This window comes from Diceros bicornis, chromosome 40, assembly GCF_020826845.1.
Source record: "Diceros bicornis minor isolate mBicDic1 chromosome 40, mDicBic1.mat.cur, whole genome shotgun sequence".
In the NCBI taxonomy this organism is placed as follows: domain Eukaryota; kingdom Metazoa; phylum Chordata; class Mammalia; order Perissodactyla; family Rhinocerotidae; genus Diceros; species Diceros bicornis.
Window position 1 is genome coordinate 12,036,455 of NC_080779.1, and position 68,892 is coordinate 12,105,346.

General features: G+C 44.9%; 1 protein-coding gene across 1 annotated transcript; it reads left to right on the top strand.

The window, feature by feature from the left end:
* Positions 1-1,640: 1,640 nt before the first annotated feature.
* RFX8 (regulatory factor X8) lies at positions 1,641-57,992 on the top strand. The gene is made up of 15 exons (XM_058534660.1): positions 1,641-1,714; positions 7,866-7,989; positions 14,902-14,963; positions 16,072-16,158; positions 34,735-34,798; positions 38,803-38,913; positions 39,519-39,572; positions 41,979-42,092; positions 42,907-43,057; positions 44,797-44,855; positions 46,356-46,512; positions 47,846-47,940; positions 50,829-50,943; positions 53,461-53,768; positions 57,816-57,992. Exons 1-15 carry the CDS (start codon positions 1,641-1,643, stop codon positions 57,990-57,992), a joined length of 1,752 nt encoding a protein of 583 aa, XP_058390643.1.
* The last annotated feature ends 10,900 nt before the right edge of the window (positions 57,993-68,892 follow it).

The following is a 68,892-nucleotide window of genomic DNA, read 5'->3' on the forward strand; positions in this document are numbered from 1 at the left end:
GAGCATACGGTAATTCTATTTTCAATTTTTTGAGAAACTGCCTGTTTTCTATAGCAGCTGCATCATTTTACATTCCCACCAATAATGAACAAGGTTCCAATTTCTCCACATCCTTGCCAACACTTGTTATTTTCTTGTTTTTCTCTCTTTTTCTTAATAATGACAACCCCAATGAGTGTGGAGTGGTATCTCATTGTGGTTTTGATTTGCATTTCCCTAATTGCTAATGATGTTGAGCATCTTTTCATGTGCTCATTGGCCGTTTGTATATCTTCTTTTGAAGAAGATATTCAAGTCCTTTGCCCATTTTTCACTTGGGCTGTTTTGTTGTTCAGTTGTCAAACATGTTTTTACCTAGATGAAGAAATCCTCTTGAGGGACTTGTAAGTCCTGACTCAGCTCTTACTCAGGCCACACGCCCTACATTTATCAGCTCACTTAATACTTACAACAACCACGCCGGTTCGCGTGAGAGAAGCGGGCTTGGAAGAGAGCGGCTCAAGTCACACAGCAAGGACGTTAACAGAAACAGCTCTTGAGGACGAGGCCTGCCAGGGTCTGGCTGCAGGCTGGGGGACCACTCTAGGGCAGCAGTGCTCACCCGGCCCTGCCGCTGGAGTCACCTGGGCTCCGCCTCTGAACGCTCCTGGTGCCAGCCCCCTCAAAACTCCCAGGACCAGTGGTTCTCAGCCCCGGGTGCACATTAGCATCACTAAACTCCTGGGAAGCTTGTAGAGGCCGGTTTGCCCAGGCCACCTCAGACCAATGACATCAGAGCCTCTGGGGGTGGCGCCTGGGCGTCAATATTTTTGAAAGCGGACCAAGTCATTCCAAAGTGCAGTCGGGGTTGAGGACCACTGCTAATCAAACACCGTGAAGTGATCTGAAATATACACATTGGTCTTGGATTCATTGCTTGATTGGTGGAAAGGTGGGAAGAGCGCCATGTGTATTTCTGTCTTGCGATCTTTGGAGCCAGGGGGAGGCGACCCTCCCCGCACTGCCACCCCACCGCAAACCTCCCGGCAGGGTGCAGGGCGCGGCCTGAGCATCCTCAGCCGGCGCCAGGGGCCCCCGCGCGCCCGCGCGCACTCGTGGGCTCGGGCCTGCGGGCTGGGCCCCGGCCCCCGCGCGCACTCGTGGGCTCGGGCATCGGGCTGGGCTCCGGCCCCCGCGCGCACTCGTGGGCTCGGGCCTGCGGGCTGGGCCCCGGCCCCCGCGCGCACTCGTGGGCTCGGGCCTCGGGCTGGGCCCCGGCCCCCGCGCGCACTCGTGGGCTCGGGCCTCGGGCTGGGCCCCGGCCCCCGCGCGCACTCGTGGGCCCGGGCCTGCGGGCTGGGCCCCGGCCCCCGCGCGCACTCGTGGGCCCGGGCCTGCGGGCTGGGCCCCGGCCCCCGCGCGCACTCGTGGGCCCGGGCCTGCGGGCTGGGCCCCGGCCCCCGCGCGCACTCGTGGGCTCGGGCCTCGGGCTGGGCCCCGGCCCCCGCGCGCACTCGTGGGCTCGGGCCTCGGGCTGGGCCCCGGCCCCCGCGCGCCCGCGCGCCCGGCTCTAAAGTAAACACCGAGGAGCGGCGGCGGCCGGACGGGTGCAGCGCCGCCGCCCGCTCGCCGCCTGCGCGCTGCGGGCCGGGGTCTGAGCCATGGCCGAGGGCGTGCCGGCCTCCCCGTCGGGCGGCGCCGGCAGCCGGGGCCTGCACAGCGGCGTCATCCAGTGGTGAGCCCCCGGGCGCCTTCCCCCCCGGGCTGGGTTTCGAGGTCGGGGCTGGGGGCGCTCCAGGCCTATAGGATGGAAGACGTGGGGCAAGGAAGGGGAGAAGTGTCGCTCCCTCCGCGGCTGTCCCCAGGACCTCAGGCCACCGCCAAGGGCCAGGAGCCACCGCCTGCGTTCCGGGGCCCTGAGGAAAGGTCTAAAAGAACAGCCGTTCACACCCGGGACCAGCGCCTTTTGATGCTGGCTCGCCCAAGCCGCAGACCGGACTGCGCGCACGCACGCGCGCACACACCCGGGCACACACCCACACACACACACACACACCCTGGAAAGGCCTCCCGGTCAGGAGTCGGCGATGGGCCACTGTAGGTTTTCCATCTGCGGGCTTCCCTGTGGGTGACACTTCCCGCGGGAAGTAATCCAGGCTGCCCCCCACCGGGGGACTTGTTAGTGGCCCGGCGCTTACATATACATCTGAAAGCACGTGGGCGTTGGCCCGGAGAGGAAATGTTTTCTCTTAGTGTGAGATCCAGAGTGGGATGTTTTCTAACTTAAAGCAAAGCAATTTTTAGCTTTAACAATGCATTCCACACTGTTTGTGACATTCACTTCTGGCTATTTAAACAGAGGCAGAAAAAACTGGGAAGAAAAATACCCTTAGCCCTTGGGACTGATGAACTCATGGGGTATGTTGCTTTTCATAAATAGGAAGATAATTGAAACCAGTCCTAAAACCTTAGTTTTATAGGGTGAATAACTAGTAGGTATCTGATTACTTTTTTTTTTTTTTAAGGTTTAAAGAATATTTCTCAGGAAAGACTTTCTGAAAAAGTTATGAGAGTGAAATAGAAAAATGCAGGGTGTGTTTGTGATTACAACCCAAAAAGGGCCTAAATGGTTACCCCTTTCCCCTACAAGAAAATGTTTGATACATTTCATCTTGCATAAGAGAAAAAAATCAAAAGAATAAATATTGAAGCACATACAGTGTTTTCAGAGTGTTACACGGCAGTGCTCTATTTCACCAACTCAGACCCCACAGCATGTCGCCTTGTTTTTAGAAGAAAGGACTCTGAGGATGCCTTTGTCAACTATTTCAGGTCACCATTTAGTAAATTAGAGTTTGTGGCGTTTGCATGATGTTCCAGAGACTTGAAAGAATGATTAGAGATTCAAAAAATACCTAGACATCCTCCTAAGGTTGTTTGTGAACTGACAGAATGTAGGCTGCACAAAACGCAGGTGCCCTAAATCACTTAGGGTGATGCAGACCATTTTAACAGGGAGCCCAACTAAATCAAGTCCCATGCGAGGAATTTCTACTCCTCCAGGTCTCTGACCCACAGGGGTCATGCTCTTCAAGTTTGGGGAGGGGGAATAATGGAGGGTGAGGAGGGGCGTCATTTCCTGTGGAGGGCATTCAGTCTATGGAGTGACATGTTTAACAGATCATTGGCACTGGTGGTTTTAACGCTGGTATTAAAAACACAGCCCCAACCAGTTCGCAGCCATTGGGATGGCCATTATTAAACAAACAAACAGAAATAGAAAAGAGCAGCTGTTGTAGAGGTTGTGGAGAAATTGGAACCCATGTGCACTGTTGGTGGGAATGTAAAATGGTGCAGCCACTGTGGAAAACAGTAGGGCGGTTCTTCAAAGACTTAAAAATAGGTTTACCATGTGATCCAGCACTTTCATTTCTTGGTATATACCTAAAAGAATTGAAAGCAGGAACTTGAACAGATATTTGTACACCAATGTTCATATCAACATTATGTACAATAGCCAAAAAGGTGGAAGCAACCCGGGTGTTCATCAACAGATAGATGGATAAACAAAATGTGGTCTATACACACAACAGAATATTATTCAGCCTTAAAAAGGAATGAAATTTTGATACTGCCCATGGATGAACCTTGAAAACATTATGCTAAATCAATAAGCCAGTCACAAAAGGACAAATATTATATGATTCCACTTATGTGAGGTTCCTAGAGTAGTCAAATTCATAGAGGTACAAAGTAGAATGGTGGTTGCCAGGGGCCGGGGAGAGGGGGAATGGGGAGTTAGTGTTTAATGGGTACAGAGCTTCAGTTTTGCAAGATGAGAAGAGTTCTCTGGATAGATGGTGGCGATGGTTGCACAACAATGTGTATGTACTTAATGCCATTAAAGTGTATATTTTAAAATATATTTTTTTACCACAATTTTAAAAATAAATAATTTTTAAAAAAACTACAGTAGCCCCTCAGTTTGTAATCCAGAGCCTTGGCATCCTGGAGAAATTTAGAAGATGCCCAAGGAGACCAGCTTCCTGGAAGAGTGGCAGAGGGTACTAGTGCTCGAGCTGCCCGGACACTCGCAGACCTTTCAGGCTTCCAAGTGAAAGACGAGGGAGGGGCCTGATTGTTGTCACATGGAAGAAACACTGCGCTTTCAGCATTACATCATTGTTTCACTTTCCAATCAGTCACTTGTTTGGTCTCCAACGTTTCTCAGAGACTTCAGTGCCATTGTCATCAGCATATGATAAATCCTCCAAGGAGAAAGAAAGTCCTGCAGGGTCTCGACAGTCTCAAGAAAAAGAAGTAATATAAGGTTTCTGCTTCACGGTTAGGAAGGGCTGCAGAAATGGGGAGAGAAGTGGTCAGACCTGTGGGTGCACAAAGCGATGAAGAGCAGTGGTCTGACTTCCCCTGCTGAGGGCTGCAAACTCAACAAGTCTGACTGGCTGGCACCCCTGGCTTCAGACCTCAGGCGACACCCCAAGCGTTGTGTAAGCTCTTTGCATGCCGAGCCTGGCTATAGACTACATAACTGTCCTGCCTATCAATATGACTTTTTCAAATTTCTACCAACTCTGCTGAAATTAATAAGATGCAAATTTATTATGAAAGGTGTAGAATTCATAGTAGCTTTTGATCAGGTTGAATCAAAGGTACTATAATTCCCAGTGTGTGGGGGTTCATTACATTTTTCTTTATGACGAAAAGGAATACTCAGAAAATGTGGGAACTGCAGCACTAGGTATGTGTGCTCTGACGCTGGCGGTTTTCAGATTGTCCATCACTCGAAATGAGAACATCATGAATGTTCTCAAGTTCTTAGCAATCCCCCTGGTCTGATAGTGAGATCTGGAAAATATGGTTATTATTCAGCTGAGCAAGGAATTTAGTGATCTGATCTACTCCAAATCTGGACAGGCTTTATTATTCTTATTTTTTAACAATTTTATTTATTTATTTTTCCCCCAAAGCCCCAGTAGATAGTTGTACGTCATAGTTGCACATCCTTCTAGTTGCTGCGTGTGGGACGTGGCCTCAGCATGGCCGGAAAAGCGGTGCGTCGGTGCGCGCCCGGAATCCGAACCTGGGCCGCCAGCAGCAGAGCGCGCGCACTTAACCGCCAAGCCACGGGGCCAGCCCTGGACAGGCTTTATAATCGTGTATCACCAAAGGACATTTTGTTGGCACAGTGTAAAACCTTTGACCGACGTGACCTGCCAGGAGTCCTGGCCAGCCCTGCTCCCTGTGCAGTCCCCATTCAGCCTCTCCTTGGAGCCACATGTAGTTGAAAGTCAAGCTCACCTATTGTGGATGCCTCTCTGCTGCCAGTCGGCCAACATGGATGTCTTTCTGGCTTCCATTCAAGATTTTGGTGGCAGATGTGAAAATGATAACAATAAGAGCTTCCATGTGTCAGTCGGTGTACCTGGCACATCACGTACTCGCTCTCTAGTCACAAAAACTCTATGAGGCATCCAGAGTCAGAATTTAAACCTGGGCCTGTGAGGCGCAAAGCCCTGGGTGATGGTCACAATCGTGATTTCCGATGCATGTGAAGAAGAAATGGTGAGGCAGCTACTGTTTGCGGTGAACTAAAGGCATGTCCTGGAACAGAGGCGCTCCTACAGGACAATCACAGCCCACTCTCCAGCTCTCCGTTTGTCCAGTGAGTGTTTGCTGACCGCCTACCACAGGCCAGTCTCTGAGACCCAGCTGGGAACTTTGGGGAGACAGCCAGGGGCACCTGGTCAGAAATGGGGTGAAGCCCCTGGAGCAGCCAGGATCAAAGCAGCAAAGTCACTGAGAAGCAGCGCGGGGCTCAACCCAGGAGGCGGCCTTTCTTTATGTCTGTGGCAGAGAAAAGACTCTTGTCACAGACCTTTATTGTTATTGATAATATTGTTTGGCCTTACTGGTCCACCCAGATAACAGTCAGACTCAGTCATGTCGTTTTGAAATAGGAGGACAGTTCACAGAGGCCTCGAGCAAGTGAATTTCTGTGATAAGGAAGAACAATTCGCAAAAATTTAATCTCGAGTTCCTTTTAAGGCGTGAGTGTTTTGTACATTTCTTTTTTAAGGAGACCGTTTCCTGACTAAATTGGTAGTAGACGAGAATACACAAAAGTGCATTTGAACTGAATGTCTATCACAGTTTGCTGCACCTCCCCAAACTTAGCCAACGTCTTTCTGTGACACTTCAGGTATAGGTTTTGCATCTATCAGCAGGTGGTGTCTCAAGAAGAGAAATATAAATATCACCCAGAAATGTGAATTTGCCCCTTCCCCGCCCCACCAGTAGCCATCACCCGTAGTCAACCGTGAGCCAAATAATGGGTGCCGCAGTAGCTGTGATTAAGTCACTGTGAAGTATCTGAAATGTCAAGTCCCACAAGGTGTTTTAGGAGACTCAGCAAATCCCCTCCCTGTGCCTGTACCGGGATCCATGGTGTCCCTTCAAAATCATGTCCATCTGGAACCTCAGAATGTGACCTTACTTGGAAATAGGATCTTTGCAGACGGAATTAGTTAAGAAGAGATCACACTGGATTAGGCTGGGCCCTAAATCCAGTCACTGGTGTCCTCATAAGAAGAGGAGAGAGGACGCTCAGAGAGAAGGCCAAGGAAGATGGAGGCAGATATCAGAGTGATGCATCTACAAGCCAAGGAATGTCAGGATTTCCGGCAATTGCCAGAAGCTAGGACAAAAGCTTAGAGTAGGCTCTAAGAGGCTCCAGAAGGAACCAGAAGGAACCAACCCTGCGAACGCCTTAATTTTGGACTTTCAGCTTCCAGAACTGTGAGAGAATAAATTTCTGTTGTTTTAAGCCACCGGCCTTTGGTAGTTTGTTACCTTAGGAAACCAATACAGGACCAAGATTCCACCCCCACCCTCCACCCCTGTGTGTTGATTTTTCCTTCTTCCAAGAAGCCAATGGGGTTAACGATTGTGGACTGTGGTCTTTAGCTCTCAAGGAAAGTAAATTTAGGCCTCAGCATGCCTCATCCCAGAAAATAAGCTGTATGTTATCAATAAGAAAGGAGAAGATGTATTGTTGGTAAATTCCCTGCTGAAAAATTCTTCTGTGCTTAAAAATTATGCTGGCTTGCTGTGTATATTTCTTTAAAAGAATGAGGCGAAATCTGACAGTCCATCCCCAACTGGGAAAGGGAAGGTTGTGATTGGATGTCGCTATGGACCACACATTCTGACCCTGGTCACCCTTACTACTTGCCTCCAGACACCCACATACCTGTTGCTGGGACAGGTACCTGGCTGTCCCTGTGGGGCCAGCTGTGGGCTGTGAGCCACAGGCAGAGCCCCTCGTTCATTGCTAGGAGATCCCCACCTGCCCGAGGGCCCAGGAGCATTTGGGCAGTTGAGCCTCTGAGCTCTGTACCCAACAGGAAGCAAAGGAGTCAGGAAGAGCTGTGCACATGTGCCCTGGGTCACAGGCACAGGGGAACTGGGAAGCCATGCTGGGTCCAGCAGTCACCTGCAGGAGTGATAAACTCGGCGAGGGGGTGTTGGTTTGTGTCTTAGCGAGTAAATACTTATCCACTTTTTAGTTATAGAGATCTTGGCTGCAACCTTTATAAAACAGTGTCTGCTGAGCCCAATAATTTGGACTTCTTTTTAACATGCCTACACACCAAAACAAAAACAAAAAATCCCACATGGCAATCATCTAAAGGTGTACAACCGATATACTCAACTCTGGGCTGTGAACAAAAGGTACTTTATTGATGCTGATTGGTGAGCCTTTGCATTCAATAAGTTAAACATATGTCATTTAGTTGGATCCCACACTTGTGTCTGACCACTGACCCGGATGCCGGTTGCCTCTTCCTTGTCTTCCTCTCCCCCAGGTTGGTTGACAATTTCTGTATCTGCGAAGGGTACAGTGTGCCTCGCTGCCTCCTGTATGAGATTTATATGAAGACCTGTGGGCAAAATGCTCAGAACCGAGTCAACCCAGCCACGTTTGGGAAGGTAGGTTGTGAAGACAAAAATACAGTAGTCACTGAGTTCAAAAAGGTACAGAGTTCATTAATGAGGAAATGTTAGAATTTACTTAGGCCTAATAGGTTCTCAATGGGTATAATCAGCTTCACGCTGGGAAGCCAACCAGATGGTTAACATACGTCTTCATTTCCATCAAAGAGCTATTCTGTCCTTTGTCCACAGCTCATAGTGAAGGGCCAGGAAAGGTGAGGAATGGGGTGACACCCAAGAGAATGCAACTGTGGCTGCTCCAGATACTCCAAATACTCAGCCGGGTGTGCGGGGCCACCATTCCTGCATCGAAATGCCGCAGCCCAGCAGCACACAAGCTCAAAGAGCCACTTTGTGGTGTCAGACAAGTGATGTTTCCCACAATACGGTTGCATGTCGAGCACTCATTGGCTCGTAAAGGTTTCCTCCGGAAGTTAAGAGCTCTGTCAGAATCTTTGTTTAGACCATACAATATACAGCAAACGCCAGCACAAGGATAGTCTATTTGAGACCCTCTACAGTCAACAAATGTTTATTGAGCAGCTGCTATATGCCAGGCACCGTGTGAGCTGCTGGGGACACAATAAACAATACAGAGACAAATTCCTGCCCTTATTGGACTTATTATATTATAGTTGGGGGATACCGATAAATAAGAAAATATATAATATATTAGATTGTATAAATGCTAAGGGGAAATATAGAGCAGAAGGAGATAAGGACTGTGTGTGTGTGTGTGTGTGCGCGCGCGCGCGCGTATGTGTGTTAGGGGAAGAGTTGTAATTTTAGAGAAGGCCTCCCTCAGAAGTAACAGTTGAGTCCAGACTTCCAAGAGATGAGGCAGTGAGTATGTGATATATGAGCAAAGAGCAGTGCAGAAAGAGCCAGTGCAAAGGTCCTGAGGCAGGAGGGAGCCCAAGCACCAAGGAGGCTGCAGTGGCTAGAGGAAGCAGATCAGAGATTTGACCTGGAGGTCAAAGCAGGGAGGTGAGAGGAGCCTGGGTGTGCAGGGAGCAGACAGGGATGTAGCCGTGGATGTGGTGAGAAGGGGTCAAGTTCTGGGTATATTTGGAAGACAGAGTCAATAGGATTTGTTGATGGAAAGAATTAATAGATTCAAAGGACTTAATTGTTATTAAAGTAACAATAATAACTTTCAATCACATAGTGCATTGCATTTATTTTCAAGGCACTTTTCCATCTGGTTTTCAAGAATAGACAGACACCCACTCAAAACAGGTTAAAAGGAGACTTTTTAAAGGAGTAGGGATATCTCATCTAATCCAGTTGAAAGAAGTTTGACTTGGCCTCTTAGAATCTAGTCCAGTGCTGCCCAATAGAAATGCAATGGGAGCCATAGATATAATTTTAAATATGCTACTATACTCATTTTTAAAGTTTTCAAAAGGTGAAACTAATATTTTATAATTTTTAAATTCCAGAATATTCAAAATATTATCATTTCAATATTAAATCATTGAGAATCAATATTAAAAAATCGTTGAGTTATTTTTTTCGTTCTTTTCTTCATGCTAAATCTCCAAAATCCGGTGTGCATTTTGCACGTGCAGCCCGTCTCAATTCCAACGAGCCACATTTCAAGTGCTCAGTAGCCACGTGTGGCTGGTGGTTCCCATCTCGGACAGCCCACGAGTAGACTCTAAGTCACCAGGCATCTCCTCTCTCTCTGTCTCTCTCTGTCTCATGTGTCCTTGAAGCTCTGGGACTCTGCTTCTCTCCACTGGCCTGTTCCATGCCCCTTCCCAGAAGACTGCTTCCTCCCCCGGCTTTCTGATTTCCCAATACGGCTGCTTGTGTGGTGCCTCCCGTGATGCTGTCCCGACCTTCTGCCCCAGTGCCCGACACTGGAACAGTCTGCGGGCAAGAGAGGATGTGTAGGTGGGGAGGAAACAGTGTCTCTAATGCTTTGTCTTGTGTCGCAGCCATTAGCGGAAGCAGGTAGCATTAGAAATCAAGGAAGCAAACCAGGAGTGATTGAGGTCGAGGGTCCCCCAGCTAGATGCCATGTGTGGGTGGCAAATCCAGTCTCCTGAATTGTGGGTCGGTCAGACCTCTTTCCACTTGTTATTCCCTCAAAAATATTCTTCAAATTGGACACCTGGTCCGACTCCGCACCCAGTGCAAGATTCCTTTGAAAGCACCTCTTGCTGGGAGCTTTTCATGAGCACAAAATGCCCTCTCCGGGCAGACAGCCACGGAGCTTAGATCTGGGTGGGGGCGGCACGTGTCTGTAGAGAGGAAGCTGCCCTTCCTCTGGGCAAACACGGTCCCACCCCAGGATCTGAGGCTTGGCAAGCAGAGCACAGGCTGATGAACACCCACTCGACTCCTCATCAGGGGCCTTCGTACAGCTCACAACCTGCACGACCACGTCCCTTACAGCTTTGGGCGGCCACTTGGCTTGGGCTGAAGTGACGTGGGTGACAAGGAGCTTGCTCACTGGGCCCCAAAGCTGGCAATTCAATCTCTTCCGCCCGTCCCTCTTTCCCCCTTCTCCTCCTCTCCCTTTCCTCCTCTTCCTGCTTTTCAGTGGTCTGCAGGTAGACAGAACTGAATTGGTTTGTGAGAAATATCTGTGAACCCACCACCCCAAATGAACCACATTGTCGGTTCCCCACCTCCCATCTCCCTGCCTTCCCCACTGGTGGGAACCATCAACCTGTTCATCATTTTCTTGCCTTTTTAAAAAGAGTTTTAGTGCATTTGTATGTATTTTTTTTTTTTTTAATCTTTTGATTACCTTCACCCATTTTGCCCACCCCCCACCATTGGCAACCACCAAGCTATTCTCTGTATCTGTGAGTTTGGGTTTTTTTTGTTCTTTTGTTTTGTTTTTTTAGATTCCACATATAAGTGAGACCATAGGGTATTTGGTTTTCTCTGTTTGACTTATTTCATATATGTATTTCTAAAAAGCATATTTTTTATTTTTGTGGCTTACTTTATAAAAAGGAGCATCATGTTGTCATCTTTTGGGATTTTTTCCACTTAATATTATATCACAATTCATCTAAATTCATTTCATTGTTGTGTAATATTTCACAGTTTACTCATCAACTCTCCCACTGATAAGCATTTGGGTCATTTCCAGATTTTGTTGTTGTGAACATTAGTGTGCGTGTCTCCTACTGTGCACGTGAAGATGTTCTCTTGGGTGTGTATGTCCAGGTGTGAGCTTGCAGGCTGAGAAGGTGTGTGACTGATGTCTGGAGATGGGCCCAAACTGCTCCAAGTTGCCCTGCCTCCAGCAATTCTGTGGATTCCAGTGTTGTTTCCGTAACATTGACATTTTTAGATCCATTTCTGTAGCCAAAATCTTCATCCCTGAAACTTACGGTCATTGGTGGAAGTTGTGCACTTTTGATGATTATAAAATATGTAGTAGAAACTTCTAATATGTCAGCTGCTCAAATATTTAAAACAATTGTTTGCATTTCCCTGTCTTCCCTTTTCTATTCTGAATACTCCTGGCTCCCAAATTTTTACCTTCCTGCCCGTCTGTTTCATTATGACTTCAATTTATTGATGTTCCTCTGAAAAGGCAGGAGGTCCCAAAGGTACAACCCACTGCCTCATGAGTACTCAGAGGACCAGGGCTCTTGCTTTTCGTTATTTTTGGCTATTATTGGCTTTTATCCTTCCATGTCACTCTGTTGGTTTCATTTTAAACTTGTGGTCAACAAAAATAACACTGAAGTATTTTTTCGCATGAATTGAAATTAAGTTAAGCCTCCCAAAACTGCTTTGTAAACTGTGAAATACTCCATGTAAATACGAAATATTGTTGTCATTGTTATCAGATTCTTTTCATTATGCAGATAAACAATTTGAACCCAAGAGTGGCTATTCCCTCATTCCTATTCTATTTCAGCCTCAGTTTAGACCTGCAGTTCTATTTATCCGTATCTTCTTGAATCTTAGGTAGGTCATCCAGTCTTCTCAACCTGGTGAAGCTCACGTGTTTGAAAAGCATATATCTTATCTTATCATTCAAGGAATGAAAAGTAATATGAGCACATACAGGGCATCAGGTAGGCTCTGGAGCTCACTAGGTGTCTCTGAGTAAGGTTTTCCCACCAGCCAGGAATTCCCCGGCTATCTTATCATTTAGCCCACACTTTGCCATTTCATGGCTCAGCGTATGAGGACACTTCCTCCCTGGCTTGGCTGAGTTCTGGCGATCCTGGCACTCCGGCGTCATCCTTATCTACCTGCCTGGCAGCCTTATCAGATGGAAGTGGGGTGACTGTAGCTTGACGTGTTCTGGCTCTGTGTGATCTCTGCTTCCTTTTCTAAGAAATCAGACTCTTTTTCAAAATCGTTTTTTAGATTTTCTTATAAGTTGTTCTACCTCTAGGGCCGTTCCACTGCAGAGTACTCCAAAGAAAAAGTTAAAAAGAGACTCCAGTGTGTGAAATGGACATTTATGTAGCATTTTTGCCTTAATACTTCCCTTGGAATCCGTTCCCCCAGATGCTAAGATGCTTGTTTCAGTTCTTGTTGGGAATTTGCCTGAAGAATGGGCCAGTTCAGTGAAGGGACCCTGTGCTGCCGAATTGGTGACTAAATGGAGAAGAGAGAGGAAGGGGAAAAGGATATGATCCCAAAGCATGTTTACAAGAGAAACAACAAAATACCCAATTCTCATTTCCTCCCTTGTCCCCTGGGAACGGAGTCGACTCCAGATTCCACACCAAGTTCCTGTGCAGATGTTGATATTTCTTGCTCTTTGTGGCAGTCCTGGGCACGCGGTGGGCAATGCTCATTCCTCATGCAAGCGACATCTTACGTGGGTTAGGGAATTTCCGTACCACTGATTTCCTTTTTCAAAATAACATTTACTGATGTTTTTCTGATCATAAAAGTAATACATTCCCTTTATAGAAAATGTTGGAATTAGAGAAAAGTATATAAAAAGAAGAAAATAAATACCAGCTGTAGCCTCACTGTCCAGAGATGTAACCACTTCTCTGTGGTTCATTTGCATGCTCGCACACACGTGCAGACAAGTGTGACCAGCAGGAGCTGGGGGAGGTAATCACACAGTGACTTTGTGTTTGTTTCCTGTGTCCCTTTGGACCTGCTCGTGGGTGTTTGTTCCTCTGCTCCTGAATGAACTTTGAGCAGGGCAGCATGATCTGTCTAGAAACCCTTGGGTGATACAGACCCCTGTTGTCACTCTAATTTACCGACTACTGTCTGATGCTTGGAATGTCCAGTCCCATATAATATCAAAACTCTGAACCAGGTTTAAAGTGGAATCTTTTCCCCACCTCCTCCAGCATAGTTTCTTGCCAACAGAGAACGGGTGTAGGGGCTCCCTCCTCCTTCCCTCCCTCTCTCTCCTTCCCACACCTTGCTGGGTGTTGGTTTGACCCCTCTGGGAGAGGGGGAGGTAAAAGGGGCTGGAAAGTTCCCACTGCACGGCTTCACACTTCGGAAGCCAGGCTCACTCTTGTCTCCCGTTCCCTTTGGTGGAAATCACAGGATAGACTGGGGTTGGAATTACTCAATAAAATAAAATGTGCAGATTATTATGCTGCCAGACAACTGGCAATTTATTTCCAGATTATTTCCCAGGGCCTTGGATCTGAGCCTGCTGCATACTTTGTAATAATTCCTTTAGGTACCTACTATTTGACAACCAGACATATAAGGACGGTTTTAAGTGATTTTCTTAAGTGAGAGGAGATGAAAGTGTCCAGAATCTGTTGTTGAAAGTAGGAATTTCTGACTTCTAATTCTCCATTTAGACTTCGCTGATTTTTTTCTTTTATGTCTTGTCATTTATTTCTCATCTGTACATTTTGGTTCTCCTTCCCTGAAGAAACCTCTCAGTTTGGCCCCATGACTGCGACGTTTAATTTTGCAAGACTTGTCTCCCCTGTTCCTTCATTTTGCCTCCCCCACACCCAGGCTTGGGGGGCTTCCTGTAGGAAGAGGTAGGGCCTGGAGCCAGACAAGAGACAGGTTTCACAACACTGTCAAATCTTGTGGCTTGGAAGCTAAGAAAAAAAGAAAGAGGGATGCAACAGGAAACCAGGCAGAAGCGGGGGCTGAATGATTATGGAGGGGATTGTAGAAAAATAGCAGAAATCATTACTTCATGGCTCGGAACACCTGGCCACCCATGTTCTGTACTTTTGTATTTCACCTGGCTCCAGGACTTTTCACTTTCAACAGACATGAACTTGGATACCATGCATGTATGGACCTCTTCTAATTGAGAAACTGGAACAGACTTCTATTTATTTTAATGTAATTGGTCATAAACGTAACATCAATGGTATCTAGTAAAACGTACATCAGACAGAAAACTGGGAAATGAGAAGGTGAATCAGACGTAGCTATGTTATTCAATATTTTAATAGCGTTTGCTAACAAAACCTTTAAAATGAAAAATTAGGTAAACAAATGAATAATAAAAAGTGAAAATGACTATCCTATTAGAAAAAGAGGAAAACAGTAAAATTATGACACACTTACATGACGTTCTATTATGTACCTGTTAAAAATCCCCTGCTTTCAGAGAATTCTTAATGACAAGAGGAAATGTTTATGGCACAACATGGAGAGGAGAAACTAGAAAGCAAAACTACAGATATGCTAATCATGTGATGCCAATTATTTATATGTACATTGAAAAACACACATATTGAGGCTTTGAAGAAAAGACTTGAAGGATCCCCACGGAGGTTTAAAGGGCAGTTTCCTCTGAGTGGGGTGTTTTCTTCTCTATAGTTGTCTGATTTTTCCAAATTTCATTTACATATATTTTCTTTATAATCGGAAAAGAGGACAGAGAATTTAAACATTGTAAGAGAAGAAATTGGAAGTTTTATTTCTGAATTTCTGAATTGCAACTTTAAATCTGTCTTATTCTTTTAGCTTGTGCGCTTGGTTTTTCCTGATCTTGGCACCCGGAGGCTAGGCACGAGAGGAAGTGCCAGGTAGGTTTAGCATTTTTGTTTTATTTTGAATATTAAAAACAAACATTTTGAAAAATCACAAGATGCATGACAGAAAAAAAGCAAAACTAACCAAACTATAAATATCAGCTCTTACCAAGGGTTACCATAATACAAATGAAATCGTAGTGCCTGAAATAATTCAGGTGATGCTAGAACCAAATGTTAGTTTCTGTTTGCTTAGGGGTTTTGTTAAAATACAAAAGTCACGATACATTTTTTCCTTCAACACTTTAAATGTTTAGACATGTAAATGTCTAATTGTTGAAATATTTAAATAATTACACACATAGAATAATAGAATTGTTTTAATTACTCTTTGAACTAAAATTTCTAAGTATTCATCTAGTTAGTATATTTGAATTGTATTCAGGAGATTAGTTACCCAGCCTATATTTTTAATGCAAAAGGAAATTCCAGAGTTATCGGGTGCATTGTGTCGTAATTGTCACTCAATTATTATTGTTATTTGTTGCTTGCTTTAAATCAAGAAAAGTTAGGAGAAATCAGTGAGAAGGGATGAAAGGTAAATTAGGACAGGTGCCTGCCACTCGTGAAGAAATTGCCGACGTGGAAGTGTTTGCCAAACTAAACACTGGTCGATAATTAATTTGCAAAAACTTTGTCTGCTGCTCTGAGCATGGCCAAACTGCTGCAGTTTCCTGAGCTCAGCAGACGAGGGGCCTGGGCGGCAGAGAAGGGACCGGCTTCCGCAATGGGTTTCTGAGAACCTGGGTCCAGTTCTCGGTAGAAGGAACTTTGGCATTGCTCCGCTTCACTTGAAAAAGATTAACGGCAGCAGCAGCAGGAGGCTTTCCCTGTGGCATCTCTCTAAGGTTAGAGTGTCACGTGGGAAAGCAGAGGAGGACATTCATGAGCCCGTTTCAAAGCTGATGTGTATAAAATAATATGAAGTTGTTCGCATAACAGAGCTTGCTCAGGCTGAATGACTAATTAGCTTTTCCTAATAAACGGAGTCAATGATAAAACTCAGAGACGAACTTCATCTTCATTAGCTAGTCTGTTCTGTGTCTTCGATAAAGCATGGCAGTGATTTGACATAATCTTTAAGACAACTTTTATTTTTCAGGTATTATTATGATGGAATCTGTATCAAGAAAAGTTCTTTCTTCTATGCCCAGTATTGCTACCTTCTGGGTGAAAAAAGGTATCACAGGTTAGTATCTATCACTTGGGTATTTTGGTCATAGGGCACAGCCTGATAAATATTAGAACCATTCATAATTTAGTTGAATCTAACTGGCTTTTCGGCTGTTCTGCCATTAACCTTTCTTAAGGAGGGAAACACACACGTCACATCACCACGCCTCTGACATGGGCAGTAATCAGCCTCCGGCAACGTTATTGGCCAGAGAAGTGCGTTTCCGGTTCATTTCCTTGGATACTTTTCGTTTTAATTATCATCTCAATTACCAAAGCCATCTTTCATTGAGTGAATCTTCATTCTCCTCAAATTCTGTGCGAAATTTGACAGAATTGGCCCCTTCTTTCTTGAAATTTCTCTCAGCCCTCAGGACTTTGCATCATCCAGTTTCTTCCCCGGAGTGACCCCTTCGCGGTCTCCTTGTCTCTCCTCTCCCCATTAAGTGCAGGCATTTCCCAGATCCAACCCTTGGTCATCAATGGTCCTCTTCCTACCGTTTGGCCCCAAGATGCCTGATCCTTTTTAATCTTTCACCTCGTGGATGGATGACTTCTCCTCCTAAATCATTTTTGCTGGTCCTTGTCTCTCTCACGTCCTAGGCATTCCTCTTTGGCTATCTACTGGACATTGCCGTTTAGATGACCCACTGATGCCTCACACTTAGTCTGTAGAAATCTAGATTTATAATTTTAGATTTCCCCCCCAAATCATCCCTGCCACTTGACTTCTTTATTTCAATCTATGGTACCAATAGAATCTGTACAAAGTGTCACCCCAAAGCCATCCCCGACTCCCTCGGGTCCCAAAGTCCTGTTAATTTTTCCCTGTCAGTTCTCCTAACTCATTCTTTTCCATTACCGATATTTCCTTTAAGCCCTTGTCATCTTACATTGAGATTATTTCCATGGATCCCATGTCACCTCACTCTCGTTAGCCTCACCCCTCTCTAAACACAGCCATGAGACTATCTCCCTAAAATTCTGCATTTTCTTTGTCTCTTTCCTGCTCAGAAACACTCAGGTGCTTGCTCTTACCTCCTGGATAAAGACTACCCCTCAAGACTGGGGTTAGCACTCCAGTTCCTCCCTACTTCCCTTTCCAACCATGTCACCTGTGCCTCCCACTATAAACCATCAATTTCAGCCATACTCACTTCTCTCTGAATATATCAAATGCGGTTCTGTCTTTGCTCCCATCATCCTAACCTTCCATGATGTCATTGCTTCTTTTCTCTGTCTAATTGGACCTTCGTGAATCCTGTCCTTTCCCTCCAGACATACCTCGGGACCACCTGCTCGGTGGAACTGTCCCAGCTATACCAGCTCTAGTCAAGGCTCCTTCCTCCACTCTTTCATGCTGCTCACTGGCTGTCTACACAGTCAGTATTTCCGCTTAATTCACTAAATGTTCAATGACCCTTCAATTGGCATAAATAGACACCCATGTGTCCAAGTAGCCAAGGACAATTTTAGTTTTGCTTGTAGCCCAGCATACTGCTTAAGAGAGCCTCTTTCACTCTCAAAAGTGTTCTAGTTTGGACAATAAAGTATAACAAATTATATGGTCACCGTTTGTATAAGGTACCCTGTGTATAGGGCAGCCGCCAAGGTGGGGCGATGAGAAGCTGCCAATATAGATAAGACATGGACCTTTCCCTCCGATAGCTTAGTAGGGGAGATATAATTTAACTTGATGCCAAGTGTAACATGATGGGTGTCAGAGTGTACAAAAGGTCCCGTGAGAGCTCAGATATGGAAGGCACATGTCTTGGGCAGGGGATCGTGAAGGGCCTATGAGAGAGTCGTGCCTTGAGCTAAGCTGTGAAAGACAGATTTGAATTTTGACAGGTGGAGAGGGTGCAGTGGGAGAGGGAGACAGGGGAGCAGAGGACGTCCAGGCTTAGGGAGGAATATGAGCCTTATGTGACGGCAGAAGCTTCCTGCTGTGGGAGTATGTGCAGCAGGATGAACCTGGAAGGCGAGTTCAGCGGGCCTTGAATACGAGGCTGGGGGGCAGAGGTGTCTGTAAGCCTTGGGAGACTTCCTCCGAGAAATAGGTGCTGTCATCATTGGAACCTCCACAAAGGCAGGAACCGCGGAGCTTTGCTTGTTTCTACTCCCAGTGTTGCCTAGAAGCACAGAATAGGCACCGAAACAGCTGTTGGAGAACTGAAAACTCAGAGGTGGTATTTAAGGGGACTAGATTGGGAGGGAGAGACAGCCCGGAGATGGTTCTGATGCTACCGCAGTCCTTCAGATGAGCACCTGAACCAAAGGGAGGCACATCTGAAAGACCTCTGGAGGTGGGGTCTTCAGGTGGTTGAGTCAGTGTCAGCAGAGGGGAGCAGGATGACTTAGCCCAGCCTGTCCCACCGAAACCTCAAACTCAACCTCGAATAAAGTCATTCTGTTCCCCTTCCAACCAGTTCTTCCTCTTAAATCTCTTATTCATCCCTTAGTCACAAAGATGGAAAAATGACATCAACAAAAATAGAGAAGTCAGGGAAAGGAGTAGATAGGGTGAGCGATTTATTTCAGCTGCGGTTATAACTTCTCCTGTGCAGGTGGATCCTCTCGCTCGCTGACCCGCACACTCCCGAGAGCGTGGGCCTGGACCCTGCATCTCTGTTAGCCCAGAGCACCTGCCATCAGCCACCCGCAGACAGTCTGGAGAGCCCTGCACACGCAGAATAACCGACATGCTGGCACCCGGCAGCGGCTAGGGGCCATTAGTGTGTGAGGTCTCGGGGTCCACGTCACAGAGAAAGGGGCTGGAACTCTTCTTTGTGGGGAAACAAATAGGCTTTCTTCAGCGAGGACAAGGAGGGCTGTCAGGGGACAAAGATAAGGACAGGGTGACATTGGTTGTTCCTGAGATAAACCCAGCAGCAGGTGCCTCTCATGTCCTCTGTGCTCAACGCATATCTGATCAGCTCTAAAGTTGTGGCCAATTGACAGGTTTTTTTAAAAGCACTAAGATTTAAGGGTAACTTCCTTATCGATTCCACATTTTAAGAAATACTAAATATACATCTTAGAAGGCAGAAATGTAATAAATGGTAGACTGTTGTTAATCATCTATGGGATACACTGATGAAAATGTCTTCTATTTTATCACATGGTGTCTATTATAGAAGGACTTGTATGACAAATCCCTCTTAAAAATTAGGTTGCAGAACAAAAACTTCATTTCTCTAGTTTTCAGGTAATGAAGACTATATAACTCACCCATTCATTTATTTGTTCATTCAACAAATATTTGAGTTCCTATAATAGTCAGGCCCTATCCTAGCTACTGGTGATGAAGCAGTAAACAAGATAAACAAGGCCTCCCCTCTTGTCAGTTTTAGTGGGGGAGAAAGACAATAAAAAAGGAAGAATAGTGAGATTGATCTGAAGCCAAGAAAATGGAGTCATGGGAAGGCCTCCCTGAGAAGATGACTTTTGAGCAGAAATGTGAAAAAAAGAGCTGGGCAAGCGAAGATCTGGGGATCAAGCATTCTAGGCAGAGGAAAGAGCAAGTGCAAGTGCAAAGGGCCTGAGGCAAGGATGAGTTCAAAGAATAGGAAGAAAGTCTGAGGGTAGAGGTTGGTGAGTGAGCAAGAGACTGGGAGGAGAGGAATCTGAAAACACAGGCAGAGACCTGAAAGTCTGGGGAAGGAGGCGGGATGTTATTCTGAGTGTGAGGGGGAGCCGCTGGAGAGTCTTAGTCTGGGGAGTGAAGCAATCTGATTTGCATTTTCAATGGAGGTCCTCCTGGCGACTATGCTGAGACTGGACTGTACGAGCACATGGGAGAGGAGGCAGAGAGACGGATTAGCAGGCTTCTGCAGCAGCCCTGGCAGAGACGGCCCATTGAGATTTCTCACTGAAATAAATTTAATTCTGTCAAAGAGGCAGCATAATACTGTGCAATACTGTATGTGGATAAGAGCAGAGGCTCTGGAACAGAGTGCCTGGCTCCACCACTGTGTGAGCTGTGTGATCTTAGGCAAGTCACTCAACCTCTCTGTGTCTCAATTTCCTCATCCATTAACATGGATAACAATATCTACTTCATAGGGCTGTTGTGAAGATTAAATGAATTAATACAAAGAAAATGCTTAAAACAGCATCTGGCGCATAGTAAACACTTAATGACTCTTAAGTGTATTGCTCTTGGCTTTGATATGTTTATTTTATCATACCTGCATGATTTTTTCGTGGTATTATGTATATGATTTTTATTTGGGTTATTGTATTTTTAAGTTCTATCATTCCCATTTGGTTCTTTTGTATAACTTCTATTTCTGTGCGGAGGTTTTCTATTTTTTCATTTGTTTCAAGAGAATTCATAATTACTTATTGGAGCATTTTTATAGTGACTGCTTGAAAATCTTTGTCAGATAATCCCAACATCTGATTCATCTCAACATTGGCATCAGTTGATTGTTTTTTCTCATTCAGATTGTGGTTTCCCTAACTCTTGGTATTACGGGTGATTTTCTTCCTTTTTTTTATTGAGGTATAATTCACATACAACATTATATTAGTTTCAGGTGTACAACATAATGATTCAATATTTGTATATATTGCAAAATGATCACCACACTAAGTCTAGTTATCATCCATCCCCATACATAGTTTCAGAATTTTTTTTTCTTGTGATGAGAACTTTTAAGATCTACTCTCTTAGCAACTTTCAAATATGCATTACAGTGTTATTAACTATAGTTGCCGTGCTGTGCCTTACATCCCCATGATTTATTTATTTCATAACTGGAAGTTTGTACCTTTTGATTCCCTTCACCCGTTTCACCCACCCCCTCAGAACTCCCCAGCAATCACCAATCTGTTCTCTGTATCTATGTGCTTGGTTTTTTTAGATTCCACACAACTGAGATCATATGATATTTGTCTTTCTCTGTCTGACTTACTTCACTTAGCATAATGCTGTCAAGGTCCATCCATGTTGTCGCACATGCAAGATTTCATTCCTTTTTATGGCTGAATAATATTTCATTGTGTGGAATACCACATTTTCTTTATCCATTCATCTGTTGATGGACACTTAGGTTGTTTCCATATCTTGGCTACTATAAATAATGCTGCAATGAACATGGGGGTACAGATATCTTTTTGAGTTAGTGTTTTATTTTCTTCAGATAAATACCTAGAAGTGGAATTGCTGGATCATATGGTAGTTCTATTTTTAATTTTTTGAAGAATCTCCATACTGTTTTCCATGGTGGCTGCACCAGTTTACATTCCCACCAATAGTGCACAAGGGTTCCCTTTTCTCCACATCCTCACCAGCATTTGTTATCTCTTGTCTTTTTGAAAATAGACATTCTAACAGGTGTGAGGTGGTATCTCATTGTGGTTTTGATTTGCATTTCCCTGATAATTAGTGATGTTGAGCATCTTTTCATGTACCTGTTGGCCATCTGTGTATCTTCTTTGGAAAAATGTCTATTCAGGGGCCGGCCCCGTGGTGTAGTGGTTAAGTGCGCACGCTCTGCTGCTGGTGGCCCGGGTTCGGATCCCAGGCTCGCACCTACACACCGCTTGTTGGGCCATGCTGTGGCGGTGTCCCTCATAAAATGGAGGAAGATCGGCATGGATGTTAGCCCAGGGCCAGTCTTCCTCAGCAAAAAGAGGGGGATTGGCGTGGATGTTAGCTCAGGGCTGATCTCCCCCACAAAAAAAAAAAAAAAGTCTATTCAGATCCTCTGCCCATTTTTTAATTGAATTGTTTGTTTTTTTGCTAGTGAATTGAATGGGTTCTTTATATTTTTGTAGATATTAACCCTCTATCAGATATATGATTTGCAAATATTTTCTCCCATTCACTAGGTTGCCTTTTCATTTTGTTGATGGTTTCCTTTGCTGTGCAGAAGTATTTTAGTTTGATATAGTCCCACTTATTTATTTTTGCTTTCCTTGCCTTTGCTTTTTGGTCTCAAATCCAAAAAATCATCACCAAGACCGATGTCAAGGAGCTTACCACCTATGTTTTCTTCTAGGAGTTTTATTGTTTCAGGTCTTACATTCAAGTCTTTAATCCAGTTTGAGTTAATTTTGGTGTGTGGTGTAAGATAATGATCCAATTTCATTCTTTTGCATGTGGCTGTCCAACTCCCTTTATTGAAGAGACTGTCCTTTCCTCATTGTGTATTCTTAGCTCCTTTGTCATAAACTAATTGACCATATATGCACGGGTTTATTTCTGGGCTCTCTATTCTGTTCCATTGATCTATGTATCTTATGGGTGATTTTCTTTTGTATCCGGGCATTTGGGTTATGATGTTAGGAGATTTTTGATCTTATTAAAATCTCCTACTTTAGCAGGCAGTAACTTGTTTAGGTTTAGCATATAGGTTCTGGCCTACTTTTATGGGCTGTAGTTCTAATGACAGCTTAGTTTTCTGAGCCCTTGCATGCTATTCTGGTCTGCTTCATTCTTCTGGCACTGCTGGGACTTCTGGTCAATTCCTTACTGGTGTCACCTGCAGGGTCTGAATCCACTTCCCTGGGCCACTTTCTGCAGGGAGTGGGAAGAGCCAGAGTGGCTGGGCCTAGGTACCCTTATGCCTCTTGGTGGAGGGCAGGGAGACACCAGGTTCTGCTGGCATTGCCCGTGTGGGTAGAATGCCGGCCCTTCTGTGCTCCAAGCATAGATTGGGTGTTGAATTGGCCAGAGGCTTCGTACTGTCCATGTGAGTGGATCAGCCCACCCATCAGTGCCCCAGGCATGGAGCTGGGGTGGGGCAGCCCACCAGGACTTTGAAGCTGCCACTGTGGGCAGATGGAGTTGCCAGCCCACAGTTGTGGAGTGAGGGTTGCAGCCCCCTCTAGGTCTCTGTTGGGCTTCCCTTTCCTAGTCCTTTGGCCAAAGAGTGCAGACTTTTCTTGGGTTTATTTCTAAGACTGTTGATGGTTCTGGGTTACTGGTCTCTCCAGTGCCCAGTCCAGATACATATGGCAGACAAAAAGAAAACCCAGGGAATTCACCACATTGTCACTTCTCTAGTCCTGTGTTCCCTAGTCAGTCTACCTTCTTCTAGACTTTCAGAGTCCTTTTATCATGGTCTATTGAATAATTTCCAGGGTATTTATCTGCATTAGAGGGCAGAAGCAAGGAAACATGAATCTATGCCATCTTGTTCCCTGTATGTAATTCATAATTCCACCTCAGAAACTTTTTGAAATAAGACCATATATACATTATAAATCAATGTTACCAGTGAGTGGAATGCTTAATTATAGGATTGTGCCTAATAAATTAAAATATCATGAGTTAAAATATGATGGTGGGGACTTCTGGTTGGGACAAGATGGTGTAGACCCATTTCTGTCTGCTCCTTCCTGCTAAGCACAACTATAAACCCTGGAAATAATGCAAGAGGCAACCAAAGGAAAACTCTGAAAGTGGTAAGAAGAAAGTGAGCTGATCGGGGACCCCAAGACTGCACAACCAGCATGGTAACAGGCCAATCTGCATCCACCCGACCCACCCAGACCCCGTGTTTCCCACCCCCTGAAGCTAGCAAGAGAAGGCATCCCGGGTAGACTCATTCTTCCTCAAGTTCCTCTAACAACTTGAGGCAAGGGGGAGCAACAGGGAGTCCCACCAAAAATAAACAGCCAGGAGAAACATTCTCCTTCCTCGTTGAGACATCCCTTTTCCACCAACAGATAATGAGGAGACCCAGCCACAGCAAGTGGCCTGGTCCAGGAAGCCTCTTTGTCCTGCACCCCACCCAGAGGCAGCTGGGGAGCACCAGCAGAGGGAACCCCTCCCCCATGGAGAGAAGTCTCCCACCCAGCCTGGGAAAAGCCCTCCAGCCCCCTCAGGCAGCACCAGCAGGGAACCCCAGTGGCACCAGATAAACCAGGCAGGCCAAAATATTATATTCGTATCCACAGCTAAGATTTACTACAGAGACATAGTAAAGATACACAGTCGGATCCTAAGGGAAAATAGGCAGAGTCTGGAGGAGTCCATGTGCAGGCTTCCTCATGCTCTCACCTTCTCGTGAGAGGTCACACAGAGCACACTCCTTCTGTGCAACAAAAATACAGCAACGCACGTGGGATGTTTCTGCTCAGGGAGGCCCATTAGAGACTCCACACTCAAAGTTTTTATTGGGGGCTGGTCACATAAGCACCCTCTTCCCAACATGTGCCAAAACTATAGATTCCCAAAAAGAAGGCAGGTTATTCAGCGTAAACTATGTTGCATACACAAACAGTCTAGGCACGGTGAACCACTCTTATCAGTTTACTGTTGACTGAGAACACTCCGGGAACCAAGTTCCCAGACGCCAGCCAAGGGCCAGTCTGGCAAGCAGGCCTTTCTACGGGTAGCAGGCTCGGTACTGCTGTGTTATCTCTTCTCTGCACAATTGCATGACCCTGTGAATATACTAAGAACACACTGAATGGCACTCTTTAAGTGGGTGAATTGTATGGTATGTGAATTATCTCTCAATGAAGCTGTTAAAAAAAAAAATCCCAGCAAGATTTTTTGTAGACATAGACAAGCTTATTCTAAAAGTTATATGGAAAGGCAGAGCCCTAAAATAGCTCAAACAACCTTGACAAAGAAGAACCAAGTGGGAGGAAACAGTCTATCTGATATTAGGTCTCATTGTGTAGCTACAGTAATCAGGACAGTGTGGTTTTGGTGGAGCCATAGACACACAGATCAATGGAACAGGGTAGAGAATCCAGACATAGACCCACTCAAATATGCTCAACTGATTTTTCACAAAGGTGCAAAAGTAATTCAATAGAAGGAGGCTAGCTCTTCAACAAGTGGTACTGGACCAACTAGACACATACGTGCAAAAAAATGAACCTCGCAACTGAACTTCACAACTTATACAAAAATTAACTCAAAATGGATCATGGACTTACAATTAAAACATATAAATATTAAACTTTAAAAAAAAATAGGAGAAAACCTTTGGGACCCAGCCCAAAGCGAAAAGTTCTGAGACTCGACACCAAAACCGTGATCTACAAAAGGAAAAACTAGTAAGTTGGACCTCATCAAAATTAAAATGTTTCTCTGTGAAAGACCCTGTGAAGAGGATGGAAAGACAAGCTATAGACTGGGAGAAAGTATTTGCAAGCCATATATCCAAAAAAGGACTAGTATCTACAATAAATGAAGAACTCTCAAAACTCAACAGTAAAAAATCGAATTAGAAAATGCGCAAAAGACATAAATAGACGTCTCCCTGAAGAGGATCTACAGGTGGCAAATAAGCACATGAAAGGATGTTCAGCATCATTAATCATTACAGAAGTGCAAATTAACATCACAATGAGATATAACTACACACCCATCAGAATGACTAAAATAAAAAATAGTGACAACACCAAATTCTGGGTGAGGATGCAGAGAAACTGGATCTTTCATACATTGTTGGCGGGAATGCAAAATGGTCCAACCACTCTGGAAAATAGTTTGACAGTTTTCTTATAAAACTAAACATACACTTACCATCCAGTCCAGCAATTGCACTCGTGGACATTTATCCCAGAGAAATGAAAACTTATGTCCAACAAAAACCTGTACACAGATGTTCATAGCAGCTTTCTTTGTGATAGCCAAAAACTGGAATCAGCCCTGATGTCCTTCATTGGGTGAAGGGTTAAACAAACTGTGGTACTATAGAATACTGCGCAGCAATAAAGAACAGCTTTGATGAATCTCTAGGGAATTATGCTGGGTGAAAAAAATCCTATCTCACAAGGTCCCATACCCTATGATTCCATTTATAAAACATTTTGAAATGACAAAATTTTTGAAATGAAAGACAGATTAGTGGTTGCCAGGAGTTAGAGACCTGGGCGTGGGGGAGCAAGAGATGGGTGTGGTTATAGTGGGGAAACATGGGGGATCCTTGTGATAATGAAAATGTTTTGTATCTTGTCTGTGGTGGTGGATACACGAATCTCCACAGGTGATGAAACTGTATAGAAGAAAATGCACACGAAAATGAGTTTAAGTAAAACATGGGAAATTTGAGTAGGATCAATGAATGGTATCAATGTCGACATCAGGTTGTGATGATGTACTGTAGTTTTGCAAAATGGCATCATTGGAGGAAATTGGGGAGAGTGTAGAGAGGAGCTCTCTGAATTATTTCTTACAACTGTATGTAGATCTACAATAACCTCAATAAAAATTTCAGTTACAAGTAATCAATCAAGCCTAATCCTACAATCCAGGAAGAAGCATGATGAGCGGTCCCGTGAAGTATCCCCCAGTCTTCCCCTGCTTGTTTCTCGGGGCCGTATCTCCAGAGGTCCGATTGTTTCTTCTGCTCACACCCATTCCCTCTTCTCACAGAGTTGGGGTCTGCCCTTTATTTCAAAGCCCTCTCCTGCACTTGCATCCGTGCGGAGGCGGGAACGGCAGCACCGTGGTTCTTCCTCTGGAGACGCATGCATTTGCCCGTCATTACCCAAACTGGGCAGGGCTCCTTAGCGGAAGGAGGCGGCACCAGGGGAGGACCGCAGCTGCACACCTGGAAGTCGTCAACCTGACGGCACGCAGGTGCATGTGCCCAGGGCGCGTTGTCACAGTCGGCTTTTCAGAGCATGTTCTCTGTAGCGTTTAACACCCAGAAGGGCACCCCCAGCAAACCACAGATGAGTATTTTCATCGTTCCCTAAAGTGGAATGCCCCAGTGAAGAAGGCATTTGTCTACTGTGCAGCAACTGAGGCCTTATTCACAAAAACTTTCCTTCTAATGTTTGCCTAAGGGAGGAATAGGAATTTGAAATTTTGTTTGTGTTGTTGTTGTTTGTTTTCGAAAAAAGAGTGTACCTTGCTAGGAGCGTCTTAGGGAAGAATACACACCTCTCCAACGGCAATCCTGAGTCATTAAGCTGTGCATGGGCTGTTCAAGGGCACCTTGTTTGTCTTTTTTTTTTTTGGCCTAGACTTTGTGTTAAGGAAAGAAATGGAAACACCAATGAGAGAGATGGCCAGGAACCGGGGTTGGTAGCAAAATGGTGGCTTTGGGAGACTTCACTTCCTCATCACCACCACCACCACGCACTGCAGAGAAGCATATAATCTAATTAAAATAAATTAAGTCTCAAGATAAGCCCCTATCTCCTCCCTATTTTCTCCATATTGCCCCTCCTAAGTCCCATCATGTCGAAATTCCGAGGCCCAGGTCTCTGGCACCGTCCACCCCACCACTTCCCTCCACGGCAGCAGAAGCAGGAGGAGGATGTGATCCTGAGCCGGGGACCCCGGCGTTGGACATCCCCTTAACTGGACACTTGAATAGGTGGCCAAGGAGCAGACCCGGAGTCCTGCATGTCGACAGCAGTCGTTTTCCCCAGGGTAGAGTGGGGGTCGTGGGGAATCTCACTAAAAGCGGCTGAGGCAGCGTCTGCCCTGAACCAAGGAGAGACCAAGGTTTGGTTTTGTAAAACAAATGAAAAGCTTGAGGCCATTTTTTTTTTTGAAAAAGGAAAATGACTATAAATATACAGTGTGCGCCATATGAAAAGGACCCCTTCACAAAATCCAGAACGTTTCCCTCCCTGCCCCCTTCTCCAGGGTAACATAATTTTACAGGGACTAGGCCTCCCCAGATTCCAGTCTTGTTTAGCTGGCAACCAGATTGAGACTTGGACCTGAGTATAATTGCTGACCCAGAAACTCACTGAAGAATTGAGGCCAAAGTATAAAATGCTTTATTATTGTCTGGGGGGAAGCAGGGAAAGGAGTGTGTGTGTGTGTGTGTGTGTGTGTGTGTGTGTGTGTGTGTGTGATTGTCACATCTAGAGAAACAGCTCTGCTTAACTCACTTTTATTCTCCACCTCTAAGACAAAATCCCTGGTTAATATGTTTCAAGGAAAACTTTTTGTCGTTTTCCAAATACATGAATCCCCATTCTATCTAATGTAAATTCTGAAACCAACTGTGCAGAGTCTCATGTTTCTCTCAAGATATATGGCAACTAACCCTTGCCCTCATCCCTCCCCCAACACACACACACACACACACACACACACACACACACTCACTCAGCTTTTCCAACTTAGCATATTAAAGGCCTTTAAAAAGCTTCTAAAATTGTGCCTTCCACATTCCCTGCCTTTGTTCTCCCATTCCTTTGTTCTTTTGCCAGCTCATGAGCTCAGGGGGCTGCCTCGGCGGGCCCTGAGCCTGCCGAATGCAGGGCTGTGGGTCCACAGCTGGCTAGTTGTGCCGACAAAGCAGAAAGGCAAAGGACTCATCTTTCAGACCGCACGCCCTTGAGGAGAGCGAGTGCACAGGGAGCTGCCAGCCTGGCAGTTGCAGGCACCACAGACCTATGATGTCAGAGAGACACCAGCGGTGCCTTCAGAGGCTCTCCCCAGCCCCAAGAAGAGCTTCTTTTCCTTCTGCTTGTGCAGCCACGGCACCCAGAGGGGCTGAGAGCAGGAGCTGAGACTTCCTGGGGCCAGGGCCCCTGCAAGGGCTCTGATGAGCCCCAGAGGGCCTCTCAGGTACTAATAAGATGTCCAAGTTGCAACCCGCTTTTGGCCCTGTCCACCCTATGGTTTTCAAGGCTGGTTAGAGCTTGTTAATGTTTTAAAAAATATGCATTACCTGTTTGTTGTCTAGCAGCTCAAAAAACATACATGTGGAGAATTGCACCCTAGACTTCACCCTGGCTTGGGAAAGGTTTTAAAAGCAGACAACGCTCCTAAGCTCTCCCTGACCGCGGGAACCATCTCGTTTGTTCAGAGCATCCCTCACTTGCCCATCTCCAGCCGGGAGATGCCCACTACAATGCAACGTGCTGTCTGTCTGCAGGTGAAGCCTGACTCGCAGGTGCTGGGTTTTGCCTCAAGAAGGTAAATGTGAATGAGTTAGATTTTCAACACTTCCAAAGGTGTCCCCCAGGTCATCATTTTACATTTAAGTTGTTATAAAATCTAATGGGTCAGGATACAGTTAAGCAGTATAAACACAACAGCCCCCAGTGCAGAAAATGACGAATCCACGACAGTCAGCAAACTGGATTTAAAAATAAGGTTCTTCTTGTCCATTTTAAGTTTCAAAAACCTTACATCTTACTTTGTCCTTCCTGTGTGCATTATTTTTTATTGCACACATGTATATCTTACAAGACAACGTAGTGGAATAGGTCATAGAGATGAGGCTCCGAAGTCAGAGCTGGGATTCTAGCTGTACGAATTCTGTTTCTCTTTTCCCATCTGTAAAGGGGGATAATAATGAATTCTTATCTACCTACCTAATTGTTGTGAGAATTAAGGTAATACAAGGAAAGCACTTAGCAACTGCTCAGTATATTTCAATGATTAGTATTATTAGCATAATCAAAATTACATTGAATAAAGCTTTTTCCAATCATGATGACACAGGTCCTTATATGAAACCATATATTTACTATTTTAACTTTAGATAGAAAAATATTCAAGTTAAGGGTATCTTCTAATCAAAACCGAAATAATTAATTCATGTGCTTTGAGTCAGAATTGAAACGAGATCCTTTAATGACGGGAAGCCTAGGCACCTTCCCCCCGCAGTCTGACGCTGGACGAGTGTGGGACATGAGTTAGGTTTTCTTACATTTTTATCCTCCTACCTTTGTAATTGCTTCAAGTTGTTTCTCTGCTGTTAGAGTGATTTGAGAGGGCAAATGACGAAGCCAAAAAGATGTAAATGAAAAGTCTGGATTAATGACAAATGATGTCAAAACCTGAGAATGTGAATGCAAATTGTAGTTAGACTAAAAGAAAGTGAAATGCCAAAAAGCATATTAAGCGAACACTACATTTGAAAGGTTTTATAGAAAAAAGAAAGGTGAGTGTGTCCTGTATAATCATGTCTTATTCCTCTTTACGCTGGACCTTTATTAACCAAATTGATCATAAAAACTCATTAAAGTAAAATGTGCTTCACGTGCTGTGTCTACACTGCGCTGAGTGGACAATTTGCAGGGCCCCAGAAGATGCCTTCCTCCCCTCTCCCTCGAGAGGCCCAGAAAGAATCTCCAACCATCACGTAAGCCCTAGAGGACTCTGAGTCCCCGTGTTAGTGAAAGTTACAGGCTCTGGGAGCTGGAAAAGGTCTTGGGAGTCATCAAATCCCATCCCCTCCCTTTATAGGGGTGGAAATTGAGACCCTCAAGGCTAAGCGACGTGCTTAAGACCACATAGCAAGTTAGTGGCAGAGCTGGACAAGGATGCCTGTTCTATTGTGCTGTGGGAATTCTCAGCCTTCCTTCTTCCCCAGGTCTTCCTGTCTCTGCTCTCTCTCCCTCCATTCCCAGCTGATCTTTTCCGGCACCTCTTGACCCCTCTGTCTTTCCCCCGGTGGTTAAATCCTAACATCCTGGGTCCAGCCTGGCTTGGGCCCTGTGGAGCAGCAGCTGGCGGGACAGCTCACCAGGAACCCAAGTGACTTCACTGGGCGAACTCACCTCAGGGGCACTCCTGTGCCGTGGGCTTCGGCCTTTTCCTGTGTCATCATGATTTGGCACCATTAAAGCCCCTCAGGCCTCTGAGGACAGTGGAAGAAGAGCTCCTTTTGGACTGGGAGCCCTGCCTTCGCTGCAAGGCTGGCTCTGGAGGTTTGCTGTGGTTTTCTCAGAGTCATATTTCAGTGATGACTGTGCTTTTGATCACAACCTAATGAATGTCCTAAAGGACTGAATCAGAAACACATATGGGAAATGACGCAGAGGCAGTGACCTCCCCGAACACGAGGCCGTCCTGGCTGGCACCCTGAGAGCTGAACCTGTCACCTGCAATGCTGCTTCGGCCTCCTCAGCCCCACGGCCCCTGCTCTTGGGTGGCAGACCCCAGTGTGGGGAAGGGGGTACCTTTAGTGGAGCACTCGTCTACCAGTCTCACTCCCTAGCCCAGCGCAGCCAATGCCTGCAGTGTTCATTCAGCCAAGTTGGCCAGATCCTCTGGCTGCCAATGCCCTTGACTTGGACCTCCACAAACCCCCGTCTTGCCGTAGGCCGGTCTCTGGCAGTGATTCTCTGGCCCTCTGCTTTGGAGCCTGACTCTAAAATTGCCTCCTACTCACCCTCTAATCATGCATATGTTCATGGATCTTTGCTTGCGTGGAGCCTTTGAGACTAGGTCATTTTTTAAATAAATAAATAGGATCTCACTAAACCTACGTGTTGACCCACGTTTGGGCTTTTGACTTGAATTAGGGTGTTCCAAAGGTGGGAAGAGACAGCCTCGCTGTTCCTTTGTGCAAGCAAGCTGTCATCGTCTGGCTGGGTAGATGTGGGGACATTTTACAGATGACTGCATCTCCCCACGAGGTTGACAAATTTTCTCTTTCCCATTTTTGTTGTTTCCATGCTTGAAATCTCCCAATTCAATGCTACAAAATAACATAGCTCCCCAGTGAAATAATGGGATTGTGTCCCCTTGTCTGCCACACATAGGCCTCTGTATGGCAGGGAGCTCCCTTCAGGCTTCCTTATAACAGTGAGGAGGGTAACACCACCCTCCTTTCAATGGCTATTGTGTTAAACTCATATTCTACGTTGAACACATGGCAGAAACTTGAGAGTTTCATTTATAAATCCAAAATAATCGAGAGTATCACTCCCAACTGATTGGCCTGCAAAGCTACCAGAGTCAGGGTTGGGGGAGATGGAGTGAGCCACAAGATGGAGGGTTTCCCTTGTCAGGAATCAGACCTTCTAGCTCCCAGATCCTTGTTTCTGAGTATCCAAAGGAACGTCCCACGAAGACTGCTGTCATCAAGAGAGTCTAATAAGTGCTGTCCAAGTAGGGGTTGTGATAAGTACCAACCAGAGGGGGCTAACCAGTCACAAGTGAAGCTCTCCTGAGCTCATCAAGCTGCCAGTTTACAGGCAAGTAAACTGTTGAACTAGCAAGAGAATAGGCTAGGCCCCCTGACATATGTTCCCCTAACATCCATAGTTCAGCTGTCATAACCCTCAATGTCTTTACAATAATTTGTGTAACATCTTTTCTCCTCTATAGGCTATAACCTCTGCAAGAACAGACCTTGTCTGTCGCCATCACAGCTGTATCCACCAGGGCCCAGCACAATGCCTGTCACATAGTAGGCATGCAATAAATATTTGATGAATGAATGAGAGATGGATAGGTGGATGGATGGATGGATGATGGATGGATGGATGGAGCTGAATATATTCATACCATGGTCTTGTGTTTATTTTCCAAAGAAAACTTATTAGCAGTAGCATGTTAACACAATGTGGAATTGTACAGAAATTGCTCTCCTTCAAATTTAGTTGAAGAAAGCCTCACAGGTGATTTTTAAGACTGATTTTTAAGACCAGATTTAAAGGCTGATGACCATATTTTTCTATTTAAATTCCTTTTCTATTAGCCCTGAATTCAGTGAACTTTAATTTCTGACATTTTCTTCTGTCTTCTTTCATTCTAGGTTTTGTTGCTTGTTGTTTTTGTTGATGTAATGTCCCAGAATCTGTGTGGCAAGGGGCTGTTCATAAATTTACCTGGAGAAACTCCATCATTGTCCACACCTACCCAAGATATCGTTGAGACATAACAAATAGAATTCCAAAGACATTTCAAATTTTTTGCCTTTGGCTCTTCCTTGCATCATTCACCAATCCATCATCCTTCATGGAAGATGTCTATCTATCTCCCCTCCAGGTTGAACAGATCCCATGTCCTGAAACTCTCTTGTCATTGAGCAGTCCAAAGTACAATTCTCATTTTGATAACAACTCTTACTAAAAGATGAAGAGGGTGGCTTTATGGTGGGTTTGTATCCAGACCCTGACTCTATCTGCTTGTGTTGAAATAGAGTATTATAGTTATCCCCCCACTCTCCGAAAGTAGAGCATTCCTGTGAAACCTTTTGTAGGCTGAAATGGCATAAAACAAAGCAATTACCATTAATTTGTATGAGAAAAATTTTTGAGTGTTTCTAGACCCCAAAAAATAATCTACCAAATCATACCAAATAACACATAAAACCTAAAATAACATGAACATATAGTAAAAACAGGGATGAAGTGATAAATACACAGCCTAAATAAGGTAGAAATGATGTCTGAACAGTGTAGTTTCGCTTACCAGAATTGCAAAGACAGCGAGCACACTGGAAGGCTGAAACATGGTGGTGGTGATGACGGTGATTAGGTTGAGTCGTCAGAAGTTGGGATGGTGGGCGGTACAGGAGACTGGGGTATAGGAGAGAGAGGAAGAGGGTCATCTATTAACATCTCATCACCATCTGAATGCATCAGAGCAGGCGGGTCAATAATGTCTACACCTTCTTCTATGTCTGTCTGCCTGAGTGTCGAAGGTCGAGCTTTGTTGTCTTCTGTGGCTGATGTAGAAGGCTTGAAATACGACAGTATGCTTGTCTGCTTAGCCTCTATAATGGCTCACTGCAAAACAAATGCTGAACGCTATTTTCACTATTTGTCTTTTTCTCGTAAAAGCAAAAATCGTCTTCGGATTTCTTTTGGTTAACGAAAACAGGTACTAATGTAGGTCTTTCGTAAAAGTGAAATGGTGTAAAAGTGAATTTTCAGATAGCAGGAGAAACCTGTAAGTGGAGACATGGATCAGACGGGTATCAAGTATTCTGCCCAGTTTTCCAGGACTTGGGTTGGAGGATGGACGGACACAAACCTTCAGAAGAGAGCTCCTGGGGCTCTGGAGAGGCTGGGAAGGGATGCAGGGTCTTCATGTGGGAGATGAAAGCCATTGTCCTCCACCTCCCCTCCGACTCTCACCCCCTCCCAGGCCATCCCTGCCTTGAAGACCATTGCCTGGCTTCCAGAGGCAGAGCGCTGGTCTGCTGTTCTCTTCTCTGTGTGTTTACGTAGAGTTGAAATGATCAGGTGTGAGGATGTGCATTGACTTGGAGCGGACAGAGCAGACACAGCTCTGAGGATGGCGGGGAGACTGGGAAGGAGATGCCACCACCTCTGGCATCCAGCAAACACACATACCTTGTGCAAATAGGGGGTCTCTGGGCTCCCAGTTTCTCAAATGCCGCAATTAAAGGCAAAATGTACTGTATTGCGTAGATAGAAATGAATCTGTTCTCCATGATGTATAAACATCTCCAGTATAATATATGAATCCAGGAGGCCTGGTGAAGTGGAGCTTACATCTCTAGTATTAATTCTCAGTTTCCTTGCATTAATTCTCAGTTTCCTTGCTCTGTGTAGGTGCTCTCCTACATCCATCCACTCAGAGGATATCATCGTTTCTAAATTGATCATTTTAAAAACCCCAAATCAGAAAGCATAAGACTTCATTTCCATGATAATTTTTCTTTTCTTACAGGAGCAAGTTCTACCCATGATGACATCATATCCTTACTTCTGAAGGGAATAAACCTTTAAAAATAAATACGTGGTTGTCCTAGTTACAGAAATTGATTTTTTAAACTCCAAGCAGGTGATAATCACCAGCTGTGGATAGAAAGTTGGAGGAGGGTTTTGAAATAAAAGTTGTACCCCCATACAAACAACCTCACTGCAAAAGAAACTTCATTCTTATGCTCTGAAACGGGGCTTACTAAAATCATTTCTGTTATCTATTCTGTCACAGTGGAGACGTCGTTGCCTTTGAAAAATCCACTAATTTTAACAGCATTATCCAACAAGAAGAAACAGTGAGTGTTGAATAAAATAGACTTACTATAATAGACTCTGAAATATTTAATAATTGCGTAATTAGATGCAACTATTTCCCTGTGTGTAATGTTATGTGTAGCCCTGAACCACTCACCCATTCGACCAGGATTGTAGATTGTCACCATGTGCCACGCACTGTGCTGGCACAGATGAGGTTTCTTCCCTCAAGGAGCGTACTGTTCTCTGCACATCAGCTGTTTAGCTGTGTTTCTTTTACTACAATTAAAAAGGATGTCTAGATTGTTAGCAATAAATCTATGTGAAAGTACCTCTATATTACAGCTATAGCTCTTTGAATTAGGACACCAGGATGATTAATAGCTAATCTATGGCATAGTGAGTTGAATTTTCGTTAAGTTGGTTAAGACGACATGATGGTACTTTGATACTGTCTTGATGACAAGTGTCATTGAATGGACAACCTTTTAAAAACCTGTTTTGTGACCAGCACTTTTGAGGGCTGAATGGGGTGTGAAAAGGAAAAAAAGGAAAAACAAACAATAAAACACCAAAACCGTACTCCCTACACTTGAATAGAATACAGTTTCATAGTTGGGGAGCTAAGATAGACGCGAAACGACTGGTGTGCTGTTGAATGGGCAATGCGGGCTATAGGTGGTCTGGAAAGTCCAAAGTGGGAGGGAGGGAGAAAGGTTGTGGTGGGCCAGAGCGAGTAGGGAAGGCTTCATGGAAGAGATAGCCTGTGTTCATTTCCTATTGCTGCTGTAACAAATTAGCACAAATTTAGTGGCTTAAAACAACACAAACTTATTATCTTGCAGCTCTGGAGGTCACAAGTCTGACACGGTTCTCACTAGGCTAAGACTGAAGTGTTGGCAGGGCTACATTCTCTCTGGGGGATCTAGGGGAGAATCCGTTCCTTGCCTTTTCCAGCTTCTAGAGGGGTCACCCAGATCCTCTTTCAGAAGACGTTCATCTTGAGGGTGCAGCTTGCATACATTCTGGGAGGTGTACGGGCAGCGAGGAGCTGAAAGTGAGGATGTTCAGGGAGTAGTAGACGCTGGGAGAGGTCCGGGTGAGGGACAGCTTGTCAGTGCCAGGTTGAGGAATTTGGATTTCACCCAAGAGACTGTAGGAAACATTGAGGCATCTTCAGAAGGAGAATGACAGAATATGTTTGCTTTTGGGGTGATAATTCTGGGAGCAGTGTCTTTCAGGGATGCAGAAAGGACAAAAGGCGAATTCATAGAGTAACTCAGGGGAGGCAGATGGTGCCTGGAGGGGCAGGCGATGACAGGAAGGGTCCCCCATCGTATCTCCAGGGGCTGACACACTAAAGGCTGGTGGAATAAATAAATGATAATCATTCCAATGACATTTCTTAGATCTATTGAAAATCCCAAACTGCATTTAATATACCTGGAAAATCTAAATAGAATTTCTCACTTTTTTCTTTGTCATTTTGCTGAATTATTTCTCTAGAATAAGAATCCTTCTAATTCTTTCCTGAATGCCTTCTCCTGCACAGTACAAACTTTAGTAGTTCTGTACCATACGTTCACTTCAGATTTCTGATTGTTTATACTGTGAAGAAAGTATGTCAATTCATGATTTTTTAAATATTTTTTTTTCTGAAAGACCAGTTCTTTTCACAGAAAGAGCCCTGAGGTTATTGACCTCAGGAATGCATGAATTTGCTTATTATTATCATCTTTTTTGTAACAGCTTACATTTGTATTCTTATAATACTACATTTTCAGATGACATCTTCTGAACAGGTGAGACTGTGATGTATTTGCCATGTTGAAATATAGAGATTTCTGCAGAGTTAGACAGAGAACAGTCTGCCTAGAGCTGCAGTTCTCCACTCGAGCGTGCATAAGGCTCACTTGGGAAGCTGGTTAAAGGGACAGATTTCTGGCCTTATGTGATTTACAAGGGCCCTAGGGATATGAACCTCAAGGACCCCAAGGATTCTGATCTAGATGGTTTCACGACCACACTTGAGAAATACTAGCTTTGATAATAGCAGCCTCAGCGTCAGGAGAACGTTGATGAATACAGGTCGTCAGGGTGTGCTGTGGAGAAAATGGGTGTAGTCAGAATTTTGCGGTAAGAGAGGCTCGTCCAGAGTTGGAATTGAGGATTCCTTGATTCTTCTCTAATAGAAGCACTGATGGTCAGACCAGTGAACTTCATGGAATACACCTATCCTTCTTCTTTTTTCGAGGGGGGTGGGGGGAAGATTCACCCTGAGCTAACATCTGTTGCCAATCTTCCTCTTTTTCCTTTTTCTCCCCAAAGCCCCAGTCCATAGTTGTATATCCTAGTTGCAGGTCCTTCTAGTTCTTCTATGTGGGACGCCTTCTCAGCATGGCTTGATGAGCAGTGAGTAGGTCCGCACCTAGGATCCGAACCTGCGAAGCCCGGGCTGCCGAAGCGGAGCACACGAACTTAACCGCTTCGTCATAGGGCCGGCCCCAGCCCCATCCTTCTTGATGACCAACCTGAGCATCACACACTCCCACACACTAGGAGTGCTGTCCATCAGACGACTCTGCATGAAGCCCGTGTTCTAAAGTGGCGGGAATGAGGGTTGAACAGGACCCCATGGAAACCAAACAGCACTCAATGGAAATGGAAATGGAAATGAGCTGTCCCTTTTCTGTGCTACTACTTTATCTGTTTATTTAGACATCTATACCCCTACTTCATTCCAAAAATATTAACAAGGGGGGTTTAACTTGGCATCTTAGCAGTCTTAAGTGCATAATATGCGTTTTTCCAGGGAGAGGGTCGTTGCTGTCATGAGATTCTCAAAGGGGTTCAGGACCACAAAAGAGTTAAGAAGTACAGATTTTAGTACACTGAGAAGACTGTTGAGCATGATCTCTAAGTCCACATAATCCTCAATGTGATATGGGTTCATAATGAGGGAGCATCAGAGAAGGAGGAAGCCAGTGGTGCCTGTCTGGAGTGTGTGCAGCGCTGTGTGGGATGGTGGCTCGTGCCGCTTCTACCCCTGGGGGTGGGTGCAGGCGGTTCAGAAGGCCACTCTGTCCTCAGGTGGCTTGTAGACAGGAACATACTGCAAACCCACATGAACGATCTACTAAGCAAGATGTAAGTGTGTAGCTCTCGGTACATAAGAACTAAGAAAGCTGAGGATGAAATACTGGCCCTGGAACTGTGCTGTCACAGAGCGAGCCGTTAGATTGGAGAGAGAACGAAGAGGAAACTCTCGTGCCAGTTGCAGTCCAACGTGGCAGCCTTTGCAGCTCAATTTCTAACTCTCAGGAATGATTTCCTGCTACTCTATTGAAATGAAAGTTATTCAGAAGTCCAAGAAAATCCTGAAGAAATCATTTAAAATAAAATTGATGTCCTGTATTCAGCCCAGGAGCGATCATGCCTTCCCTTGCTGAGAGGCGACAGCAGCATGGATGACACAAGGAAGGAATGTTGAATTTGCTTTCTGCCGTGCCACTTTTTTCTTCCTTGATGGAAATGTTTTACCATTTTGTAATTTGTTCTTCTAAAGGAAAGTCTGTGCCCCTCATTTTTCTTGTGACTTAGGCCTTGAGATTTCTGATGCAATTAATTGTTTTTATAATACGGGCACAATGACCCAGACAGGATATGGTTTTATTTCAAGGAGGGGAAATTATATGGACAAGAGTTGTAGAGATGTATTTGTGGCATTAAATTATTCATAGATAATATTTTTATTGTGCATTACTATGCAGCATCTGTAATACGTAACCACAGGAGTGATACATTTGGGTAATATACTAAACCTAACTCCTCCCTGATTACTATAGTTCATAGACTTATAGAGGAAGGTTAGTATCATTTAGAATGAAATAAGTGGAGAAAGCTGGGATCAATAAAGTGTCCAGAGGTGTAGATAAAGGGTTACATAGAACACTAATCTATAGTAGCAATGTGATTATTACATGGTTTATATGCCAGAAAATGCATTTTATTTTAAAGAAATAATCCAGGTGTAAATGGTTTCTAGTGTGAAAATCATTCACCGATAAAGACAGACCCAGTCGGATCACCTTTGTCTGAATTCAGGAGATGTCCATTGTGGGAGCAAGAACTGGCAAAAAAGTACTCCTACAAAATGGTAGGCTTGCACACATGGGGGAAACTCGTTTTTCATGTCTTTGAGGCCTAGGGCAGTAAATGTATTCTTATTTTGCCTGTGATCATAGTTGTAGGAGATAGAGTAATATTTGCCTTCTCTCAGACCTGTGGGGACCATTGTTCCCTCCTGGGCTTGGTGATGGTCAGGTAATTCAGGTCTTCACCCATGTCCTATAGAAAGGCTCCTCCTGGGACCACTTTGTCACCTTCTAGATTGAGGGCCTTTCCATGACAGAGAAGGGAACCGATATGTGGATTTTCTAGAAACTGGGACTGGGGAATATGGAGAGGGGAAATTGGGGTTTAGGGAGAAAGATATCAAAGATTGGTAGCCTTTATAGAAGGTGGTACTGACCCTGGAAATATATGAGTTATAACATCAAAACTGAAGCTACATCAATTTCAGGCCAATAAGTTATGCCTTACTCCACATAAATAGCAAACGTGGCCCCAAGGAAGAGCCCAGCTACTGTCATATCAGAATTGCAACATGAGCAGCCTCTAAGGGCTTCAGAAAGTTCTTTGAGGATCAGTTCACTCTTGAAGTCACCTGCGAACTGAAACAATTTTCCATATCCTTCCTAGATGGCCTTTCTTGCTGATGAATACTGCAACTATTGTCAAGACATTTTGCAAAACGTGAAGAACCAAGAACTTGCAAGGGTAGGGTTTTATCTATAAAATCCAAGCATTTATGATTCATTATTAACCACTTTGCTTGAAAAGACCCCTCCAGCGATGTCTAGTGGTAATTCATTGCACTGAAGTGCTTAGAATGCAGCTATTTTATAGTTAGTGAGTTCTTGAAGGGGATATTTTTATTCAGTTTAATCATTTGGAAATTTTCCAAGGTTCTAATATGGATAACTTTACCCTTTAAATATAAATTCAGCTATTTTTTTAGATCCTGATTCCAGCTGATATTGAATAAAATAGTGGTAATATTATTCACCCTGGAATTTTCAATAATGCTAAAGAGCCATTTTATTGATAGATGCTAACTCAAAAGGAGCAAGATGTTGAAGCATGGCGATCTGACATAGATATTGTAATGACTGGATTTTTATTCTAGAACTGGCTGTGGAAAATGTGAATAAGTCTTTTACTCGTTTTGAATTGTATCTTTTGCAGTAGAAAATAGAAATCCAGGGAAACAAGTGCACATTTAAATGAAAGGCTTTCTGATGCTTCAGTGTTCTAAGCACTTCAACTTTGGGTGATGATACTCATTCAGCAGCAGCACAGTTGGTATGCGCTCAGTGGAAAGCAGTATAGTGAGGGAGAGACCAAGACGTCTGCAGAATGGCCCCAGTCCTATTAATGCAACGTTATAGATATCCACCCACACTGGATAGCTAATATATTCCTTCCTTCCTGCCTTCATTCACTCGTCAAATATTAACTTAATTCTTAACCCTGTGACCAGCACCATTTCTGGAACTAGGAAGGTAGTCTCCATAAAGCTTGAGAAGTTTATAATCTGGTACTAAAAGGAACAATATAAACCAATAAATATGATACACTGTAGCAACGTCTAGAATAGCAGTAGGATTAGACTGTTCTGGGTGCCCAGAAGAAGATTAACAGAGGCGGCTACAGAGTGCTTCCAAGAGGAGGCCACATTGCTGCTGCCTCTAGTAGAAAAGCAAAGGTTTGGCAGACACAAAATGGGGTAGGAAAGAAATTCCAGATAGAATCAATGGTGCAGGCAATGGCAGCAAGATATCCACAGGCATGACGTGATAAAAAGGTCACTATGGCTGGATTTTATCATCGCTACAGGGAGAAGCCAGAGGGGAGGTGGGAAAGTGGGCTGGACCTAGGAAGGACCTCATATGCCCTGCGAAGAATTCTGGTTTACTGAGAAGACAGTGGGGCTGCAAGTGGCATAAGATCACCATATCGGAGCAGAGAGGGTGGTAAGGAGGTTTTGTCGTAGTCAAGGTGTGAGACGTGAGGAGGGTCAGATCTGGAGCAGTGACAATGACATCAAAGAGAAAAAAGGACAAATTAGAGAAATGTTTCTGAAGCAGACCACCAAGGTTGGATGACTTTGGACTTGGGGATGAGGCATTTAGCAGAAATAAGCCCGTGGTTGATGTCTCATTCAGACCCACCAACCCCGAAAGGCCACCATCCAAAGTTACCAACCTGAGAGTAAAAGGATTAATATGTCCTGCTCACCCCACTATTGTACTTTTTGTTTAATATCCGTGAGTCTCTTTGGAGACATCTTCTCTAGAATTCGTGCCCCCACAACAGGATTTCAAATCAGGGCCCATCATCAGGTAACGCAAGAGTTGGCCCCAACTCCCTAGACAGCCTGCACGGGGAGACTACCTCCCTGCCTGGAGTCATTGGCAGGTCCTGGTGTCAGGGCTGCGATGCCTCAGAATATTTGAGCCTGCAGAAACCCCAAAAAGGCAAGAATCTTTATTAGCTGACAACTCTGGTTGGCCACCTAGTTCAATAATGGAATCTGAAAGGTCGCCAGGGGAAAATAGAGAAAAGGAAGGAAGCTGCCATTTTGTTCACTTATAAAAGTTGTCTGCAAAATCTCTAAAGGCTCCTCTGTAGAATCACAGTCCCCTTCTGCTTACACAGTCCTTAGGTGAATTCTAACTTGATGTCAAGGAGGAAGCCTCCTTGATTACATACTGTTACACCTCTTTCTGAGCTGAAAAATAATTGAGGAGGTCAATCGGTCAATGAACACTTATTTGAAACTATGGTCTGTGCCCCTGTGGCCTGATCCTTACCCTATTATAATCAACAGGAGCCCCCTTGTGGTCAGAGATCGCCTTCCTTCCAGAAAACTTCCTCATGAAAATTACGTTCCATGTTTATCCCATCCGACGCTCTCTGATGCGTTGCTGGAAAGAATACTTCTAAAATACAGCTTGGAAAAGCTGACAGGCAAAGCTTTACATTAATTGGAATGACATTCACCCCGTTATCATTTGGGGCTGATTAAGTCTGTATGGGGGCCTAGTCTCACCAGGCACAAAATGAGTTTTCAGAGATACGTTCTATCCCTTACATCAGGTGGAGGATTTGCTTACCTCCTTCTGGAAATCTCTGCAGCAAGACACGGTCACGCTGATGTCATTGCCTGACATGTGCCAGCTCTTTAAATGCTATGACCTACAGCTGTACAAGGTAGGAAGACATTCGTTTGAGTTGCTGGTTTGCATCCTTTCCAGAAATTGATACCGAATGCTGGGGTTTGAGCCACAGCATTCGAGCCTCTCTGCAGTCCCCTCTGGACCACAAGCCTTTTGATCTTTCCCTAAAACTCAGCTTTTCTTTTTGCATTCAGTGAGAGTCTGAGTTTCCTCAAGTAAAGAAAAAGCCAACACACGTGGTGACCTGTGGGTCTAGTGGCCAGTGAACCCTGAACTGAGTAAAGTTCTTTCTCTGGTAATTTCAACAAAAGAAGGCTCTTTTAAATGAGCAATTGGGATAATTGCTTTGGAATATACAAAACTGCCAGAGTTTTTTTGTTTTGGGGTTTTTTTTAAGCTCTATCTCTAGAGTGATTATTGTAGTTTGGGGGTCAGTTATATTTTCACTACAGTTTCTGTGGTGAAAATGTGTTCTCTTTAAGTTAGTCATGACCTTTTACCTTTTATTTTATTATTTTTAGGAAACGATGTAGTGCTTCTAAGTTTTTAATACAAAGGTTGAAAACTGGAGGCTGGGTTCAGCCCTTAAATTTTTTTTGGCCAGAAAACACAGTATAGTGTTTTTGCAAATTTTGAATCAGTTATCGATATTTTTAAATCTGAAAAAATTCAAATACGGGCCGCACCAGCCTGATGTCCTGCACAGGGAGCAGTGGCGAGGGCTGCGTGGTGGCTGCCCCTCGGACTCCCTCTCTCTGAGTTTGTGGCACCTGTGACCTTTGGCCATTGGTAACTAGAGGACGCCTGCACTGGCCAGCGGTCACAGTGTCTTGACACTTTTGTTGTAGGGAATTGAAGACCTTCTCCTTCATGACTTTTTGGAAGATGTTTCTATTCAGTACCTGAAATCTGTCCGGTTATTTAGTAAGAAATTTAGGCTGTGGATCCTCAGTGCTCTGGAAGGTTTTCCAGCCCTCTTACAGATCTCCAAACTCAAAGGTAGGTTTCAGTGAAAGAAAGAAAGAAATTCTGGGAGAGTAGACGAAGTCTCTAACTTACAGACTGGGGCAGGGCGTCTCAGCTGGTGTGCACCTCTTTTTCCCCTCACCACTAAACTACAGAGCACAGGCCTGGCCTGTTCAGATCTTCTGGCTTTTTCTTTAGTGGCGATGATGGATTCTTGTGCTGATCCATCCACAGCCTTTTACTGATCCCTCCTTATGAGTAATGACGTGGACTTTGGACAGGTCCAAGGGGTTGGAGATATAGAAAAGGTGCCGCTGACTGTCATAAAGGAAGAGAGCTAGCCCGTGCCTCCAGCCGGTGCCAGTGCACGCCTTCTGAAACCAGCCCCCTGAGGGCAGCCCGCCATCTTGGGCTCCTTGCTCACTCAAGCAGGGCTGCCTAGGGCAACAGCCTTCCGCCCCTTTGTGCCCTCTGTGGCCTCGCGCTGGGAATGTGATCCCAGTTTGACCCTCTTGGAAATTTTCACTTGGCCAGGCTGGGCCCATGTGTGAAAGCCAGCCGAGAAGGCAGCAGGGAGGGGGTGCTGCAGAGAGAAAGCGAGGTCTGGGGCTTGCTGTGAAGGAGGTCCAGGAAAGGGCGGAAGCAGCCCCACTCCAGTTCCTGTGGCCACTTTCACAGCCGCCCTAATTCAAGCCCTCCGTCTCTCTCTGTCTCTCCTCTAGGCCACTTCAGTGGCTTCCTAGTTGATCATCCTGCCTCCAGCCTCACCTCCTCAGTCACACTCCCCTCCACACCCAGTGGTCACTCTAAAACAGTGATTGGATCAGTTAACAATCTTCCACTACCTCGATGCCCAGGGTTCCTCTCCTTCATTCCCTCCACAAAGTTGTTTACTGCTTGGCCTCTGGCCCCATCCCTGGCTCCATCCCCCGAGGGACCCCCACTGGCCTCCCCAGCAACACAAGACTGGTGGTCCCCCCAAAAGGCCCTTATTCCTGCTGCTTTCCGTGCCTAGACTGCCTCCCCCATCCCCCATTCCCCGGGCTAACTCCTACTTATGCGTTAAAGCCCAGATTGAATGTCACCTTCTAAGGGAAGCCGTCACCTTCTTCCAGGCAGCCCTCTCCCTACGCTGAATCCCTCACTTTCTTCTTTCCTGTGCTCTCACATTGCCAGGGAGCACTTACCTGTTGTTGAAAAGTCGTTTGCATATCGGTGACCCATCCTGCGAGGGTGAGTCCCTCAGGGGTAGAGGTTGACCTCCTCTATCCACAACTCAGCAAACACCCAGCCTACACTGATGGAGTAAATGCTGCACGAGTGTGTCCTGTGAATATTTGTCAAATGCACCAATGAATACACACGAGAGGAGAGCACCTCCCCCTTCAGGCTTTCTTTTTTCATCCTTTCTTTTCTTTCGATCGTTTTCCAAGCAGAGCACTGTACAGTTGAGAATGTTGGGGGGACTCAAGGTTCCTGGGCAAAACCCCTAAACTCCTTTGAGCGGGCATGTCAGATGCTGCGATTACGTGATTTTTCTGGCTGTGGGGTATTTAGTCAAGTGGCCCCAGAATCTCCTAGCCACTGGGGAAAGGGCCAGCGGGCAGTGGGAAGACCAGGATGCCTGGAGGCCTCACTGTGGGGCAGGGTTGAAGCTGTGCCTTCCTAGGCAGACATGAGCGCCTCCTGTATGCACCTCCTCCTCCCTGCTGTCGCACATAAGATCTCGAAGTTATAGTACCAATAATGGCCGTGTGTATTGCTCTTAACAGAAGTTACCGTGTTTGTCAAAAGACTAAGAAGAAAGACTTACCTTTCCAACATGGCAAAGGTAGGTTCCAGCCGACCAGAGAGGAGGGAACAAAGCAGTTCCTCAAGTGAAACGTGACGGCTGCAAGCATCCCCAGAGCAGTTGGCGGCTCCCTTCGCAGGGAGGCTGTTTCCATCCCCCTAGAGGGCAGAGGGCAGACAGGCTGACCTTGCTGGCCACTGGCCCGGAAGGCCTGGTGGGCCTGAGGCTCTCAGCTAGAAGCCCACCTCTTCCTTCCTCCTCAGAAAGGCTCCAGTCACCACAGCTCTGCTGGTGCAGAACAGAAGCAGGTCGGCTGCTAAAGTTCCGGAGGGAGGCCCCATGAGTTGCCCACCTGGGCCAGCCAGTCAGAGGTGAAGGGGCATCGTAGCAGAGCCTAGGACAGACAGACAAACCCTTCACCCTGTGCGTGGTCCTGGGGACTCGGTGTGTCGGGGCTGCCAGGTCCTCAGTTCCGACCTTTCACTCCTGGAGTGATTACATAGTTTCAGGCTTAGAGGAAGGTAGAGAAGGGCTGAACAAAAGGTTCTATAATGCTGGCACGTGGGCCACCCAGGAATCTGTTCTGAAATCCTGTGGGCACCAGATCAGGACAGAGCTTGGGACGGCACTCTGCTCCAAGTCAGTCCCAGCTCAGGGGGCGCTCAGCCAGGCTTCCGTTTCACCATCTCCACCCTCCCAGCACAGAGCTCTCCCTAGACTCGGAGCTCCTGAGGTTGTTTCCCACTTATGTGCTCACGGCCCCTCCAGTTCCCCAGCGCTCTCCCATTCCTGGCTGGGTCAGCTGGCAATGGCCCCGCAGCAGGACCTGCATCCCAACCCAGCTCACGTGGCAAGCTCGGGTTCCAGAGCAGCCCCTGCTCCAAACCGTATCTTCACACTTACTATCACTTGGGAAAGTTAACTTACTGCCCAAGTGCCCTCAGGTTCCTCCTCTGGAAAATGGAGGTGGCCACAGTGCCCACTCCTAGGGCTAGTGTGAGGACAACCACTGCTCACCCTACAGACTCCAAAAATGTAAGGGAGTGGATTGTCTCCTGAGGAAATCAGCTTCTGGAGGCTAAATTCATTGCCCAAGGCTCCCAAGAGGAAAGGACAGAGACATCTTCTGAATCCTGCAGCCACCCTCCAGAATTGGCCAACGCTGTTGCTTCTCCAGAGCCACACTTCCTTTGCAGACCCTCCATCACCCACTGTTCTCCTCTCTCAAGTAGCTTAGGCTCGTTGAACGGGGTGCAGAGAGTAAGGAACAGGGAGAGGAAGAGCCGCAGTGCCCTGAGTGCTCATCTGCCTACGAGCAGAAGCACTCTAAATGCTGATTTTCAGAAAGGCAGTTCTAGAATGTGTGAAATTCTAACATTTCAATTGTCACTTAGGATTCAGTTTTAGTGGGTAATACCCAAATCTGCTTTTCCTTCTCTCTGACAACAACAAAAAATCTTGGTAATTTGGTGAAGGGGGATTAGACAAAAGTAAAATGACGAGATTTAATTAAGGATCATGCTTCCGTATTATCTTTAGACTATGAGAATGGTCTTGGAAAATAACCAGAGAGTCAGCATCCTGAAGTCAGATGTACACGCCATCATCAGTCAAGGCGCTCTGGGTATTTCTAAGAAAGCCGTGCCGAGTGACCTGAGTAGCGTGGATGACCTGGAGAGGAACTCGGAGATGAAATGTAATGTTCCTTCTGCCGCTTGCTTTGTCAGAATGCTGGGGATAGATTTGGGGCTGGCATGGCCATCACTAATCTATGAATTTCTTAATAGAGGTAGAACGTAATTTATTCTTTGATATTATAATTTATCTGGTCACACAGCTCTTCCTGCAGGGGGTGAGGAGTGCCTCTGGGAACACTCTTCCAGGGCCTACCCAAGTGTCCGCTGGGCTGTCATGCTAGTACATGTCTGTTGAGTGAATGAATGGACAGATGAATGTGTTTGCTGTTTGACAATACTTCTTTCTGGAGATCAACCTGGCATGTCTCCTTTGGAAAAAAACTTCTGCATCCATCTTGTACACGCACAGATTCAACGGTGTCTCTTCTATCCTGTCTGAATTGGATTAAGTTAGCTCTCCACCTGGCCAGATTCTTGCCTCTCCCAGGCACTAGCTACCCCAGAAATCCCAGATGGTTATCCAAACCCTGCTCTTGCCCCAGCCCCAAGCCCAGGGAGCCCCAGGAGGGCATGAGGCCTCTCCCCAGGTGCCTGCCAGGCTGCCCTCCAGCCTGCCGGGCTCCTGTGCTCCTGTTAGCATCCTTGTGTGTCCTTCCAAGAGCGCACAGAGCCGGCAGGAAGACAGCATGCCGATAGCCACTGCTGACACCTGACAGGCAAGTGCTTGAGCGGTACCTGGAAGATCTTCCAGATGAACCCTGAACAAGCCTCAGTGAGGGCCATGGCAACCTACTTGGTTTCCTACACTCTGCTTGGTACATGGCGGCACTCAAAGAGGGAGGCCAAAGGCTGTTCTTTTCCCCTCAGTGCTGCCTGTGCAGGTGGAGGACCCACATTCCGAAGGCACACATGTGCGGGCTCCACCCTCCAGGTCTGTACTCACTGAGTCTGTAACCTCAGGCAAGGCACTCAACCTCCTTCAGTGGCTTTGATGTCCACCATCAGTTAAAGGACACTAATAAACTACCCCTTTTATGAAAATGGCAAGGATAGGTGAGGTCATGTCTGCAGCGTGTGGTGAGCTCATCTGAAGCCAGGTTCTGTATAATTACAAGGTGTAGTTATTATTTCAAAATATTTCTTTCCATTTCAACAAGTGGCAGAGGTGGTTCTCAAGAGGCCAGACCATATGACTCTGAACTAGATGACCACAATGGTGACAAATCCAGCCTTAGAATGCATCCTTTGTGTGCAAAATGAGTGTGAGGCCCCAGGGAATTCCTTTGAACTACTGTTCAAATGTTGTCCCCTAGGTTACGTGGTATACAGATACCTACAGAAAAATTCTGCTATGTTGCTCCCAATCTTTTTGTTTGCTTTGTCTTTTTATAGGTTTAAGCAGTTTAATTTCTTTACTGGGGACGTCGACAGACCTCAGTGTATTCATGGATTGTCTGTCTTCAAATCTCCAAGCATTTGTCTTCCAGGTACAAAACCGTGATTTTTTTTAAAGGGAAGAAATGGGTGTTGATCATTCTAGCTACATTATAGCACTGAATGCCCATGACCTGGAGGAATGACAGAGAGTTTTTTCTGGCCAGAAATGTGTCAAGGCTGTTGTGGGTGTTAATGACAGGGATGTGGCGTCTCACTCCTGTAGCGAGGCAGAATCAGAGGCTGGCACATCATGCAGGTGTGTGTTTGCAGGTGAGCACATGTCTGCATGGGTGAACATGTGTGTGCTCAGGTGAATGTGAGTGTGCAAGTGAGCATGTATATGCACGTGAGTGTGTGTGAGGGTGGATGAGCATGTGTGTGCAGGTGAGCATGGGTGAGTGTGTGCGTGCACCAAGCGAGAGTGTATAGGAGGAGGGGGAGTTTTGTCTGTTTGGAGGGAACAGTGCTTGTCTGGATATTTTGCAGAAACATCCCAGTAAAGTGTCAGGCTTGATTTCACAAAATCAAAAAATGAATTGGTTTTGGATGTGGGTGGATTTGGCCTTTCTGGTCAATATCACTTGGAAGTTACTGCAGTAGCCTCCTTTAGCTTGATTGTCATCATCTTCTGCATCAGCAGTCATGCTTCAAGATCTGAGAGTGCTGTTAGAGAAAGCCACAGCACCCTTGCCCCAGTGGGTCCGCAGCGGGTGGGTGGGGAGCTGGGGGCTAGGTATTAAAACTTCCACCCAAACAAAGCAGCCGGGGGCCTCCCATCCCTTGAGGCATCATCCTTTGAAGGCTGAGGCAGTTAGGAAAGGCCTTGACAAGGGAAGTGGGATTTAAACTGGGAGGGGAAGGGTGGATAGGATTAAAATAAACTAAGAAAGGGAGACAACATCCAGAGAGAAAACGGCATGAGCAGAGTGAGCATGTAGAAAAATGGAGGACCTATTTAGGGAAGAGAAAAAGATGTCTCTGGAGCAGAGAGCAAAGACTTGGAGGGCCTGGTACCGGAACACAAGTTTGGGCCTTCTCCTTTAAGCCTCCAGTCACATTTCTTTCTCTCCTCCTTCCCACCTCGCCTGACCCTGTCCTTGAAGTCGAGAAAGGGTAGAAATAACAACTGAGCCCACAAAGACCGCGGGGGGCATTGGGGTCGCAAACCTCATAGAGGTGAACCAGAAAACTCCTCAGGAAGGAGCTTGAAAGCTGGTTCCAACCCTTGTAGGTGTCTGTTTCCATTCTTTGCTTCTTGAAAATAATCATTTCAGATTCAGTGTGGTTTTTATTCCTCCTCCTCGATCTTTGGCAAAACTTATTTATAACAGTGGTAACGTGTCTAGAGTTGCATTGCTGTGGCAACATTAATTCATTTGATAGGTCGTCACTGATAGGAGCTTTCAACCTTCCGTTCCTTGTTGTGGATACTCACTCGACCTCTGACTAAGACGAGACTGTTAATACCAGTCCTGCCCCAAAGCAGCCCGACAGGCCTGTCCCACATTTTAGACCATGTTTCCATCATCGTGTCTTCAGCCTTCACAAATGAGGCATGTTAGAAAAGTGATGTTTTTTGTAACTGTATGCCTTTGAAGGGCTTGTTTTTGTAAAACAGCGTGGGTGATTAAAAAACAGACTATTGTCAATAAAATACTCAGACTGTTAAAATGTAAACCCTTGGGCTTGTCCGAGATGACTAATGGCTTCAGTGGCTGGCACCTGGCAGCGTGCTCGCTTACAGAGGGCAGCGTTCATCTGTGTCCTGGGTTTTGTTCTCCCTGTCCTCGTGTGGTTCAGGCCCAGAGTAATTTCTAAATGTAGGAAGCTGAAGTGCCACACTGGTGGCCAGCGGAGGGACGCTCAGTAATGTTTATGGTTCACGTCTAAACGTCTGTGCAGAGAGCACTGATTGCCCAGAGCTGCTTCTCCCGATGCTTTGAGAAAGTGTCCCTGTGATCGGTGGACACCAGGGTTCCTCCCAAGAGCCCCATTTCAGGTGGTCAGAAACACCAGCCCAGGAGGTCACAAGTCGTGGGGGGAGGATGCTGCTACTGAAGGGAGTTCACGTCCACCCAAAGCCCAGGGCAATCCTTTGGTACGTGGGGGGCTTCCGGTGGGGGCAGAAGAGCAGAGAAGCGAAGGCAAGAAAGAGCATTTCCTTGTTTCTAGCCAGTCTCTACATCTCTTCTTCAGAGACTGGCGTTGAGCCAGTGGGTGGTCCACTGGCCTAAGACGAGACTCAGGAGGGGCTTCAGGGCCATTCGTTCCAACACACACATGTGAAATTCATATGGCTCCATTGGTTTGTAATTCCTTTAAAGTGTGGCCCAAGGCTACTTTTGATCTAGATGGATAGTTTCTTAGTCTGCATGTAAAGGTATCTCACTAGTACCCAGTTTAGTGCCACTCAGATGACCTCGGCTCCACTGGACACACAGGTGGGACCTTCCGGTCCTCAGATAATTTACATGGCACAGTGGCCAGCTTTGTGCTTTTCAGAATCAGCGCCAGTTCTTTTCATTATTATGGGATGCTGTGCCACTTTTTCACAATATCAGACTTGGCAAGTGTGAAATAGCCACTGACCCTCTCAATGGTGACTGCCAGGTGGACTTCAGGAAGGCTGCCCCTGCTGTCTTTCTCTGTCACGCTTCACAAGTGACGTCTTTTTTTAAATTGTGTGGGATTAAAAAAAAAACGTAGGCCAATTTCCCACCTCCTTCCTTCTCTCCACCAACTTCAAAGAGTTCTGCCCTGGAATCATCTCCACAGGAGATGGAGCGAGACCAGAAATAGGCTGGGGGGCCACTGCCTCTGTCATTTCTTCTTCCTCTTCTCATGGGCCACTTGAAAATGTCCATGCCTGTGTATTTGAAAACATGTTCTTCTTGATTTTATCATAAACCCAGCATTTTTTCTCACAAAAATGTAATAGCCAAGCAGGAGCAAAGAGGAGTTTATCAAATTGGCCGCCAGCTTCCAGCTAAGATGGAATTTCCTTCTCACCGCCGTGAGCAAAGCCATGACGCTCTGCCACAGAGACAGTTTCGGTGAGTCAGAGAACACAAAACATTTTGTATCCTACCTTTTAAAAATGTTATTATAGCGTAAGTATTTTCCATATTGCCATGTAAGAATCCAGTCATCTTCTTTTAACCTTTTTATGTAAAATACAGCATAGACGCAGGAAACCATACAAAACCATAATCATCTTTTTTTAATGGCAACGTGATAGTTGATTAAACAGATGGACCGTGCTGCGCTTTCCCATTCCGTCACGGTCAGTTGCGTAGGAAGCCCTCCCCTTGTTTTTGAATTGTTTGCTTTGGGACAATTTGAGAAAAGCACTGAGGGAGATAAGTGAGATGGAGAAAAAAGTGGGTTCTTCAGGGCACCCATGTTTAACTTCCAGGAATAACAATTGGTAAAGTCACCATTGTATGCAGATGGTGGAAAGAGTGACCTAGTATCCATTTTGCAAACTTTCTGGTTGGATAGATGGTCTTTCTCTATGAGGAGGGTCCCATCTGTCACACCTGTGGCACAGATGCAGTGTAGAAGAGTGGTAGGAAAGGCAGCTCACCACTGAGCCCTCAGCCCCATGGAAAGGATCATCTCAACAGATACTTACCGTGTGTCCCTACAAAGGCCCGGGCGCCTTCCTGGGCACTGGGCATACAGCAGTGGACAGTGTCTCCACCCCTATGAGCTTACACACTAACGGGTGTGAGGAATCCCTGCTCCAGAGGGCTGCCAGATGCCCTCACAGCAGGGAGGCAGAAGACGGAAGAGAAGACAAGCCCTGTTCTAGATCAGTTTTGCAAACATTCTGGAGCTCTTTTGAGGGTTGCTACTGTAAGCTGCCAGATAGGTGACACCCATTTATAATGAGGCCCTTCCTTTAATGAAGGCCAAAATGGCTCTGCTTTATGCTAATGCTCTTCCAAAGCAAAGTGATAGAGCAGAGTTCATGTGCCATAGGGAAAGAGATCCAGCCATGCAGCTGTTGCTTCCCACCTCCACTCCCCACCCCCTCCGCCTCTGCCTTCTTTGGACCTCCATATGAAGTCAAAATATTAACACCAGTAGTTTTTCCTCTTCACCTGGACTATGGTTTCGCGAGGTTAAATAGGCCAGAAGTTGTTGGTCAGGCTTATTCCAGACCAGGTCATGGCATCCCACGGGGCCAGTGTCTCTCACCGTAGATCCATCAAGCAACAGAGAACATTGTATAAGACTTTGAAATGGACGGAAAGATTACTCAAAATGGACAAAAGGCTTTGAAATAGGCAAAAATGTCTGGCACACCCTTCTGAGTTATCTCCACCTTTCATTGTCTTTGAGTTAATTCAGAACTTGGTAAATTGCATCAAACTGATGACAAAGCAAATGATTCTCCTCCACAGAAATGCAGACTAGTTGTGTCAGATGGATGCAATTGGTTACTGCCCTGAGGACAGATCTTTTTTGCATCTATTTGTAAATTAATGTCAGCATTCTTTACTGTCTATATATGTTTAGTACTTTGAATTCTCCTTTGAACCAGTTGCAACATCTTACTACTTCCCTCATTATTAATGAGTTCATAAAATCTTTGACAGGTGTTCATTTTATATCTGTATAAGAGTCGTGGTTTTATCTTCATTAAAAAACTATCTTTTGGGGCCAGCCCTGGGGCATAGTGGTTAAGTTCGGCACATTCCACTTTGGTGGCCTGGGTTCGTGGGTTCGGAGCCCAGGCGTGAACCTACACCACTCATCAGCCATGCTGTGGCAGCGATCCACGTTCGAAATAGAGGAAGATTGGCACAGATGTTAGCTCAGGGCCAGTCTTCCTCAGCAAAAAAATAAAATTATCTTTTAACAATTGCAATAGGCCAGATCTCCCATCCGCTTCTCAGCTGACATTATTTATCCTTTTCTTTTCTGGGAGACCAAAGGCCTTGGGATTTGGAGTGTTCAGCTGAGTCACATGCCCCCCCCCCGTATCCCCTGCACAGTCTCCCTGATGAAAGCCCTTGCAGGCCCACGTGAGAGAAAGCCTTTGAGTGCTGAGCACCAGCCAGCCTCCTTTACCCACCTCCCTTACCGGAAGATGCAGCCATACAGACTGCGGCAGGGGAAAGGAGCTATTCTGCCGGCATCACCGAAGGGCACCAGGATCCCTTCCACACTCGGCCTCCTCATCTCCTCCACCCTCTCCCTTACTCCCTGCCTGCCAGTGGGAGGCTGGGGGCACCTTTCCGGCCCTGGGAGGCACCCATTTTTCTGTAGGATTTGCTTTCTCCCGTCTCTGGCTAGATGAGCTCCAAGTTCCCTTTCCCAGCTCAGGCTATTTTGCTCTCTGTGCTTTCGGTCCAGAAGCCGCCTTGCTGGGTTCTGTGGGTCTGGAACGCCACACAGTGGTGGGGCCCTGCCCGGGACCCCTCAGGAGCAGCTGTGGGAGTGAGGCTCTCACACGCAGGAGTTAAAAGCCCCAGACAAGTTGTTCGTTTCACAGTGATCTGTTTATTTGTCCATCTGTCTATCTATCTAATTATTCGTGTCTGGTTGTTATTTAAATGTAGGCTCCTGGCATCTGTTTCATTTGCTTCTTTTGGAATATGTGATCCATATTCTTCAGTCATGCATAGAGGAGGAGGACGACGTGGGAAACCTCAAGGAAATGCTCCCAGATGACCAGTCTCTTGTCCAGCCAGACGAGGCACTCGTCCACCCTCCAGATTCTTCACCAGCACAGGACTGTGAAAGTCCGAGTGTGGATCCACACTGGGTGACGCTGAAACGCATGAGCCAGAGCCCGTGTCCCCTGGGTGTGAGCGGTGTGGTTCTCAGGGTCCTGGGCTTCCTGGTGGACACTGCCACAGGCAATAAGGTACAGACGCTGGGGCCCCAACTTCCACACAGCTTTTTAAGGGCAACGAGAACCACCAGATGGTTAGGAAACCCATAAAGGTCACATTGTCCGAACAATGATACAAGATATTAGATACATCTTTGCTTTAGGTGATTTTTCTAGAAGTGATTATAGTAGCTTATCTGTTGATCCCTGGTCAGCTCAGCTTCGTGGTGTGCTGACATGTGCCTGGCACGATTAGAGGTGTGGAATATTTGGGTGGCCTGGGTCTTGCCTCCCCAGAGCTTGCCTGGCACGGTTAGACTCACTGAGCAGTAGACCACCACGAGCTGCTAAACTGAGTGATATGCAAGGAAAATGCCTCTGGCGTCCAAAGAAAGGAAACGTTGAATAGTCTGAACAAAAAGGATTTTTAAAAGGTGGAATCGGGGTACATCTTGAAAGATAAAAATCGGAATTGCTGTTTATGTAACACCTGCTATATACTCTTTATACACATTATCTCGAAGCCATACAACCCTGCAGAGTATCTGTTCTTATCGTTTTCATGCCATGGATGAGGAAACTGAGGCTCAGAGAAGCTACGTGACTTGCACAAAGTCACACAGCAAGTAAACAGTGGGACAGAGAGTGGAGCCCTGGCCTGCTTGATCTCAAGTCCATTCTTCTCCCACAACACTAGATCAGGGGAGGGTGGTCCATGCCCCCCGGAGAAGAGTAGGACACAGGTTGGAGAGGTCAGAGATGGGGCCTTGAATGCCAGGAGGAGGACTCAGACTGATGCAGGAAGCAGCTGAAACTCCTCGGTGATGCAGGAGAGGGAGTGAGCTGGTTTAAAAACAATCTTGAGGGCCGGCCCCGTGGCTTAGTGGTTAAGTGCGCGCGCTCCGCTGCTGGCAGCCCGGGTTCGGATCCCGGGTGCGCACCGACGCACCGCTTCTCCGGCCATGCTGAGGCCGCGTCCCACATACAGCAACTAGAAGATGTGCAACTATGACATACAACTATCTGCTGGGGCTTTAGGGAAAAAAAAGGAGGAGGATTGGCAGTGGATGTTAGCTCAGAGCCGGTCTTCCTCAGCAAAAAGAGGAGGATTGGCATGGATGTTAGCTCAGGGCTGATCTTCCTCACAAAAAAAAAAAAAGAGAGAGAAACTACAAAAAAAAAAAAATCTTGACAACAATCTTCTTAGTACTAATTTCTAAAACTTCTATACACACGTCTGGAAGTTTAGCCACTATGTAAACATAGTATTTCTTTTGCACCCCCGAGTTCCCCTGTTGAGGAGACAAGGAGTTGTGCCCAGCAGGAGACGGTTAAAAGCAGGGGCAGTGCCCTCGCCCTGGGTTCGTAGTGGTGGTGGCCATGGGAATGAGTCACAGCCTGAACTGTTCATGCCCTACAGCCCTCAAAATAACCAGAACCTTCCAGGGACTCTTGCCTTCCTGAACAAACCCTCATTCCAAGTTCTCCAGGGTGCAGAGAACCTGTGCAAACTGTTGTTGAGCGCTGCTTGGACGGGACACTGTGCTAGACAAACAGAATATGAGCAGGAGCAAAGGAAATGCATCTCTCAGGTTTACAAACTCGCTGTCTGGATTTGGTCTTTGTTTTCTTACCCTGCGACAGTAAATGCATATATCCAGCTGCCTTTGATGCTCTTGCTGCAGTAGATTCAGACATGTGTCTGTAAATAAGAAACTCACCTCCTCTGTTGAGTGCGTATGTGAAGCAGACATGACCAATGAGGCACGAAATAGTGAAATACTGGCCCCAAATCAGGGCCCCAGTGGGGCGAGGGAGGGGAGCTGGGCCGCCTTGGAAGAGCAGCAGCTGTGGGCAGTTAAGGCACCGCTCACGAGCTGGTGTTTCAGGACTGATGGCAGAGGGAAGGCCTAGTTGGATCTGAAGAAGGGACAAGTTGGCCGGGCTGTGCCCAGAACAATGTCTGACCCTACTCCCTGACCCTCTGGAGAATATGCCCTGTCGTGGCAACAGGGCCCTGCAAGGGCTGTCCAGTGGGAAGCTCACCTGAGTACACTCTGAAGCCCTCTGTGGAGCCCTAACAGGACAAGCATTTATGCTGGACGTTCAGCTCCAAGTGTGCGGATCTCTCTACTCACTGGCTGGGGCGAGAGCCAGGACTGTGGACAGTTTGATATGCCCCTTGGTCACCAAGGTAACTGGGAGTAAACTTTTATCTCCAGCCACAGTTGGAAGTGGGTGGAGAGCAGACACTGACAGGCTCCCTGTGCTGGGCATTTAAATGCACCATTTCAGCAACCCTACGAGATGGTGGTATCACTGCCCCCATTTCACAGATAGCATAACTGAGGCTCATGAGGGGTTGAGTAATGTTCCCCAGGTCACCTTGCTGATACTTGGCAGAGCAGGGATTCAAACCTCCACGGATCTCCTTCCAAGACTGTCCTCTCCTAGCACCCTCTCTCCCCAGGGGGTACTACCATGTGCTTTAATTCCAAAAGTGGTGAGTTGGGAATAAATTAAAAATATCTTCAAGTCTGATGGTTTGGGGAAATAAATGAGCAGTTCTGGTACATAACTTCCTGGGTTCAAATTCCACACCTTCCACTTATTAGCTGAGAACCTTGGGCAAGTTGCTCAATTTATCTGTTCCTCAGTTTCCTTATCTACAAAATGAGAATAATAACCTCTAATTTCATAGGGCTGTTATGAGGTTTAAATAAGTTAATCATTGTAAAATTCTTACAACATAGTAAGTACCCATAACCACCAGTCAGTGTTATTATTTCTCCAACAAAACCTCCTAATCTGAGCACTTTTCCATAAACTCTACCCAAGCCTCTCGCAACTCTGAAGTTCATAGTAATGGGGCTTGACCTATGTTTAATTGGTGGAAACAATAGAGAAGATATTAAATACTTAATTGAACTACATAATAAAGCAATACAAGCAGATGAATTTCAGATGATCCAAGGTAATATGCATTTGAGATTAGCTAAACCTGCCTCTGTTGGTGCCTGCATGCTGAATTAGCTATAACGGCTTCAACAATCTAACACCGAAAAGTGACGCTCATCTAATTCTCATTGCATTCATTATTCAGCATTTGCACGCATCATCAACAAAACAGCCCCCCTTCTGTGTCCCATCTGCATTCATCTGCTCCGAGTTAACGCCCCATTCAGCTGCACATCTGTGTCAGCCTCCTTCTCCGAACAATTTAGCGCCGCCCAGCACCTACGATAACAACTGAGGTCAGCATTCTGGATTGCCACATCCATCTGTCGCTCTCCTACGTTCCAGCATCTAGTAAGATGCCAAAGCATGTTTAGGAATAAAGTAAAAAATCATACTGATATTAAAGAATATTCTTTTAAAAAATATACTATGCGGTTTTCACTTTAGATCATGTACTCAAGGATTAAAGCATAGCAAAATGACTAAAAAATAAATGACTCCAGCTTTAGGATAAAGGTGAAGACAGTTTTTTTGAGAGAAGAAAAACATTGGGTTTTCATAGGGTGGTGATGGTTATTATCAAAATTGGTGAGAAAGGGTGAGAAATGGGCTTCAGTTAATCTTGCATTCGAGGTTATCTTGTGCACATCTTTGTCAAAATATATTAGCTTTTTGGGCGGCGTTGGGGGGGGGTTGATGAAATCAGACCAAGAAAATATATCTCTATCAGTTTGAAAGTAATCATGTCCAAGGATTTGCCAGTCTCCCAAGTACCCTTGGAGCTAAGGCAAGGATGGCATATTATCCTTGTTTCTCTGATAGGAAGACTTGCTCAGGCAAGTCAGATGACTTACCTGAGAGCTGGCACCGGAGCTAACATCAGAATCTGTGAATCTCTCAAATTTATTACTACTCAATATCAATGACTGTTTTCACAGATTTTCCCTTCTTGTCTACTGGTTTGTTTGATGGATGGTGGAGGGAGGGTCTCGGTGAGAATGTGAGCCAGCGATGTCAGCTCAGAACTGAAGAATGAGAAGAATTCATACGGGGGGCCCCGCAACAGGGAATAGTACAGCTTTCTTTTTTTATCTTTTCCTTTTAAACATTTCTCCCTTGCAGCTCATCCAGGTACTGTTGGAAGACAGGGCCACCGAGAGCACCGTCACACTCAGCCTTCCTGTGGGACAAGAGGCCCTCATTACCCTGAAAGATGGACAAAAATTTGTGATTCACATATCAGATGTACCCCAAAGCTCTGAAAATGTTTATTTCAGGGAGAGCAGTGCTAATATGTAAGATTATTTATTTGAACAGGACATGAGAAAATATAGATTTTCGTTCTTAAAAATATATTAAATGCTAAAGCTTTTATATTGATAAGAAAGATTTTATGTACATAATAGATGTACCCTTGTCTATTTTATGTTTATATGTATTTCAAGGAGTTGGTTTTGATGAAACACATAAACTGATTTGGAGAATAATTTTTGCCTCTGTTGCTTTTCTTTGGGGCTTCAAAAAGTATTTCTCTTTGGGGACTTAAAGAGAAATTTGAGAAATCTTGTTGGGAGTAAAGAAACGGATAAGTCTCCAGAGAAAGATAAAGTTTGAAGAACACAAACTGGTACTAGCAGTAAAAGGCCAATGGTAATATTTTTCTTCCTCTCGGTGGTGCCCCAATCAAAAGAGAATTTGTAGAAAGTTCCCCTCAGGCAGTGAGGAGCAGAAGGAACCTCGATTTGACAGCACTGTTAGACGCACTCACTGATCCATTAAACCATTCCAACTTGCTTTGGTTCACCACCGCAGCTCTCTGAAAGCGAGGTTGAATTTCAAATCCCACAATGTCTGCAACAAATAAGGATATCCTGCTTTGAGTCACTTTTTATTCCTCTCTTTGTAGCAAAATCCTAAAAAATGTTGAAACTAAGAATAGATCATTGTTAAACCAGATCCATTTTAATGTAACTGGTTATAATATTTAAAAGGAATTTAACAATTCATGCTTAGCATGATTTCTGGTCTAAGTAGAAATGTTAGAGAATATTTTATTGATCTCCTATTATATAAGAAATGAATTTAAATTTCCCTAAATGCTTGGGAATTTTAAAGAAACATAAGAACTATATGTCACTGGATTCACAAAGAATTATTCATCTTTATGGTTAAAAAAGTAGTTATATTTTAGAGCCCTTTACCACTATATTTAGTATGTTATTTCATAAGCTATCCAGGAGTAGTTATTTGTCAAAGACGAACTCAGAGATATTCCTTTGCTCAATGTTAGGTGACTTTGTGTATCATTTGTTGGCTCACATGTGAGTGGGGGGGGACTGAGTCAAGGAAAAAAGGCAACAAGATTCATCAGTCTGGGAACAGTGAATTTTGTTTGCATATTTTGGGGTAAACTGATTATTTGAGAGCTAGCAGACGGCATTCTGTCCTTGAAAAGGCCAACCAGGTTTATCAAAGAAAACAATTTCAATTATTTATCTGTGGGTTAGAAGTTAGGATCTGGGATGAGGGTGGGTAATAACAGAGAGAAGAGGAAGGGGCTTCTGGGACCACCATAGTGTTAAATTCTTGATCTAGGGGGTGACCATACAATGTGTTCACCTTGTGAAAATGTGTCAAAAGCTTATGATATGATTTGATTACTTTTCTGCACATGTTATGTATGAAAAGGTATTTTAAAGAATGGAAGGGGGCCGGCCCCGTGGCTTAGCGGTTAAGTGCACGCACTCCGCTGCTGGCGGCCCGGGTTCGGATCCCGGGCGCGCACCAACGCACCGCTTCTCCAGCCATGCTGAGGCCGCGTCCCACACACAGCAACTAGAAGGATGTACAGCTATGACATACAACTATCTACTGGGGCTTTGGGGGAAAAAATAAATAAAATTTAAAAAAACATTAAAAAAAAAAAAAGAATGGAAGGCATTGCACACATTATGGGGATTGTATTGGAGGTTCCTGGTGGAAGACGGCTAAGAAGCACACAGAAGGATTCCAGAGAGAGTGACCCAGGTTTGAAAAGCCACCAAAGCCACCGAGCGCTGGTGTGGGAATGGATTTGCACCTGCCCGGACATCTTTGTGTTTCCCTCCAGCTCCGCCTCCCTGATGAGCCGGGGCAGGAGGCCAAGCAAGGAGACAGAGACTCTACTCACATCCACCTCCCCACCACTGTTCTCAGCCGGGAGAGGGGAGAAGCTTTTACCTTTGATAAAGTTTGGCGTTTTGATGGTTACACCAGACTGGACATTTTAATTACTGAACAGAGATGGTTCTTATGCTTGAAAGTAACTGGTGGTCTTCTCTTATTTGAAATTGAACCTGAATATGAACAGGAACTCTCTCTAGCCCTCCCCCAAACTTGAGAAATTTACCCAGGAGCCAGAAATAATCCACAGAGCAGGTGGCAAAGATTATTTTCTGCTTACACCATCTATCAATTCACTATTGCAGCATAACAAGCTAATCCTTAACGGCTTAAAACAGCCACAATTCATTTATTATTCCTCACCAGTCCACAGGCTGCTTGGACAGTTCTGCTGATCTGGGCTGGACTTGGCGACCCTCAGCTGGGCTCACTCAGCCACCTGCTGCCCCTGACAAGCTTGTTGGGGGCTGGCTGGTCTAGGACGGCCTCTGCTGGGATGACTCTTCTCTGTGCGGCTCCCACATCCCTCCAGCAGGCTAGCCCGTGCATGTTCCCATGGCAGAGGTGGAGTCCAAGAGAGCGGAAGTGGAAACACACAAGCACATTGTCACACCTCTGCTTGAGTCAGCGTATTCCTGTCCCAGTGCACAAAGCAAAGTAGGGAAGGCACTGGTGAAGGATGTGGACACAGGGAGGCGTCAGACAGCTGGAGTCACTGATTTCAATCTACCGCACCAAGTTCAACTCAATATCATGTCTAAATCATTATCTCCGTTAGGGGACAGTCTTCCGGTGGAAATGACACGCGCAAGGTCATCCAGGCAGCAGTGAGACCCTGATCATCAGCACAGATTCCACAGCCACCCCCATGCCACCACCCATTGTGACATCATTAGACCCCTGCCCGCCATGCAACCTAACCTGACGCAGAACATAAACATTTGATCCTCAGTTATGCACAGAGGCAATAGCATTTTCTGAAACAGTCGTTTGAAACAGGAATAATAATGAGACCCTGTGCAAACAGAAATCTCCCCAGGGCACATCACTGACTGTCAGTGTGGTGCTTACAGAAAGAGAAGCACATGGAATTTTTCTTCACCGTAATAATAGCTACACCCACATAGATCTTGGAACATAAATTTTCACTCGTGATGATGATAAGTGGAAGCCCACTAACATTCTGGCAGCAGACAGATTTTCCAAAGACAGAGATTTGATCTAAAATGTACAGCAACGTGTTCTGAAATTAAGTATTTGTCATGTATTTATTTTTTACCGGGTACTCTTTAAGCACTGGGGATAATCAGCGAACAAAACAGGCAAATCCCTGCTCTTAGGGAGCTTATATTTCTGGTAGAAGACTGACACAACTCATCAACATCTAAGAACCTAATATCTTAGGTGGTGATTACTGTTATGAAGTGTAGTAACACAATTACACAATAAGGGAGCCAGAACGTGATAGGCGGCAGGTGTTACTTCTTACAGGATTTTCCAGCAAGGTCTCTCTCACAAAGTGTAATGTGAAAAGAGATCTGAAGAAAGGAAAAAAGAAAGGTATGAGAATCTTCTAGAAGGGTGGGAGAACGAATCAGAGAAGTGGAGCAGTACTACCAGGCAGCCCTTATGCCCCCTTGAAGTTAATCACCATGAATTTAAAACGATTAAGGGATTTAAACTCATTATTGGTTTCCAGGAATATGACAAGCTGGTTTAGCTGAACCAACTCATCAGGTGAAAAGAACTATACATATTGGAAAAAAATACAAAACGTCTTGAATGCTTCAAAGATCTCATGAGATAGAAAAAAAGTCTCCAGATCAAAATCTAAAAGAAAATGGAATGAGCTAAGTACCACGGCTACTTTTTCCAATCCATACAACTTTGAGCTTCAGGTTTGATGACTTCTTCTGGTGGAGAGGGCAGTAGTGAACTACCAGAACCCACCCGGGTCGGGAGTCAACAGCAGACCTCATGAATTGGAACATCCAAAGGGCTACAGGCTGCAGGGAAGGAGGATTCCGGAGCAAACCTGCACCCGCCCCCCCAACCCCACCCCCAGGAGATGACAACGAAAGTTGCTGAGCATATCATAGCAGGGGAAAAGCTGTCCTGAGAAATTGTAACCAAAAGCTTGCCCCAGAGCAGATTACTTTTTTAAAAAAAAGATTTTTTTAGTATAATAGGTATAATATACATACCATAAAATTCTCTAATTTAAAATGTACAATTCAATGATTTTTAGCATAGTTAGAGAGTTGTACAACCATCACCCTGATCTAATTTTAGAACATTTTCATCACCCCAAAAAGAAGCCCCATATGCATTAGCAGTCATTCACTTCTCCCCTTCTCCCAGCCCCCAGCAACCACTCCTTTCACTGACAAATGATAGTCTATTGTATGGATATACACATTTTATTTATCCATTCATTGTTGATGGACATTTAGGTTGTTTTCACTTAATGGAAAACGTGAATAATGTTTCCACTTGAATAATGCCTCTAATAAACATTTGTGTACAAGTTTTTGTGTGGACATATGTTTTCATTTCTCTTGGGTATATACACCTAGGAATGAAATTGCTGGTTCACATGTAACTCTATGTTTAACCTTTTCAAGAACTGCTAAACTGTTTTCCAAAGATAAAACCATTTTATCTTCCCATCAGAAATGTGTTGTCAACCTGCAAAAACAGAAACCAGTTTAAGAGGCAAAGCGTTTATTTGGGGATCTAAGAATTGCAATTCGGGGAGCACAGATTCAGGTAGAAATCCAAATGGTGTCCCACCAGGGAGTAAAAGGGGCTTTTGAGGCTCGCCTGGTGGCATAGTGGTTAAGTTCATGCACTCTGCTTCAGAGGCCCAGGGTTCGCAGATTCTGTTCCCGGGTGCAGACCTACCCACCACTTATCAAGCCATGCTGTGGCAGGTGTCCCACATATAAAGTAGAGGAAGATGGGCATGGATGTTAGCCCAGGGCCAATCTTCCTCAGCAAAAAGAGGAGGATTGGCATCAGATGTTAGCTCAGGGCTGATCTCCTCACCAAAAAGAAAAAAAAAAAAGTCAGGGGCTTGTAAAGGCAGAGAAGGGAGGTTGTATTAAAAGAATTTTAATTGGAGTTGGAGGCAGAAAGCTAGAGTTGGCTAAACATTGATTGATTATTGATTCTGTCTTCAGAAGATCCACAATCCTCAGTCTTTGTAATCAGGATATCCGTTCTCCTGCTGACTTCTCAAATGAATGCTTATAAAACACTTGTCATTTTGGCCCAGGCCAAGGTTCAAGACAGCAAGTCAGTTTCTCTGCAAAGGCAGCTCCAGCTCCCTTTTAAAATGGCCCCACTAAAGTCAGTTTTGACAGTGTGAAGGTTCCACATTTTCGCCAATATTTATCACCTGCCTTTGCGATTGCAGCCATCCTAGTGGGTGTGAATTGGTATCTCATTGTGGTTCTGATTTACGTTTCCCTAATGACCAATGATGTCAAGCATCTTTTCATGGCTTATTGGCCATTTGCATATCTTCTCTGGAGAAACGTCTATTCAAATCCTTTGCACATTTTTAAGTTGGGTTATTTATTTCTTTGTTATTGAGTTGTAAATATTCTTTGGGTGTTCTGGATGCAAGTGCCTTGTCAGATACGTGATTTGCAAATACTAGAACAGTAAATACTTTAGTATGTCTCTGAAGTAGAATTTTTCACCTCACCAAAACTCCTTTATCACACCTAATAAAAGTACCAATATTCTTTCATGTTCTCTGATGACCATATTCAGATTTCTCCACTTACTTCAACAATGACTTTTAACAGTTGGTCCATACATTGCATTTTGTCTTATGTCTCCTAAGTCTTTTCATATCTATAACCATACACCCCTAATTTTTCATGCCATTTATTTCTTGAAGAAACTGAGTTACTTGTACTATGGAGTGTTCCGTATTCTTAATCATACAACTTGTTTCATTATATTCTGTATTTCTGTAAACTAGAAATTTAATCTAGAGGCTTGGGGCGATTCAGGCTGTTTTTTTTTTTTTTTTTTTTGGTAAAATATTCACAGATATCGGGGTACATTTCCTACCACAGTCTACTACATCACATCAGGAAATACCTAACGTCACTGCAATGGGCTGAATGTTTGTGTCCCCCCCAAAATTCATATGTTGAAGCCAGAGGCGCCAGTGTGACGGTATTGAGGTGGGGCCTTTGGGAGGTAATTAGGGTTAGATGAGGTCATGAGTGTGGGATGCTCATGATGGGATTAGTGCCCTGATAAGAAGAGAAAAAGAGGAAAGGCCATGTGAGAACACAGCAAAGAGGCCACCTATAAACCAAGAAGAGAGTCCCCACCTGACGTCAAATCTGCCGGCACCTTGATCTTGGACTTCCCTGCTTTCAGAACTGGGAGAAATAAATGTTTGTGATTTAAACCACCTAGTGTATGGTGTTTTGTTATAGCAGCCTGAAATGGACTAAGACAGTCCTTTGTCCCACTTTTGGTGAAATTGACAATTAAGATTGATCAGTGTGCTCAGGTGTGGCCAGGCCAATCCATCCATTAGAAGATTCTGCATCAATATTTCACCTAGCAATTTTATGTATTGATTATTGTTATGTCTATATAGATTGTTTCATTAGGAGTTGCAAAATGATGATTTTTCCAATTTTATAATTCCTTCTGGACATCTTAGCTGGACTTCATCCAGAAATCAAATCTTTCCCTCATCAACAATTTGTTTACCTTGAAATGTAATTCATAGAGGAAAGGCAAAATAAATGCTTGAATTATGCTACATATGCTTAGAATAAATTCTAAGTAAAAGAAGCCAGACACAAGGAACTAATGTGAAAAAGGCAAAACTATAGTGAAATGAAGCAGATTGGAGCCAAGGGGTGGGGAGTGGGATAGGCTGCAAAGGGACCTGAGATAACTTTTTGGGGTGATAAAAATATTCTATAGTTTGATTATGGAGGTGATTACACAACTGCATACTTTGTCAAAGCATATCAAACAATAAACTTAAAATTGGTGGATTTTATGGTATGTAAATTATGCTTCAATAAAGTTGTCTTTTGATAAGTCATTTATATTTTTATATAGCAGCAACAATCTTTTATAATGTGAAATTTTAGAAGATGCCATTTATAATGATATAAAAAAATCTGAAGTGCTTATAAATAAATCTAACAAAATACTTTAAAGAACTCTACAGAGAAAATTATACAAGTATATTGAGAGACACTGAAAAATATCTAAATAAATGAGACATTTCATATTTATATTTTAAAAGACTAAATATTCTATTCCTATTCTTTATTTTTTTATTTTTTTTTATTTTTAAAGATTTTATTTATTTATTTTCCCCCCCAAAGCCCCAGTAGATAGTTGTGTGTCATAGTTGCATATCCTTCTAGTTGCTGTATGTGGGACGCGGCCTCAGCATGGCCGGAGAAGCAGCGCGTCGGTGCGCACCGGGATCCGAACCCGGGTCGCCAGCAGTGGAGCGCGCTCACTTAACCACTAAGCCACGGGGCCAGCCCCATCTATTCCTATTCTTTATATTCAATGCAACAGGTTCTTTTTTAAAGTGTTGAAATGCAAAGAACCAAGAAGCAGAATTTATGGGGGCAGGGCGTGGCCTAGCAGATATAAAGACTTGCTATAAAGCCATCGTAATGAAGATGATATGGTGTTAGTGATGAGATAGATAAACTAATGAAACACGATAGAGAGAGCAGAAGTGAACAGAAACAGAACCAAACATATATGACATTTGATACATGAAAGAAGTGACACTGCAGAGCCCTGGGGAAAATATGGCCTTTTCAACAAACGGTGCTGCGACAATTGAGTATCTACATGGGGAAGAAATGAAATTGGAGCTCTACCTCCCACCATACAACAAAATTAATTCCACGTATATTAGAGACCTAAATATAGAAGGCAAAACTATAAGATAATCTTTCAGAAAATCTGAAACAAGACCCCCAAAAAACTAATCATAAATGAAAAGTTTCATAAATTGGATATTAACCTTAAGACCCCATTAAGAGAGTAAAAAAGGCAAGTGATTTAGTCAGGACTCCCCAGAGAAACAGAACCAATAGGATACACATAGAAATGTGGAAAGAGATCTATCACAAAGGATTAGCTCACGTGATTATGGAGGCTGAGAAGTCCCACAATCTGCCATCTGCAAGCTACAGGCACAGGAAAGCCAGTGGTGTAGCTCTAGTCCAAACCTGAAGGCCTGAGAACCAAGGGTGCCAATGGTGTAAGTTTCAGGCCAGTCTGAAATCTGAGAACCAGGAGTGCTGATGTCTGAGGGCAGGAGAAGAAAATGCCAGCTCAAGCATTTTCAGAGCAAATTTGTCCTTCCTCTGCCCTTTCGTTCTATTCAGGCCCTCAAGCATTGATGAGGGTGATCTTCTTTACTCAGTCTGATCCAAATGCTAATCTCTTCCAGAAACACCCTCACAGACACACCCAGAAATAATGTTTTACCAGCTATTTGGATATCCCTTAGCCCAGTCAAGTTGACTCATAAAATTAACCATCACAATAAGCCAAAGACAGTTTGTGACACATTTGAATGTCAAAAGACTGGAATATAGAAAATAAAATTAATTCCTACAAATCAACACAAAAAAACACAGACAACCCAATAAAAATGGGTGAAAGACATTAACAGGCATTTCACAAAAGAGGATATCCAACTGGCCAATAAATGTATGAAAAGATGATCAACCACATTAGTCATTAAAATAAAAATGAGATATCATTACTCATCCATCAGATTGGGGGGAAAAATTTAAAAAGCAGAAAAGCTAACAATAATCATAGGAACTCTCATACACTGAGTAGCAATATAAATTGGTACAATCATTTTGGATATCAGTTTGACCTTATGTAATAAAATTAACCATACTCATACCCTAGGATCAGCAGCTCTACTACCAGGTGTATGGTTCTCTAGAGAAACTCTTGCTTGTGTACCAGCGCCTTAGCTTAGGTGCCTCCAAAGAGCAGAGCCTGAGACAAGGACTTGCACGCAGGTAGTTTACCTTGGGATATAGTCCTAAAGAACAGTAGGAGGACTAGAATGATTGGAACATGGAGGAAGGAAATCCATTCTAAGGGTGCATGATGAGTTGGTTACCACTGTTAGCGAGGCTCAATCCTGTTGGACACCCACTGTGTGTAGAGTGACCTTCAAAATTGTCCACTTGTGACTTGGAAGTGGAGAGTATTTATCCTCTGGCTCCTGTCCCCATTGGTCAAAGGTTGTCCCAATGGGTGTTAATGCTCTGCACTCCTGGGTTTTCACATGGCTGAGTGGAACCCTACAGATGTCCACACAGCAGTGGCCCAGAGGTCCTGAGGCAAAAAGCAAGGGCTACACAGCACAGCTGAGGTGAAATGCCGTCAGTCTATACCCACGTTATTTAGCTACCACAGCAACAACTGGAGAAAACAGATGAGCCGAGAAGTGAGACAGGGCATAAAGGACGCAACACACCAGAATATGAGAATGTTCATAGCTGTGTTGTCTGTAGTGGCAAGAACCTCGAAACCCAGGTGTCCATTGTATTAACCATGTTTCTGGCTTCTGTAAATGTGATGGTTTAACATCTGTCCTGCATGCATATGCCAAACACCTTGTCCTGGACAGCCTGATAATGTGCCTGAGTCATCTTGCCGTGGCCTCCCTCATCGCTCCCCCTCCTCAGGAGGCGCCCTCCTTCTAGGGGTGCACTTTTGAAACCTGACAATCCAGAGCCCACACCCCCACCACCTCTCCTATGGCTCTCACACTCTGGGCCACTATCCACCTGCCCTAATCACCCCAGGGCCAGGAACAGCCCCTGTGTCCCACAGCCCTGACATTATTCAAACTAGCCAACCCTAAGCCTGCTTAGCCTGTCTCTCCCATTCCTTCCCACAGAAACCACAATAAAGGCTCTTGCCCACAGTTCCGCCTCTCCCTTCACCTCCTGACTGACCTTGGTGCTTCCTCATGAGGCCTCCAGTGGTGTGATGTGTATTCCTTCTCTTGGGACCTAGTTACAAATAGAATAAATTACCTTTTCAATGGCAGTCGTCTCCTGATCTGTTGGCCTCACCATATCTGAATAATAAAACCTATCAATACATCCACTGACAATAGAATAGTGGAATAAATAGTCACTTAGCTACACAATGGAATACTATACAGCCCTAGGTATACAGTATTCACAAACAACAGAACAAGGATGATTCTCACAAACATAATTTTGACTGAAAGAAGAAAGACAAAAAAATATATAAAGTATGATTTCATTTATATAAAGTTCAAAATAGACAAAACTAATCTATAATATTTAGGGGTGTATACACAAGAGGTGAAACTATAGAGAAAAGCAAAAAAATGTTTATCACAAATGTCAAGATAGTAATTATCTCTGGGGAGGAGGCAGGCGATTGTGATGGGGGCATATAGAGAGCTTCTGGGGAACTGGCAATATTGCCTCTCCTCGCCTTACGATGTTAACTTGGGTTTTCTTTTTAGTGATTCTTTAAATTGTACATATACATTTTATGCATTTTCTGCATATGTCATATCTCTCAATTAAAATGTGTTAAAATTATTATCATGGAGATTGATGAATGGATAGAGGGACAGATACATAGATAGAGAGTGATAATGCAAATACAGCAAAAAGTTAATTGTAGAATCCACCCGGTGGATATCTGGGTGTTCACTGTCTGTGGAACCACAAAGAGGCTAGCATCGCTGCAGCAGGGTCTGGGAGGGAGGGGCAGTGGTGAGAGACGGAGATAGAGAGAAAAGCAGGGGCCAGGTTACAAAGGACCTATATGTTGGGTTAAGGAGCTTGGACTTTATCTTGGCAATGAGAAGCCATTGAAGGATTCATAGCAAGGGAATGATGAGAAATCCAATGAGAACTTATGAGCGATTGAGCCAAGTTAGTGGGAGAAAGCATGGAAAGAAGTGAACAGATATTAAGAGATTTAAAACATTAAAGAGATA

Coding starts and splice junctions, on each gene's coding strand:
- RFX8 (XM_058534660.1), top strand. CDS start 1,641: ATGGCCGAGGGCGTGCCGGCCTCCCCGTCGGGCGGCGCCGGCAGCCGG. Junction 39,573..41,978: donor GTCAAGACATTTTGCAAAAC/GTGAAGAACCAA, acceptor CCCTTACATCAG/GTGGAGGATTTGCTTACCTC. Junction 47,941..50,828: donor TCCAAGCATTTGTCTTCCAG/GTACAAAACCGT, acceptor AAAATGTAATAG/CCAAGCAGGAGCAAAGAGGA.